A 72089-nucleotide genomic window follows, 5' to 3' on the forward strand; every position below is an offset into this window, starting at 1 on the left:
CCCTTGGAGCAGGCGGTGCAGCTTGTGGAGGTGCTGCAGCCAGTGCAAGGCCAGCCGGAGCCCTGTTAGCAATTCCCAGGCTGCTTTCCCATGTTTTTTCAAGCCCCACTCAGAGGATTATCTGAATTGGTAAGTGCCTTCCAAGTCCTGGTCCCAGTAGCAGGAGCACAGTTATGGAGCCTTTACTTTTATGTTTCAGCAGCATCCAACTCTGTCTTAATTCAATTTATAAGCTAGTTTTCCATATAGCACCTGTGGAATTTCTGAAGTGCATTTACATATGGTTATTGGCTTTTACTTCAGGCAAGAGAAGCAAATGAAAAGTGCAAGTCATTGCAATGACTCAGAGGTACAGGAAAGTAGAATTTGATCCTTAGCTTAATCATCTGAAAGAGCCAAGAATGACTAAACAAACTAATATTATAAACTCCAGGAAACATGAATCCTTCCTCCCAAAATTATTTACTAACCAGTAGACAATGGTAGAAAATAATACTTACTTTGGTGTTCTACACAGTTTGTTTTATTTATTATTTTTAAAGAAAATTACTGCCAAAACTAGCTGTGATGCACAGATAACTACAAACAAAATTTGTTCTCAACAATTAGAATCAGTCTCACCTGGATGTGAGAAAATAATGTTTGTTTTCCTATTGCTTCTGACTAAAATGCCTTGGCAAAATACAGAAAATAAGGAAGGCTTCTTGGGTTTCTTCTTCTTCAGAGAATTTTGCATTTAGTGGTCATACGTGCTTTGTCTAAAGACCAGGAAAAACCCACGTTGGTCAAGCAGGAACATATAATCATTTAGCTGCTCTGTTTTTTTTACCAGCTCCTATGTTCCTTCTGCATCAGAGACATCAGAGCTGCAGGGCAGCTGGAAAAAGGAACAAAACAGTGGACAAAAACAGCTGGGTGAGAATTGGATGCTAGAATAACCCAGAGTCAAATATACATAGGGAAAAAAAACACGTCATGTTTAAAAAGGGACAGAATATTAAAGAGGGCCCAAAAAGTCTGGAAAGGAATAGCTTATTCCTTAGTATAAGAATCAGAACAATTCACCAAGCTATCCTGACATAGTATTATACCTTTGCATCAGGTGCAGGGAAAAGAGGAATATATTTAAAATGTGCCAAATAATTCACAGAGATATTAAGTTAGCCCATCTGGAAATGGGACATAGATCTTCCGGACTACTCTTAATATCAGATTTAGAGAAAGTATTTCATATTTTGATAGGCTGTTTAAAAGCAAACACCTTCTAGCTGACCCCAGATCTTCACCTATTTGAACCAAGCGCTTATTAAAGCTCCCCATTCCAAATATGTTTTTGTTTTCCAAGGGCAAACACAGATGGTGCAAAGCAGCGTAGTGCAAGAGATACCCAGGCAAGCTGAGGATGAGAGGCAGTGCACAGGTGGTACAGGGCTGTCCCACGCAGAGCTATAGCTCGGGTCTGGCCAGCAGTAAGACTTGTGCACCAACAACATAGATGAACACAAGTTCAAGCACTGCATTTACAAGTAAGCCCTGTATCCTGTTGACACACTCAAAGCTTCAAGGCACTGAACTTGCTTGGCAATTTTTCTCAGAGTAGTCCAATAAAGACCCAACACTCACAAGTTGCAGCACGGAAAATTCTGGTGAGATATAAGGAAAAATTTATTCACAGTGGACCAGCACTGAAACTGGGGCCCAGAAAGGTTATGCAATATCCATCCTTAAAGGTTTTTAAAACTTGATTAGACAAGAATCCAAGTAACCTGGTTTAGCTTTGAAGTTGGCCCTCCTTTGAGGAGGAGGGTGGACAAGAGGACCTAGAAGTCCCTTCCAACCTAAATTATTCAATAAGACTAAATAGTGTTGATGCACTGATGATATCCTCACAGCACTGGGAAAAGACAGGCAAACAGGATTTGCAAAATCTATCAATCTTTGGATATCAAATCTACTCTTGCAGGCCAAACCACCACATAAAAAGAAGTTATCCCAGCCTTCCCCATCAATGGCAGTATCACAGGTATCCCAGTGACTCTGTTTTCCCCGAGCGCTTTGCTCCATGTCCTCTGACTCATCCATAGCGTGCTCCCTGTGACAGCACTCCCACAGATCTGAAACAAGGAAATCCCTTCCCCTTCACACTTTCCCCACTCTTTCTCCCCAGTACCTCCAGGAATTTTACAAACCTTCCCCTCTGCTAAATTTCCACATTTCCACTGCATTCACCTTAGCTCCAAACACCTGACAAGAAGTGTAGAAGCGTCTAGCAATTATGACAGGTGTTAAAGTCCTGCACATCATTTTTATCTGGTATAACAGGCCGCCATAAGGCATTATGCAACTGACCCAATTTGAGGCATTTAAAATAATAGAGTTTAACAAAGCGTGTCTGTTATAATCTACTGAGGACTGATCCTGTCCCCACTGAGAATCGATAACCATATTACTGGAAGCAGAACCAGACCCTATACGTCAGCACCGCCCATCTATATTCTAAATAAGTTGCACAAGGAAACGTATTAGTTTCTAACCTTGGTTCTTCGGCACCTAAATAAGCCTCATCACGATAGCAACAGATGGCTTCACAATCTTTAATGCCTTTATTTTCACAAGTCCTCTGAGAAATAGAAGAGGACAGCTGTCCCCGTTTTACAACTGCGTAACTGCGATGCAGAGAGGCAAAGTGATCTGCCCCAAATCCTGCATTAAATCTATGGAGAGCAGAATGTCAGGGCATCAGGTCTCCCAAGCATCCTACCAGTGCCCCAACCTCCTACTCCACCCTTGCTTCTAAAAGTACCTCCTATGTCTATGGCTACGTGAACACAGCCTCTGAAAACCAGGCTTTTACATGTAGAGGCTCAGGCCTCCTGAAAGCCTGGACTATCACTTCATAGACTGAGCTGCATTTGTTTTGAAGATTTATCTGCACGGGGGGTTGAACTGCAGAGGAAGTCCAAAGGAAATTGGAAAATTGATTTGGCCAATTGAGGAAGCCAGAAAGCAATGATGACGCTGTGTAAATCCCACCAGTTTGTTTACATTTTAAAAGCTTGCAAAGGGGCCCCATTCTGTGCTTCCTTTCTGTAGTATTTGGCAAGAATCTAACTTCTACACTGTGTGTAGCATGCACTCTAGGGAACGTAAACATTAAGGTAGTTGGCAAAACTAATACTTGTCCAGTTGTTCTTCCCTGTGAAGTAGTTACCTAAAAAAGATAAAGTTCATAACCTGAAAAGAGCAGGTTACGAACCTGCCCCACACTTGTGCTTTCGTATGTGTTTTGCTGCCCATCCATCTGAGTGGGACGAACACGGAGGGTCTCCTGCCTGCTTCCCCTTGGCTGCGTGAGATGACAGCTGGTTATCCCAGGCAGGCATGAGCTATGCAGAAAGCCATGTCTACCCTTTCTGTATAATCTAAACCTGTATTGTTTTATAGGTCTCTTCCTTTCCAGGCATAAAATTCCAATTTCCAAATGTAGGATATTCTGATCTGGGCCTCTGTGTTAGGCTGTTTCAGAAAAATTTGTTACCAGGTCATGACTGGTTTCCAAATCCATTTTATGTTGCTGTGTCTCCCCTCAAAGTTCAGGTATTAGCTTGATTCTCCTTTATTTATAATGGTTTATAGGTAAAACAACTTTAGTTCATGAGATTTCTATCTTTATGAGAAAAAAATTGCAAGGCAAGTTTCATTTATCAATATAATCTTTTTAGTTTACAATTAGCATCAGACTTGTATATAAAACATCTCAATCTTAAAACGTCTCTACTTATCACAGCAGTCTACACTTTATATTTATGAAGCAATTTGCACAAATGCCTTTAGATTAATGCAATTATCACTTTTATTTCATTTTTCTACTTCTGGTATGTTGTCCTCCTCTCCCCTTTATACTGGCTTTTGTCAGGAAACCACTTCATTCATTTCTCAGGAAGAACTGCTTTAAGAGAGGCAGATGGGAACACCTACAAAGTGAAATATGGAAACTGTCTCTACATGGCATAAGTGTCCCCCTGGGTACTAGTGAATATTATACTTTTTTAAAGGCATGTTTTACTTTGGAAATAGAGGCAATTACTTTTAATTGTAGTTCTCAGCATGAAAAACTTACAAAAAGCATGTTTTTCCCCTCCTCAAAGTCAGACCTGTATATTAAAAACAGAAACACTCCAATACACACTAAAAAACAGGCCATAGCTGTCCTGGGAATATATAGCAGTGCTGCTAAGCATGACTGTGTAAAGAATCTATGTTAAGTATGAAGTTGCCTTAGGTTTATCTTGGCTGTCTTAACTCTGATGAGATTAGAGTTGCAGAATCAAATGCAAATACAATCCCCTGTTTCACTACAATAAACCCTGGCACTTCTTTAAACTACCAAAACATGTCAATGCTTCACTGTATCAGCTGGTTTTGAACATTAGCACTTTTTTCCTTAGTTATGCAGAAAAGGTCATGCAGAAAAGCATCCAGGACAGATGCTTTAATCGAAAGATGAATTACAGAGCTACACCACCAGACAGATCTGATGTTATGCAGAGTGCTCAACTCAGGCTATGGGATTGACCTCTTGAATTCAACACACCTTGGTGGACCCTATGAGCCACATTCAGTCTGGCAGCCACAGAAAAAAAGTGTTGAAACAGCACTGAGTTGATCATATTACTTTCTTTTGGGGGCTATCTAGTTGCCTCCCTTTAGAGGCAAAGACAACTACTGTAGGATAACTAAGGTAATCCCTGGTAGTTGGGACAGCATTGCTGGAGCCATCACCAACACATGTGACCCAGCAGAAGGTAGGACACAGAGACTCCTCAAGGATGTAAAGCAGGGGAAGGGCTTGTGCCCAAACCAGGTATCCAAATGAGCAAAACAAGTCTGCCATGGTGAAAACAGACATGGGAAACCAAAGGAGTTAAAGAAGAGATTTGGTGACTGTAGGCATGTATTCAGGCCTTTGCCTGAAGTGGGAGAAAACTTGGGTTTCACGTATGTCAGTCTGCATTTACAAAAAATGTCCCTCGTGACACAAGGGTGTCCATTTTCATAACTACTGGCAAGGCTTAGCTCACACAGGAATTAATGTGCAGAGTAGAGCATGGCTAGAAAGGCACATTTCCAACCTTTGTTCATCCTACATAGAAAAATAAACTTCCCTTAGACTGTTACTTGTGCTTCCTTGACATAGTCTCCCTAGCACATAGTGCAACTAAATTAACAATTGCTTTTATTTATTTTTTGCATTTTATTGCATAAATTATTTATTGCATTTTTCTTATGTATTCTACCTGCCCAGAGATACAACTGAGACTGGGCTAGAATTTAATGGACATGAATTTAAACACGACCTAGGCAGAAGCAACCAATAATCTCCATTATCCTTAATTTAAAGAGGTATTGGGAAATTATATCAAAATAAAGTGCTTATTTGAAAGACCTTGGAATCAGTTTCCTACCCATATTTAGCACTATTTAATTAAGGAACAATACCATTGAAGTGTGGGTTTTCACCCTCTGACATTTTGTTCTACAGAAAATTGAAAACCAGAACACCTGCCTGCACTGTTAAAACTTGATGTCAAACACATTAGAGATTGCACATGTATAAAGCAACAGATAAAGAAAAACAAAAATAAAACAATACAAGTTGAAGCCCTGGGAATTGCCCTACTTCATGAAAATAGCACTGTGCATCTCAACAAAGAGAAACAATGGTTGTAAATAGCAATACTGTCTCAGGAGGTTGCCCTCAATTGTATGAGGCTGCTACTGCAGACATATATTTTATGAAGGAACAGGCAACAGATTCACAAAAACACACAAGAAGAGATACAGGGTATGAATCTACCCTCTTACTTGAAAGGGACTGGGAGAACACAACTGGAGCAGGTTGAGACTGTGAACATAGCACATCCAAGATGGGTGGGTTTCTCATTTCCTGATAGACAAAATGCTGTTGGGAGAGGAAGTCGCATATGGTGGAACAAACGATGCCAGGCATCTCAAAGGTTAACCAGGCACTGTGAGCAGAGCTACCTATTAGTTTCCTATACTAGCTTTGGTTAGTAGGTGTCGATGAACAGCACATGGCCAGATTCCTTGATCCATCTCCTCACCAGAGATCTCCTCTATTAAACACGTCCCAAATTTTGTACTTTTCAAAAAAGTACATTTTTTGTACTTTTATTTTTCAAATTTTGTACTCACTAGTATAAATTCATAGAGTCTCTTCTGTGGCCTGAATTCAGGTTTATATTGATGAAAACTGGAGAAAACTTGGTCCAGTTATTTATCTCTTTCCTCCCATCAAAAGGCAAAGTTGGCAACTTCTGACAAAAGCAAAATGGAGGTTCTTTCAGTTAATATTCCCCTCACACTAGCACACAGATGTACACAATGTGCCCCCTGCTCTCTCCGTCATTAATACAGTCACACTTTGCATACTCTTAAGCAGGTGATGTGATAACAACTGAATGCTGGTAATACCTTGACTCTGGGTTACTGAGTGGGATTGGCTGCAAAGCTAAGCCACAACACACATCCCTACTTCCAGCAGATAGACAGAACTATTTCCAGTGTTTCTCCCCAGAAATGGGAAGCCCTTGGCCAAGAAAAGCTGCAGGAGATTTCTAAATGGGTTTTATTGGTTGCTCTGCTCTGGCTGTCAGAAGGTTCCTTCTCTCAGCTGCTTTCCTCATTAAGCCAGCAATAGGGCACCTCGGCAAATGCTCAGCCACCAGAGATTTTAAGAATTCTGCAAACATCTACGAAGATTACAAGCATATCGAAGATATACTGGGAAGGTACTACAGAGGAGAAACTTCATTACTAGTTTAGTGGTTGGGATGAAGTAAGTAATAAAATATCCCTAACAACGTAACCCGCTTTCTTGGTATTCTGTAAGCACTGCCGTAACTGACTTTAGAGATGAGCTGAAAGATTCACATAACTGAGCACACTTACAGCAAAATTAATACATATATTTCAGCCTTACTATGGCTGCTGCTTAGCAATCGGGGAGGTAAAAATCCCTGCTTCTGTGGCTCCAGAGTGACTCCACGTGCTGAACTGCCTTCAGTCCCGGCTAGTAGATCACAGTGTTTGCTGTTTGTCAGTAAAACGGACAGAGTTCAAAGACAAGCAAGACAAACTAGATGAAGGGATTCATCTATAAAGAAGAACTAAAAGAGCCAAATGTCCATAACCTGTTCCATGAGGAAAGGCAGATATCAATAGCCTGGAAATGCACAAAAGATGACAATAACAAACACAGAGAGGACATAGTTAATGTGCTCCAGGAGAATGACTGGAATGAACAGTATGAAACTGTGGCTCCTGGGACAAGTTTTGAGAGCAGCCCAGTTTCGCCAGTGTTGATTAGCTATCAGTCACTGTCCTCTGGTTAATCAATATTTCACGAGTAAGGACGAATTTTCAGAAGTGTTGTGCAGAATTAATTTTAGGTGAAATAAATCCAGCAGTGATGTAGTAAACTTTTCTGCTCTGGTGAGGACCTTCCTGTGAACTTGAGCAGCCCAAAGCTCAGACTGAGATTCCCTATGTTGAAGGATCAGTGCCAGCTCAGTACAGAATGACTGTTCATACATTGCGACATCAGAGATCTTGGAAACAGTAGGGTTGATATCTCAAGTATTTCCTGATAGTGATTCCTATTAGGCAGTGGAATAGCCTCCTGAGAAAAAGATAAGGCAGCCTTATTGTTGAGAAAATACAAAACTAGGAGAGCACAATACTAGAAACTGTACTCCAGAGAATAAAACCTGTAATGGCCTTGTTCATGATTGAATAAGGCTTTTCCATCTTTAACATCTACAAGTGAGGCACAAGTCCTTAGGAAAGCTGAAAGGATTCATATCCCCAAAAAAGTCCCAATATTATTTCATATTTGAAAAACAATTTCTTCTTGTTCTCCTAAAGGACAAAGTGAGGTCTATCTGAGGTAACTGTTCGCACTGCTTTTATGGACTAAATTCTAACCAAGTCTGCTGTTCTGTTTTAATGTAAAATATGCACAAACCTACAGAATGCTTCATTTTCATTAACTAATACCTGCCATATTTTTAATTGCTTCATTCACATTTTTCCTTTTCTTCTTTTCCACTGTAAATAGTGGACTCAAGGGAATATTGCTACATAACCTAAATTCCCAGTCCAGTTTACAGAAGTTGTTCCTCTCAGGAATTACTGAGTTCTGAATAATAAGATCTTAGTGAGCTTTCAGCAAGAAATCAGAGGACAAGTTGTTCGTCTAAAGCTATATCAGAAGATATTTCCTTATATTTGTCAGAAGCGACTGGAAAGAAAGGTTTATGAAGCACAGTACTGTCAGCCACAATCAGTCACTCTCCAACATGAAAGACTGGAAGAAAGAAGTTGCTGATCTAGGACCCAAGGGACTTCCTGACATTTACTTTTCACAAAAGATCCAGCTGTTCTAGAATTCAGGCTGACCAAATCTTGGAGAAAGAAACGGGCAAAGACTGTTAAAAACTGTGCCCAACTCAATATTCAGAAATAAAGAATGAACAGATGCCAAGAACCCCATCTGCCCTTCTCAGGAAATGAGCCAAACATTGTTCTCTACTTTTCTGAATTCACACTTGGATGAAATTGCATATTTTTTTAAAGGGTAAAGGGATGGTTTAATGCAAGTGCACAGAAAGTGCAAGGAAGAGGTTTAAAGAAAACTACTGCTCAGAAAGATTAGGAATATTTCACTTTCTCCTGTGGAAAAAACATCATGAACTATTCAAGTAACTTCCAGAGCATTTAACTTCAGCTAAGAAGCCCCTGAAGAATAAAATAATAGAAATAAAATAAAATAAGAGAAACAGATAGCTACACCCTCCATCTCCATCCACCATAGACAGTGTTAGATGAGACAAAAGAATCCAGATCATGGCCAGAAAAGAACCTCTAACCACAAATGTGAAATAACTGTGGAGTTCACCATTTGCTCCTCTTCTTTTAATTGTTTACCAACTTCTGATTAAAAAAAGCAAGAATGTTTAAAGCATGAGAATGGACGAGCATGCTAGCTTGACCCCTCTCTTCCCAGATAAATTGGCTGCTACCAGCGTAGGACATTCCCCATGAATTTATCTGGGTTAGCCAAATTGGACCTGAATGGCAACAGGTTTTCCTAAAGCCACAGATAAATTAGGCTGGATAAAACTGACATTAAATGGAGCCAGAATCTGTGTAACACTCCTTTGATAAGAAACTTGAGTGGCAAAAGATTATTTAGGACAAAGGCTGCACCTATTTGTCTCTTCCAGATTTGTACAAGAAAGACCTGCCCCATGATCTTCAACAGTTTGACATTACGTCCTCGTGTTCTTCTCCTTAGCTGTTTTTTGGGTGGTTTTTTTAAGCTCTGCCCATTCACTTATAATAATAATGAATAACTTACTAAAGAGAAAATCAAAGAAAACATGAGTCTGCCTTAATATTGGCATGTCAAATGATGTTTAACAGTTGCCTAGCACCATGGATTTCAATAGAGCATTTCCTCATCCCTGTCAGCATAAGTTAGAGAAGCAGCAGCAACACAATGAAACATTTGCAGAATCTTCTAAGTGGCTTACTTCACCTAAATGCTACAGTACTTCAATATAATAGGAATGATTATATGTGGATTTAGCTCAATTAAGCATCACCTTGGTAATGTTCTCTCTTTTGTTATCCAAACATCATTGCATATGTTCATCAGGATAACTGAAGTTTACCCAGGAAGCCAAGTCAATTTTCTAGCTTTCTATTTAAATGAACCAAGTTTAAAGAAATAATTTTAAAGCCTGAAACTAACTACTCTCCATTCACACTTATTACTTCAAATGTACATGCCTCAATTGCTCACATACTGGCTACAAACACACATTGGCTGTATTACTTGACTAGTCCCAACTTTTTTCTGAAACTTATCCACAAACTTACATGTACTATATTGAACATTTGAAAAATGTTACCACTTCCCTACCCTGTCACCTTTCCTCTATGCTAAGAAGCTGCTGTTCATTCAGTTGTGTCTTTGAATCTCTGATCTTTCTGTTTGCTCTTCTGTGAACTCTCTACAGTTGTTCCACATCTTCCTTGAAATGCTGTACCCAAACTGGGCAAACCACTCTAGGTGAGTAGTTTGGCAGTATCTGAGCAACAAATTACTTCACATTTATGCATCCTAGAATAATCTTTTCTTTTTCTTTTGTTTTTGTGATTCTACCATGTTCCACTTCACCCATTTTCCACAGGACTTAACCATCCTGGATTTGCATGATTGATTACTCCTATCTGCCTGTAGTATCTTGCCTTGTCACTATTGCATAGCCTCTTATTTTTTTCAGATAGTAACTTCAATCTGTCATTTAGAATTCACGTCTTCTCTTAAAATATTCTGGAGGTCCCTCATGGATTACTGTCATCTGTGCATTTAACAAGTATGCTCTCTACCCCGTCTTCTAGGTGGCTGATGAAAATATTCAGTAATACTGGCTCTAAGTCAGCCTCAGTGTTTTGACTATGAGTAACTTGCTGTGGCATTTCAGCAGTGCTTTAGCCTTGGATGATGTTTCTCAGGCCAACTTGATTTAAAAATATCAGATTAGTCAAGAAGTCTCCATTCTGTTCTTCCCTGTTAAAGGCTGAGATCTTACCCTTTGTCACTTATACTAAGTGTCCCCGACACTAATTCAGTGAAGGCTGATGGAGCATTAGTAATTTCTTAACATCATCTGTTGCTCAGACGTCCTATTCCCAGGAGCAGAAGACTAACTCTTCCCTTAGCCATCCTATTACTTTTTTGTGTTGCTGTTTCTGTGCCTTGGCAGGTTGGATATTGTCCCTTCACATTCCTACTATAAATTTATTCCATCCTTAATGGTCAAGACTTGATATGCTGTTTGAATGGTGGGAGGCTGCTGTGACCTGACAACACACATGATGTTTACACCATAAGCAAAGGCAACCACACATCTTCCACTCCTGCAAAAGCCCTCTTGTACCCAGCTAGCACAACAGAGACAGTGTTTGGCTCAATGTGAGCCTAATTGAAATATGCCCTTTTTAAATTAAGTTAGAACAGCATTATGTTACATTTCAATGCATTATATTACATTTCAATACATTTTCTTTTTGCTCTAAAGCAGTTTCTTGAAAACACGCCATTGTTACTGTTCTCTCTTTTCCAAAATGCTCTGCACAGGACAGCAACTGCAAAAGCAGGCAGATGTAATGAGGTTTTTTCCTACATTCTCTTAAACCTTTGAGACATCTGACTCGGTCAAACTACCTGATCTTTGGAGTCATTTTGTTGTATTCTTATGCACATTCACTGTTTCCAACATACAATATGTGGATCATTTCACATTGTGCCACAGATTGCAGCTGACGTATCCCACTTGCAGCAAAATAACTTGCTTACGTATACATACGTACATATTTATGTGTGCACACACACAGACTTACACATATGAATATATACACACATAAATATAGGTTTTTACGTACATGTATATGGGCACACACACTTACATATTACACATGCATACCTATTCCATATTTTACCTCCAGAGCCAGGTGTTTGCTTATAATACAAATGCTGTATTGCTACCTGACAGCTTGAACAGAATACTTTTCTGAAAATTCCCTCACAAGATAATTACACAAGAAATTATTATTTAGAGTATAGAAGGAGAAAAGGAGTAAGTTTGAAAACACACAAGAAAACAACCCAAGTTATGCATCCATGAAAATAATCAAGCTGGGATTTTTCAATGACAGCCAAAGCAAAGAAAACATGCATAACACCAGAAAAGGAAAAAGTACAGAGGCTGATCTTTGATACAAACCACCACTGAAATTCACCCCTAAAAGCCAGTTGAACTCCTTGTTCACTTTTAGATCAGGAAAAGCACATTTCCCCTGGGCTTGGTGCTGACCCTCTGCACAGAGGGAAATTTCACCACTTAAGATGACCATCATACCTTTGCAGTCACACGCTGCTGAAGAAGCACCCCAAAGGAGAACAGCCAGACTAGGCATCCCATATGCATCAGTTAGACCGGTTGGAAAACAGTGACTTAATTTAATGTCTCTCTGTGTATTAATGAAGAAAACAACCTTTCAAGTATGCATTGACAAAAAGAGAAAACAGAAGGCACCCTGTATACTTTGGGCACTTGTCCACAGTGTGGGGCAAGAGATTCAGGGCTGTTCTGCCTGGTTGTGATCCAGGCCTGGATGCTCGCACTCTCTCTAGGCATATTCCTCACAGCCGGAGAGAACAGGGTCTTTTACTAGGTCCCTCCCTGCTCCTCAAAGAAACCGCAAAGCCGTTTCAAGTTTTGACAAAAACAAACTGCCAAAATCCTTCAGACAGCTCTAAATACATGTTCCTTCCAGTGCCACATGAAGGAAGACTTATCTCCTTCACTGGACTTTGGATTAGCCTTGTATAAGCAGGAATGAAAGAGGAAACCATAATCACATGAGATCTAAAATACTTGGCCTCTTGGTCTCTGCAAAGACAGGTCCCATCTATCAAAAGCAGCCATTTATATTACCCAGAACAAACTTGGGTCAGTGGGAATATTTGTAGGCTTGGATTCATGCAGCAACAAAGAGATTAAAATACTTCAATAGAGTGGCTATAAGACCTTCAACAACTTTGATTTCCCTGGCCTTTTCTTAGAAAGTTTCTGTGCGATGCAACTCTCTGGAATATAAACTAAGGAATAAAAACTGCAGGTTCATACAGGCACCCTCTGAATATTACCTGTAGAAGGTAGAAAAGGAAATGAGCAATCTTTAAGTGTAAAAACAATGTTACGGTTAATTAAACAGAAAAAAAATCCTTGCCATCCTCAATGTAACTTTGACATTTTATTTTATTTTATTTTATTTTAGTGTGCAATAGGCCTTCCCCACAGGAGACCCAGGATAGCCAATTATAAAGAGAAAAAAAATGTTTTAACATTTTACTTTCTGATAAAATCAGAAAGTTTGGCAGTGGTGTCAAACTCCTATGAATCACCAAGCTTTCAGGCTGAGCAGAGCATTCAAGAGCCTCAGACTTACCTCAAATTGGACCACAAACCCATTCATGCAACATTTGTATGGAAAATTTCCTCATGTAAACCAAATGATCAGAATAACCCCCATTCTGCCATCACAAACTTGGTGCATTTAAGATGCAAAGCAAACAGCGCCATTAGCAGGCAAAGCTAGGAAGCCTGGTTTCCAGAAAGTGTTGACCCAAGGCTTTCCACATCTCTGTGCTCTCTACGGATTTTCCAAAGCTTTTCCCATCGTGGGGCATGCATGGGGTCCTCGTCTTCTCTGACCAGCTACCTACTCTCATGAAACTAATGGGGACTCATTATTTTTGAAACTTCTATCTCTTCATCAAATAACCTTAAAATTAACCAAGTCACAAGGTAATTGGGAGGGAGAGAAAAAAAATACATAGTAGCAGACGCAGCATGATCACACAACTTTCAGTTAGTTTTCAGTGGGGTTTTAGGGAACCAAATGAAAAATTACAAGCACTGTCCTTACTTAACCAAACCGTAGAAAAATGAGGGACTACAGCCTGAGCTAACACCGTATATTCAATTCACTGGGTTTGCTTAAGAAGCCTGAGTTTCAAAAAAGTCTCCTGATCACAGTTTCACACTGCAAATAGTAAACAGCTGAGCCCACACAATTACATTCAATCCTCCCTTGCCTTTCTCTGTCTTTCAGATCAATCACAGAATATTATTTCCCAGTCCTGGAAAACCGGCTGGGCTCTCCAGCTTTGTGCAGCATCAGTAGCAGCTCTAGCAGACAAAGGAAAAGAGTCCCTGTTAGCAGTGTAGGACCAAGGCAAACCTTGGGTTTCATCTGTTCATAAAACACCTGAGATCCACTCAGCAAAGCAGAGAAGGGGAAATCTCAGGGTGCTGGCAATAGCTGCCTAGCCCTAAGCTGTTTGGGCTGTCACCAAGGTAAAACGAGACCTTTTCCAATTTATGGGATCTGGCTAGATGCCCAGAAGATTCATTTACTAATATTGCTGATCCTGTACCTGCCCCTTTTACCCTTACACCTCTACTGCAATCCAACTTCTGTACTTCCGTGCTCACCCGAGGAAGGCGCTTTGCTGTCTACATCCAAAGCACCAGCTTTGCAGGACCTCGGCCGCGCGGTCACTGCCAAGCTGAAGCCCCTTTCACCGTTTCCCACCACGTGAGAAAAGTGACTGTATCCAGGAAAGGAAACCTGGTGCAGAAATGCCTGCGTGCACCATGCCCCAAATCTGACTGCAACTGACTTTCAGAAAGGGGTTTCAGCCTGAAAGGAAATTCACATTTCACTGGTCTCAACAAACTTTGTTCCTGAGGTAGAACCATAGTCATAACACTCAATACAACAATTTCCCCACTGGACCTTGCTGCTTCTCTTACTTTCCCTTTTACCACACTAAGTTCAATGTGTCTGCTTTAAAGGGCAGTGATTTGAAACAATTTGTGCTATGTCCTGTTTATTAGTGCCCTTTAAGTTACATAGTGTGTACAGTGAGCTTATTTATGAGACAATGCTGGGAAATTAAAATTTTCAAAAAAACAGTAAACGTTAAAAATGAAAATGGGATGTTTAACTGGCAAAGTGAATTAAAAATGTGAGTTATTAACTGAAGAAGTCACTCAGCTTATAATAGTCTTGAGGATAACGGCTCTGTTGTTTTTTAAAAATCCATATATTGTTAGCCTTGCATCAGCTAATAAATTAAAATAAACGCAAGATTATCATAACCACTAGCAACCTTTCCTAACAAGGAAAGAGGAGCTGCAAAAATAAAATGCATAAATGAGGAAGATTAACATTAGTGGGATGGAATATGCACTTGGAGCAGACAGCCACTGCTTCAAAGAAACTCTGAACTGTATGAACATCCACAACGCTCTCACCTCAGAAAAGTCTGCCAGGCCAATGTACCTCAAGAGAAAATAGACCATAAGATAAGATGTGAAGGGAACCTGAGCAACAGACCAAGATGAGACATCCTCACGCACAGAACAGCGGTGTCAGTGCTCTGTGGGTCACTCACGGAGCACAAAAGAGCTTCTGCCACTGACAAAAAAAGTTTTGTTGGGTTGGGGGGTTTGGGTTTTTTTCAGGAAAAATGATTGGGTAGTCTTTGTTTTCAGAGCTGAACATCTTGGCTTCCTTCCCTGAGCTCCACAGGAAAAGAATCACTTATTACCAGAATGCCTTTACGGGGACAATCACAAACTCATTATAGGAAGTCAGTAAGAAATATCTCCATCACATCACTGTCTGTAAACTAATGGTACAAGGTGTCACTCATGGGGGGAACGACAGACAAAGAAAACACTGAAATAGCTTCAAAAAGAAATAGAAATCCAGTCAGGCCTCTGTGCAATAGAAATTCCTCTAAGTCTGATAAGACATTAAAAATCTCTTTTGTGAGAGCAGTAATGGTCAGAAGTGTGACAAAATTTCCGACAAGCCTCGCCCATAGTCAGGGTGCATTGAGAGACGGACAAAACTACCGTTCTGCTCGTGCCAAGACAGCACAGTGTACAGATCACTGATTAATATTAAAGTACCTAATCGGCATTTGGTTACTGATGTCAATCAGAACCCCTCCTTAACAAAAAGGAAATGCAGCTGGTTAAAGCACAATAACTTCCTATTTTATGAAAATAAAGAGAAGAGAAAATACCCCTCAGAATAATGTTATTTGTAAGCTCTTCAAATAGTAATAACACAATTCAAGGAATTATTACTTTTACTGTCTTCCCCCTCTGATGAAACCAACATAGATCTTATTGCTTGCTTTGTTCTTAATAAAGAAAAGTTGGTTAATGTCTCAGAATCATCAAATAGGTTTCAGACATGCAATTCTGTCCAAGATTATCTAGAATTTCTCTGGGGAAAGCACTGAAAGTGTCTGCACCAATACTAGCAGAGTCTGATTTTAATAAATTAAATGTTTCTCCTTTGTGTGTGCTCACACTCTAATAAAACACATACGGAAAATAGTGAAAATATTCAGAGAAAAAAAAATTCCTTTGATGATGATTCATTGAAAGCAAAATCAAATCTGTTATTAGCTATCAGACTGTAAATGATGTGATGAGTGCCTGGGATTTACATGGCACTTTGCATCTTCAGAGTACTGTAATTAATTATTCTTGTGCTGTGTAACAGTTTTCACACAAGGCTCTTTTACTGTCCAACTAGACATTAATTCTAATGGCTCCTTTCCTCAGCTGGCATAATATGGTGAAACTCTGGTCATGTATCTAACATACATGAAGAACAGATTTATACTGAATGCTACAATAACAGAAACAATACCTTTATTTCATTTGTTTGCATGATGCTTTTAATTAAAACCTTTAAAAGTACTTTAAGTTTTGGGTTTTTTAATAAGATAAAGCTCCAGAGGGAGCCCATGCACAAAGAATATATACATAAAAAATATCTTCCAGACCAATAGTAAAACTGCATGCAGAAATTTCTTCAAATTGATGTTAGTCCTCATAAGACTTGTGCTCTAGACCCTTCACCAGCTTCATTGCTTTTCTTTGGACGTGCTCCAGCACCTCAATATCTTCCTTGTAGTGAGGGGCCCAAAACTGAACACAGTATTCGAGGTGCGGCCTCACCAGTGCCGAGTACAGGGGCACGATCACTTCCCTACTCCTGCTGGCCACGCTATTTCTGATACAAGCCAGGATGCTGTTGGCTGCCTTGGCCACCTGGGCACACTGCTGGCTCATGTTCAGCCAGCTGTCAACCAACACCCCCAGGTCCTTCTCTGCCAGGCAGCTTTCCAGCCACTCTTCCCCAAGCCTGTAGCATTGCATGGGGTTGCTGTGGCCCAAGTGCAGGACCTTGCACTGTTGAACCTCATACAATTGGCCCCAGCCCATCGATCCAGCCTGTCCAGATCCCTCTGCGGAGCCTTCCTACCCTCAAGCAGATCAACACTCCCTCCCAATTTGGTGTCATCTGCAAACTTACTGAGGGTGCACTCGATCCCCTCGTCCAGAACATTGATAAACACATTAAACAGAACTGGCCCCAACACTGAGCCCTGGGGAACACCACCTGTGACCGGCCACCAACTGGATCTAACTCCATTCACCACCACTCTCTGGACCCCAGCCATCCAGCCAGTTTTTAACCCAGCGAAGGGTACACCCATCCAAGCCATGAGCAGCCAGTTTCTCCAGGAGAATGCTGTGGGAGACCGTGTCAAAGGCTTTACTAAAGTCTAGGTAGACAACATCCACAGCCTTTCCCTCATCCACTAAGCAGGTCACCTTTTCATAGAAGATCAGGTTGGTCAAGCAGAACCTGCCTTTCATAAACCCATGCTCCTCTTACTTCTCTTGCCCTAACACTGCAGATCAGTCCCTCTCCATAAAGCTCTTCCACTCCAGCTGTTTTCCCTCCTGTGGAATTAAAGAACCAGTGCCCCTACTGAGATTTCACTTCAATTCTTCCCCTTCACAGCAGACAGAGAATTTAAGCCACTTTCGTGACTTAATTAAAAGGTTAACCCAAAGGGGAAAGGGCAGGAACAGTGAAAGAGTGAAAATAGCTGGAGATTTCAGATAGACAATGCCAAAATTATATTCCCCTAAGAAGCAGAGGTGAGGAGGAGTTTGAAGTAGGCAGAGCATACAGTAGTACAAGTGATCTACTATCAGAGCTGTATTTTCCTTCTGGCTGGCACTGACAGTTTGAGCCCTGGCAAAACAGATGTCCAGATCCCTCTTGTTGTCAACTGCTTACCTTTTTGGGTTTACTATTTTACAAAATTTTTAATATACTATTTGCAGACCATTTTCAGAGTCCTCTGGGAGAGCAAAGCCTTAGGTATGTTCTACAGCCTACAAAAGCTCCTCTCATCTTCTTTATACAGACTTTTTATCTCTTGGGTTTTTGTTTTTTTAATTCTGAATCATCACTGCCTTCCCTGACTGGTTCACTCACAAATTTCCATTAAAGCCCCTGGTGGAACCCCACTGCCACAAATGTGGTTTGTTTCCACAGAGGTGAAGGTTTGGAGGTTTTGCTTCCCTGTCCAGGAAGGAAGCCTACTATTACCTCTATGGTCCCTGAAACCCAGGAGACTGCAGAGCAGAGTACTGTGATTATTATTTGAGAATATCCTCCATCGATCCATTTCACAATCTTCTCTTCCTTACTTTCTTCTTCCCCAGAATTCATCCTCTGTTCACATGGGCACAGTTTACCTTGTTGTATACTGGCAAACAAAACAAAAGTACCAATAACTGGAACAAGCATATCTACCCTACAGAGGGCAGGCCACTAATATACACTCTTACATGGATCAGTTTTCAGAAAAAATGCTAAAAGATAAACCTGCTTTATATTCATTTTAAATCTGGGAGGGAAACACCCCACCCCACCCCCCCAAAAAAAAAAAAAACAAAAAAAAAACAAAAAACAAAACAGAAACACCAACACCCCACCATTTGCATTAGCATAATATTCCTCTTCTTAATCATTGCAAACATTATCACCTTCAGGAAAATGGAAGCTGGAGACAGAGTGAATGACTTCCCCCAGACTAAAACGTACATCAGGGAGAGAAGCAGGAGGAGAATTTTAGAGTGACTGCCTCCAGACCCCAACCTGAGCACTGCTGATCTTACTGAGATTTCTGTCTCCTCTGCTTAAAATTACCCACTATTGTTTTGATTTGGCTAGAAATTGCAAACCCTTCCAGCAACTGGGCATAAAAAATACAATTCTCTGTACAGGTTCCCTTCCCACTATTAAATGTTCTTCCAGCCTTAAACACTCCACTGGACTTCAGTTTTACAGGCATTGCAGAATATCAGCCAGCTAGGGTAATAGTAATAGTTCCCCAAAATGACACGGGTTTTTAAATGACGTGCTTTTGGTGAAGAGCAGAGACACATGAACGTACAGATGAACTGAAGTAATTCTATTGCTCTGTTTTGTTTCTGAGAGCCACAGGGAAAAAGAAAAAGCTACCTGAGTGAAGAATGGAAATATTTGCTATGTTTGACAGAGGAAGCATGATTAAAATGCACTGAAGCTGAAATAACGACTAAACTCTGTCAAGAATAACTCTCACCAACTCATACCACAAGTGTCGCATTTGTAATGCGGGTAAGTGTATAAAATCCATCTCATCTCAAGGCACATCTTATAACGTGTGGCCATTACCATTAAAAAGATATCCCCCAGAACGTCTCACAAGATGAGAAAAGGCAGAATAGCATATCAGTGTATCCCCAGTAACCAGAAGGAATTTAGTCCTGCCAGCAGTGCTCCAACATAACCATCATTTCTCTGCTCACTTGCAGAGACAGTCTTCCTACACATGCTCAGAATTTTTTCCCCAACAAAATAGTTTGCCATGGGAAGTTACTGGCTAAACAATGAGCTATTTATGGGACTGTGGCAATCGCAGATAATTCCAGGCAAATTTCTCCTTGACATCCAGCACAGCAGCAGCAATGGTTACTTGGGTTCCCTGGACTTTTGGCTGAACAGCAGAGGGGCTGCTCTGAAGTCAAGGAGTCAGGTCTGTGGGCTTGTATGAAAAGAGATTCTGCCAGGGCACTGTCTCAGATGGAGGGATCCCAGTTCCTCAGGTGTCCCAGGGATAGTGAGAAAACAACTCTATGCTCCAAAGGATGCAACATCATCACACATCTGAATCAAGGGACACATCAGCCAAGAAAGAAGATATTTCCCTTACTCCAAGAGTAGCAGTCATTTAAAAAAGAATAAAAGTTAACATGGAAAGACAGACAAATAAAATGAAAAAATATTTTTTAAAGTTAGATTAAATTCTTTAAAATAATATCAAACTTGAATATTTTTTTTTAAGTAGTTGGAGTTTTTTTTCCCAGAAGGCCTCATTTCAGAAGAAATGTTTACATATCAGTGCTTTACTTTGATTTATAATATCTTATTGGAGAGTTTCTCACAGGATGAGTATTCATGCAGTTGTATTTGTCAGAACCCTAAAATTCCAGCTTACTTCAGAACTCACTACATTGTTTTAAAAATGAGCATGGCAATGGCAATTAGCATGGGTAATTGCAAAATGGCAGTAGTATTTAAACCAGCGAAAGTGTAGGCTGCATATCAGGAAATATTTTTCAACGAGGAAGTTATTATATTTTGAAATATGTCTCCCAAGACAAGTAAAAAAAGCCCCACCACTTGAATCAATTGAGACAAAACACTTGAAAATATGCTGTGGGGAATAATCACGCGCCAGCCAAGCAGATGGACAAGATGATCTTTTAGGTTCTTTGCATCTCTAAAATCTGGGGAACAAACCAGTGCTACCACAGGGAGCAGGGATGCCAACAGGCATACCCTATCTTCCAGGACTCCCATTAGCCAAGAGAGAAACCCTGCTAGTGGGACCAGGATTACGCCCACACAGCAGCAACTGAGGCTCCTACAGAAGCCCAGAATAGCTCTGAACCACCTCGCTTCGCTTAGGAGTGGCTAACAGAGTAAGCGTTGCAAGGCATAACCCAAAATGGGCTGCAAAACTCTCCCCAAAGCTGGGTAAGACTCATCCGACAGCTAAGCTGTTCCTAATGACTGCGGCAGCTACTTCAGTAATTCCCTGGCTCTGTCTAAAGAGGATGTAGTGGAAATATTCATTAAAGAGTTTGGCAACCAGGGCACCAGTGCATGCTGAGTCTCACCCTTGTGCCTATTCAACAGGAGATGAGAGCATCACCCCGATATTTTAAGCCTGAAGGGGTGCAAAATGCAGGCTTCAAAGCCTCAGCCTGCGAGACTGCGGTCCCTGCGGCAAGAGATAGAGGAGGCAAGTTCAGGCCTCCTGGGATGGTTTCAGCTTTCTGTGTTTCAATACAGCACCTACCGCATCATCTGCACACCTCTCCAGGTGCCAGTGTGAACATCAAACAAATCAGATACAACTTTTTGATGAAACTTTCAGGCTAGAATCAGTTAATCTCCTCACAGCAACAGACTGCTTTCATGAGTTTGCATAAAGGAGAAGAAATGCTCTGCAATTTGATATTCCCCAAATCAATGTCATTTGCATGTCTTTATTCACAGACTACTTCTTCTGATTTTTTTTTTTATAGCCTACACTAGTATCCATAAAAACCCTAGCTGAACACTGGTCTTCATTTATCTTCCTTCCGTTATTCCAAACGCCAGAGGAAATTTCTCAGTCAAAAGATAACCTGTTTCTCCTTTTTTTTTTAAATTTCTACATGGTTTCTGAACACCTGCTCTTTATGTCGTACTGCAAAACACTAGGCAATTAAAAACTTAGAGACCAAGGAAAAAACAAAGCTTGTCTGCGTACGGGGAATTATACATTAGACAGTAATAGCTACACTTGCAGCCATGAGTAAGCCGTTAATTTATGTGTGTATTCAGTGCTAAATTACAAAAAGCCAAAAATTACTGGGATTTTTATGTTTAGACTTTAAACTCAAAAGTGAAGAAATTCAAAAACAAAGTACCCATGGCAACCTTAATTCTATTCATCTTGCCCTCTGATGCAGTGCTTGTTCAGTGATTACACATTCCTGAGTAAACCTACATTTCTCAGATAGTGTAAAGCAAGGTTAAAGGATTCTTAAAATTAATAAAGTCCTTCAGTATACTTGTAAGATTTACAGCTAGAGGCATTCAAATGCACATTTTGAAAAAAACGAACTGCCTTGATTTTTGGAAGGAAATAAATGTGAACTGCCATCAAAGTATTTTCAACTCACCTACTACTTTTTTACTCTTCTTAACATATCCTTTTTCACATTTTTCTCAGTCTCTCAATGTGAGAAATGAGTAACATATTACTCATTTTACCTTTTGGTGTTTAGCTTCTGCTTCTCTGCTCATGCTCCAATGAGAGTTGAAAAATGCCATTTACCATGATTATTTGGGGTTTTTTTTCCTTATTTTTCCCCACTGGAATGATTTGTATAGACAAGTATAATATTGTATGATGACGTTTAAGATACGAGAGTCACGCTGTAAATTTCCAGGCATTTTACTATTTATTTTTAACCTAACTTTCTAATAATAGGAAGCTTACACATTCATGCTGTCTGTCCAGTAAATGTGTAAATTTGCAAGTCCTCCCTCATCTTTTGAGCTCAATGGCTAATTTCACCCAAATTTGAAAGAGGAGGATATAAGCCTCCAATATAATTGAGTTCCTACAAGTTTAATGGAAAAATGGGCAGGCTAGAGAAGACAGGCATGAATTACTGTGGCCAGTAACAACCCCAGAAGAAAGGCAAGTAGAGCAGAGCCATCTCCCATTCTGCTTCACAGCAGCCAGGTGGCATTAATGTACTGGCTATGCAAAGCTCCAGGTTAGCCAGGGGGTTGTTGCAGTGGTGTGGAGAGGAGGGATAAATCATAGTATATTTTCTCACTGGCAGTGTACCCTAATGCTCCCAATGAGCAAGGTTTGCCAGCCAGATCTCAACACCATTTCCTCTGAAAACTGCAGCGCCTCTGAGGATTGAGAGCTGTGGCCTGGAAACATCCCACCTAAGGGGCATCATACACGGCGGAAGGATTAAAGTAGTCTTGCGACTAAGGGCAGTAGTAATGAGACTTTTAAAAGTGACCAGTTAATGTACTTTGAAAAGGGGCTGCAGGGGAGCAGACTGCAGAGCTGCTGCAGCGTTCAGCCTCGCTGACACATGCGGCAATGGGAGGAGTACCACTGCTGGGAGCACTTTCTGCTTACACCGAACAAAGAACCATTTACACAAAGAAAGTGCGTTACCTTTTGCAGTGACTCACTTCTTTACACCGTAAAGGTGATACAGCTGCATCTCATGAATATAGTGGAGTCCAACAACTGGTTTTGGCAAGCTACGTAGGGCACTGGCAAGCGTCTTGGCTCTATGCACACTGCCTCAAGCCAGAAGGTACCAGGTGAGCTCCAAACCCCACAGAGTCCAAGTCATCCCTTACAGGCAGCCTACCCCAGCATCCTTCACAGCAGCACTTCAGATACTTCTTTTGCTTCATGCTGTCGCAGCAAGAGCCCTAGTAGTTTCTGAAGCAAGAAGGACCATTTTCTTGCTTCAAGCCCAGCAAAAACAAGAAAAACCTGCTCAAAATCACACTCAGAATTTCTGGAATCACGGCGTACTTCCTCTGGTTGCTCTGCATAGGCAATGGGCAAGCACTAATACCGGATCCTAACCTAAAATAATGGAGAATCATAACCAAATGCTATTCACGCTCTTTTTTGCACTTTCTCAAAAGCAAGCAAACAAAACTCCACAAAACAAAAACCAACAAGAAGCACTATCTCCTCCTCCGTATAACACATTAGACTGGATAAGAAACAGAGTAACAGGATACTCTTTTCTCTCCTCTTACTGAAAAATAAAATAATACAGCATTAACTTTGGTAACAATAAAATCTATTGATGGTAAATAAAATACTCCTCATTGTAACTTTGGTTACAAGCTAGGAATTGCAACTGGAAAGTATTCCTTGACCACCTGATGCTCCACAAGACTCAATCACAGTTTGGGGTCTATAGCAGCATTGCCCTGGGATCTCAAGGAGCACTTAGATGGACCTGTCCCTTGAGAAAGACCATCTGATACTGAAAAGGTTCTGGGTGAGACCTTACGTAGGTAAAGAAATTGCAGTTCTACCCAGTATCTATACAGATCTCACCTGAGTTTATACTCTGCCACTTCTGTCCTCTACAGTTTAAGCTAAAAGCCCTTTCTGTGCTGCAGGACACTATGAATATACCTTATCACATATTTCATAGTAAATTAGACTGTGGAGTACACAAAGAGAAACCCATCCCCCTTCCTTTAGCTCAGAGCCACCCAGTGATTCTGAGTCTGTATGAAGTCATGGTATCTTCCAAGAGGACTATGAGTCGAAAGCAATGCAAATGAAATTCTGTGTACCCAGACACATTTCTCTCTCTCTTAATAACAAATACATGTGGCCAAGAATGCCTTCCCCATCTCTCTCAGAGCTCTAGCTGATGCATAAGGAACAGCTGGTTGCTCACTTTATCCACCAGAGGTTGACTCCAGTGGTCCTACGCATAGGTGACAAGCGGGCTCAGAGATGTAAGGCTTCCATGGAGATCACGTGGGATGTGTCACTAGAGCAATCAGAGTGGTGGGGACATGGTGCTGGATAGTAAAGCAAGCAGCATAGGAACCCAGTTGAAGGTAAGAAGGGAAGTATCTGCCCAAAGTCTTTCATGCTGGGAGAGCGTGCGGCAGAGGAGTGTGAAAGGCAGCAGCAAGAAGAAATTCAAAGGGTCAAACCCAGGACAGGATGCAGTGTTAAGCTAAACAGAGTTTCAGATTGAAACCCTCACTTCCCTTTCTGGTTTCCTCAGCCATGCCCAGGGATTGTCCATCAGCTGCACACTGTCTCAAGAAGGGGAACATAAGAGTTCTCTAGGCATGCAAGAAAACATGCTTCTCCCACAAAAAGAGTCTATGATTCCCCAGCAAATGCGTAACACTCGGCAAACACCTGCTCGGCTCTGACCGTTAGGAGGTTTATCAGATTCAGCTCTCATAACAAGCAGCACCATTCACATAGGCAGCAGTGACAATCTTCTGAGATGTTTTTGTTCCCATTTGGGAAGGGCGATGCCATTGGCAGCTCTTACTGGAGCAAGGCACCAAGCTCTGCATGCATCTTGCCTGTGTTCTCATCGGAGAAGCGGTGCTTTCCCAAAACAGCCTAAGAGAGGGAAGCTCATGCATCTTCCCTGCTAACCATATAGCTGGCCATAAAGCGCAGCCACAGCTGTTAGTGTAGCTGCAGCCCATTCCTCTAAAGTTCCAATAAAGGAAGCATTGCGTGTGAAGAGAGATGTCCTGCAGATGAGGCAGCACTGAAGGGGGCCGCCTTGATTAAACTAGGTTGTTCTGCTGAGAAGTCCTCAATGCACTCTCTTGGTTATGGCTGTTAGAGCTGCAGCAGGGTGACAAGAATTGCCTTTTATCTAATTGGAAAACACCCACAGAGTTTAGAAGTACTCATTTAGACAGGCAAATCAATAAAGGAAATGGTAAGCATGAGAATACAGTGCGACTACAGAGCCTGTGTGGGTCCTACATGCTTTGGCTTAATAAAGATTAACTCTTGCCAGTTTGCTGCAATGCCTAGACTTGGATAATAGCAGAACTGGTAGATTCTACCCTATAACATCAAGGAGTAGCTTGCCCTTATACATATATCTCAAGGCAAGAGAATAAGCCTTTTGTTAAAGAGACTACAGATTTAGAAGACATTGCTGAGAGGGCAGAAGAGAGGAAAAACTAGTTTTAATTGTAATGGCTCTGAAGCGGGCAACCAGATCAAAAGTTGCACGTCTGTTAAAAGAAAAAAGGAGCAAAACCTGGCTTGCAAAATAGCAAGAGCAACAGCTGTATTTCCATATAGGCCTGCTGTCATAAGGCAAATTGCAATAAAAGAAATGAGCAGAGAAGTGATTCCAGCTTTTCCACTTTGAACTTTCCTTGTCCTTTTACCTCCACCCTCATCAGTGGCTGTGCAAATCCCTACCCACAGAGCCACTCTAAAAATTCAGGACTATTAAGAACAGTTATTTAGTTGTTAAAAAAAATCCGCCAGGTTTCAAGAAAAAAACAGCAAAAAAACCACAATTCCTACAGTTGCTTAGCTTAGCATTAGTTTTGTTTTTCTTATTTCTCTTTAGCACTCCTTCCCTTAAATCTCCAATCACTTTCACAACAGGCTTATGCTGAGTAGCTTCAGGCAGCTGAGAAAAAAAATCCTGTTTAGCAATGTAAGTATCTCTTCTCCCACTGTTGCTAATAGGAGTTCTGTGCATAAATCACAGCATGCACCAAAGGGAGAACAGATCCTGAAGCCTACGACTGTCTTTACCCACTGTTTGATTCTCTTCTCATTTACACCAATATATTGGCCTCAGGGGGAGCACTTCTGACATGCCTCAGTGTAAGTCAGAGGAGAATCAGGCCCACGGGATGAGAACAGAGAATTTGACATCTTAGTCTGATGGCAAAAGTCAGAAAGAGGGTTCACAGTAACACAGGTTGACTCATAATGGCTCCTCAGAAGCCAACAGCATGGGACAGGTTGGGACTCGTGCTCCAAACTCAGCCATCCTTACCTCACCATCCCTCACCTCTACCACAGGCTGGTCAGCCGTACCTTCAGCCCTTCTGCATATACTTCACAGAAGTACAGATAACCTGGTATTTCCTTGCTGGAGTGACAACAGTTTCGAACAAGGTCTTGGAGGAAGTAGACAGGACTGACAATAGCCTCATGTTCAGAAAGAGTCTCTCTGTCCTCTCTGTATGAACCACTGCATGACAGGAGAAGAGTTGACCAACCTCTTGTTGCATCAAGGGCATCTTTTGCAGTATAGGACTACTAAACCAGAGTGTCCTTTGCCTCTTTCTTGCTCCTATTTGGAAATATCTAGAAAGTGTTCACGCAGTGTCCTCTCCAAGCTAGCCCCAGTTCTAGGGAGAGGGACACGCAAAAAGCAAAGGTAACCCTGATGGAGTTTTTATTTAAGTTTGTTTGATGCCTCTGGACTGCCAATAGCAGATGGGCTTCTTTTAACATTGCCTGGCTTTCATAATGCCCTCCAAAATACCTGTTGGGTTCAGGGTATTCCAAAGTAGGGCAGGAGGTGGTCTTCTGCAAGCCCTTACATGTGCTTAACAGATGTCCTAGGTCTCTAGGGCCGTGGTTTCTTTTTCCCTGGTGTGGGTGACTGGAGACAGAATTGTTAGGGATGTTGCAAGGTCTTAAGAGATATATCGTAACTAGGGGAGCCTAATGGAGCTCAGCCCAGCTACAGCTGGGGTTGATGAGGAAGTTCCTAAGGGGGCTACAAACAATGCATAAAGGTAATCTTTCCTGGGGAAGGTCTGCCAAGCAAACTTTCATGGTCATTGCTCTATACAGGTCTATTAGTATTAGAAAGCACTCCTCCGTTTCAAAAAAAAATTTACCATCAGGATTTTAAGTAGGTTTTTGTATATAGTATAGCTGCAGTTCTTTAGTTCATGTTTCCTTTCAAACCAACGTTTTATTGATCAACATAAACAAGTAAAAAACAAACAGCTCCTTAAAGAAGCACTTTTCATTTGCACTTATGCTCAGTTGGAGAAGGAAATGCATAATAAAATTAATGGATTTTTAATGAGTTCCTTTTCTTCTTATTGACAAAGTGTATTTTAATAAGGACTTTATCTCCTTTTGCTTGATCCCACACTAAAGGCGTGATCCCATACTTTGGACATCAGTCTGTTACCATGGAAATGATCGTAATATCACAAAAAATGCAGTATTATGATTTCACTGCAGGATCAAGGACAGAGAAAAAGACAGGCTGTAAGGGATCAAGTCCTTAAGCAGCAATAGCCTTAGTTATTAACACAAAGAAGAACAACAATTATGAAAAATACATCCAAGGCAAATTCATTTATGTTTTGCAATGTTCAAAGAATATTTTCCCTAGAAGGCAAATGCTTTTTGAAGCACTAATTTCAAAGAGATCCTCAATGCCCAGTTTCTCTTCTTCCAGTCTGTAATCCCACTCTCCATTTGAAATACACTGTTTCTGTGAATGAATCCTGGTCATTTTTCATTCCATCCCTTCCCAATGCCCTCTCAGGACCTCCTTGCTGAGTTTGTAGTCCCATGTTATTAGTGAAAGGACTGATACTTAATTCAAAAGAATTGTTGCAATTGTAAACAGTCATTTAGTTCAGGTGGTGTAGGTGGTGGGATGAGGTGATGTGCATCAGATCTTACGCTGAAATGGAAGTAGCATGTAGCTAGTATAACATGCAGATCTGATAAGCTGTCTCTAAGCCTAAAAGTACATACTTGCAGACACTGAGTATCCCCAAGACTGTATTTTACCTCTAAAGAGGTAAAATGAACTTTCCTGTTCATTTTCACCCTCTGCTATAGCACTTCCTTATGCAGGTTGAGAACAATGTTAATTCTTACCCAAGATGAAGCCAAGGACTTAGGGATCCTACCAGAGAAGGCTTTCTTAAGAGATGGCCGGGCCAGTGTCAAAAGTTACACACAAATTCAAAGGTGCAAACTTTGAGCCCTTCACTTCTACCAAGCATTTGGTTAAACCTGAAATTTCATCAAGGACCTTCCACATCCCAGCAGGGCTGCATGAATGAATTAAAGCCTAGGGAAAAAAAACATTGATACTTTGAAAACTTAAATAGCTTAATGGGGCCTGTAAGATGGTGGGTGCCACCATACCCTGCTGATGTAATTCCTGACAGGAGCAGCAACCTTACAAAAGTCATAGCAACAGACACAGTTTGAAAAACTCCAGAAGAGACTTGTGACCTTAATAATTTGCTTTCAGGCCATATTTGTTCTTGTGAGCTCTTTTCCAATGACCATTTTTAGGGGTTGCCTAAAGCTGGAGAAGAGGCGCTGCTGCAGAATTCAACTTTAGACTTTGAGCTTTAATGAGCATGACTTTCTCCCAAAATCTGCCAGTCTTGGCAGCTCTCCGAGAGCTCCTTTCCACATATCCCACATCAAACAGTTTCCTCCTGCAACCCTGTCTCAGGAAGAAAATAGGATTTGCAGTGGTCACAGACAGTACAAAAGGTGCTGGAAGAAAGATTAGGAAGAAAGAAAGGAAAGCAATGGTTGAGATAAGAGCGTTCCTTCACGGTTTCTCTCATTTTCTTTTGGATGAAAAACCTACCTTTCTTCTGAACTCCAACAGGCACATGCCATAAACTTGTGATTTCTTATGAATTTACATGTATACAACTCAGGTTTCTCCACATTACTAAATCTTCCAAGTGAGAAAGCCTAGAGCATCTGTACTACATACCAAAAGACTATTCATTCCCATTAAGAATTCACTGATTTTTTGCCTCCAGATGTGTTTTAAGCTGCTGGGAAGCCTCAGAATTCAGCGGATTAATGCGCTCTAAATGTCATTTGATAAAGGGCACTGCTGCCAATGGTTCATTCACACTGCACAGATTTAATTACCTAAATGAAGTACCCTCCAAGAAATGCATGTTAGGTTTGGTTGGGTTTGGTTTTGGGGTTTTTTTGTGATTGTGGTTTTAGGTTGTTTTTTTTTAATAAAATTCCACTTCAGTTTGTATTTTTCCTTTCTAATTGAAATTAATTTCCCTAGCTGTTTTATTTTAGAAAACACCTGGAACAGGGCTATTATTTCAAAGAGGTAATTATGAAATTAGAAAGATAACTATGATACTTATTTCTTTAATTACAGATATAAATAGGGACTATAACGCAGAAATTGCTTACAGACATCTTCCTGGATTGTGCTGGAACAAAACTGCAGAATCTGCTGCTCGTCTAATTCCAAGGAGACGCAAACAAAGATAAAATGAAGAGGTTGCTAAATCTACTACTGAGCTCTGTCTGAAACTTTGACAACGCTCTTCCCTGTCATAGCCCAGTTTGTGCAACCAAAGCAAAAATCCTGAGGTTTAATTTTGTTTGGCTTTTTTTTTTTAAAGCTTCCTCAGGTTTCTGTACATCATAGAAATCAAACGACAGTATCTGCAGGTCTTATTGCAGAAAGCAGGACTTCTCTGATCCTGGAAGAAGCATAGCAGGATTAAAGCACAATAGCAGCCCATATCCTTTGCCAGAAGTCTTAGCCACTTGCCTTTTTGAGCTGGAAAAGTTAATCCTATGTTGAAATATCTACAGATAAAACAGCAGCAGCACCAGTTGCTACACAAAAGCGAATGCATTAGGGGAAGGTGACACTGGAGGTTTTTAAGAGCAGGCAGGATAAGGCAATCTCAGGAATAAAATGGCTACAGTCGATCTCACATGGGACTAGAGGGTCTCTCGGGGCCTCTCCCAACCCTATGGCTTTAGGAAAAGACAGAGCCTGCACCTGTAGGGACCTGGGCCAGCACAGCCCAGCACAGAGATGGCAGCAATACCAACAACAACTAGAATAAAATGCAGTTATTCTCCATCCCTGTTCAAAGCTCTGTTATTTTAGCTGGCCACAGCAACAGCTATAATTAGGCACTCTTAACACAGCATGATGCTTTTCAGAAATCAAGGCACTTCCCCCTCACCCCCCCACCCCAAGAGTCATGTCAAGGGGCAACTTCCACAACTGCTGCCTGCTGACCCCTCTCTGACACGACTTGATCATTCTACATTATTGATCTCGGCCCTTTTTTCCATCCGTGACTCCCAAGCCACCTGCCAGGTAATAAAAATCTGCATCAAAATGCACAGCACACAGGGTGCTGTGAGTCAGAAGCGACATTTGTCTTATAGACCTGGAAACCTGACAGTGTTGATAGGGGCCAGTTATCACAGTGTTGTTTGATCTTTCTGCTGAGGTTGTAAATAACTTCCATGGGCAGCCAAATGGGGATAGAAAGAGAGACTCTGCTGCATTAACTATAAAAGCAAGGTGTTGCTGTGTCAGTCGCAGAAGACATTATTAAGCAACATAAGCAGCCCCTGCTGTCTACAAATCTCTGAAGACTCCCTGAGTTTCAAACGGAAGGTTTAGGATGCTGCATTTGTCTTGCACCATCATTAATTATGTATTTTTCTTTTAGTGCGTTGCTGTCCATCAAGATCTGTGTTCAGATGTATGCGCAACACATGCATCTAAAATGGGTTAATGGAGCCTTATAAGGATATGTGACATTTCAAGCCCAGTCTCACTCAGACAGAAAATTCTGCATCCCTTTGCTCTCCAAAGCATCTCTGAGCCCTGCATGCCAGCAGAAGCAAATGTACCCAGTGAGTGTGGTTAACAGTATTTTTGGGCAATGGAGATATGCCTCTTTTCTCACTCCCTCCTTCCCCCACAAAGTGAAACTCCAGAATATGCCTTGCATGGCTACATAAGATCTATCTGAATTACACACTGCTTTCTAAAAGCTCATTGTGCCAGATTTACGCTGAAAAGTCAGTGTAGTAACCCAGCATACTACTGAAATAGAAGTAATGAAGACCTAGAGCTAACACCATGTGCTTTGCAAAAGAGGTGAAGCTTACAGATCTGATTCTGGCTCACTGGTTTTCCATTCTCATTCCAGCTCTCCAGCCCTGAATGAGAAGGAGTTAAAGCAAGCCACAACAGAAGAAAGACTGGAGACAAGTTAGGCAAGAGAAGGAAAGGCAGCAAGGAGGGTCAAGGCAAACTGACAACAACTGTTCTCCAGTGTGGCACAACAGACTTAAGCAGGTCTCAGGTGTGGAAATTCAAACAAAAAACAACAACAACAACAAAATCCATGCTTCCAGAAGAAACTTATTCTGTTAGGTCCATGTGGCACCAACTGGACCAAGCAGTTTCTGTGCAAAACCAGAACTCCAGATGCATGATGCTTATCCTCAAACCTTTAAAGATCTTTCCTGCAATTGTGCCTGCCTCATCACCTGGTGTTTATTAAACATTGTTCACTGAACAACCTCTTTGGTGTGAGGATGACATTTTCTGAATTTACTGAAGCTTTCTGAATTTACAGAAAGTACCAACTCAGTTGCTGTTGTTATCACAGACTAGAAGATATATCAAGACATCTTTGGTCCCATTTTCCTACTTGGGAAGGTTTCCGCACCTTCCACTGATCAGTTGTAAGTTCAAAGGTAGAACAGTTTTCTTATAGTCTCTTCATTTTCAGCAAGACACATTGAAATTAAGCCTAGAGTATGATGACATTTTTATGGCAAGTATATTGGCTGGCTTGGCAAAGTGAAAATGCATATATCAGGCTTTCATTTCACCTCAAAATTACCTGTATTGATAGTGATTAAAGTCTGTCATGGTGAAAGAGGTTTTTGAAGGCACATATGAAATGAATCAGTACTTTCCACTCTAGTTTTTGGATGATAGTGGTCCTTTTCCAATACCACCAAACTGAGGTACAAGTGGGAGGCGGGAAGCAAACTTTATTTCATCTCCATAGGGGATGATCCCTCAAAAATTACCATTGAAGTACTAGTAATGCTGCAGCCAGGGAAGTTGCCCAAGCTATGAGCTTTTTCCTTATTAATTCAAACCTACGGTATTTTTTCCTGCTATCACAATCTAGTCCCTTTCATAAACACTAAAAGCATCTGCTTAAAAATAATCTTTGTTTCCATCCAGTTGTTCAAGGCTTTCTACTAGGAGACTTTTTATTCACCCTCTTCTCTCAGATATGTATGTGGTGCATACGTAAATAGATAGTAACATATTTAAGGAAGATTTATATGCATTTTTCACTCTGTTTTTAATAGACAGGAAAAAATGGATAGCTTTTTATTTTTTGAAAAAATGAAAGCAGACACACAGAAAAATCTAGCCTGCTGTTTTACTAGATCACAGAATAATTTGACACAGGTTAAGAAATTTTTCTTACTGCTTGTCTATGCCATCCTTCAATCTTGATGCAGTACAAAGATTACCTTCTGAACTTGTCCCCACACTATTTAAGTTTTTCTGACTAAATTTTTCCCTTTCTCTCTAAATTATTACTGTACAGGTATAAACAAATTTGCAGCACTAGAGCTAAGGACTTAGTTCTCCTCTCCTTTATACAAAAGTAAAATGAGGAATAACTCCAATGAGAACACATCTCTAAAATTGACTAAATTGTACCAAACACATTCCTAGTCTCGAGGCAACATTTTTCTCTTGAAAAACAATAAAAAACCCAAACTTATCTAACAATTTCAAATGGGTAGTTTATGAGATCTGGCACTTTTGGGGCCAGAGGAAATATTATTTTAATGAATTGAATTTATGGAAGCAGTTAGGTTGGATCATTACTCTCTGAGCTATTATGCTTAACTTGAAATAGTGACTTGAAGCTAGATTTGCTCCTAAAAGCAGGATTTTCTGTTGAATGTAGGTGCCTCCCTGCAAAGTTACAACCCAAAAGATTTCACTCAATTGCAGCCTTTCCCTGGAAGCAGTTAAACTCCTTAAGCACTTTCCTTTTTCACTGAAAGTTGTCACATGCCTTAAGTTGTTCTTCCAAGCCTGCTCAGGACAGTTGCGGTGGCACCCAGCTCTGACCTTGTGCAAAGCCAGGCTGGAGCAAGCACAGCAACAAGAGGCTGCACCCATGGCTCTTCTTTCTAGAGTCCCTCTTTAGGGTGAAGGGATTCAAAACTGCTTTTCCAAAATGAGCGCTCTAGCCATCCATTTTGGGAGAGAGCACACTTGACTGTTGAAGCTGCAACGCCATGCAGGAAGGAGTTCAAGGAGGAGGAAGAAGAGAGGCAGACATAGCACAGCCCTGAAACCTAGCGGTGAGGACACTCCTCTGGTTAAAAGACCCAGGGCTCAAGTCTCTGCCTTGTCCTTCCACAGAAGCAGCTATGAGAGGTATCTTTCCCACATTCTGCAATAGCAGTATCCAAAGCTGTGCTTGTGCCCCTGAAGTGTCCTCCTTCCATCTGATAGCAGATACAGCACAGGTGGAAGCCTCTCCATCCAGTACCAAGGATCAGCAGAAGTGAAGAACCACCTCACCTCCTCTTCTGGACTTGTTGCTCACATGTTGCAAAGGAGTTTTCTCCACAGTCCATATTCTAGTGCAGCACTCAGCAGTGCAATAAGCTTCTACGTGAATAAAATCCTAGGGGTCAGTGAGGGTTTCAGTACATGAACTAAAACACCATGAAAATGAAATAAAGCAATTTGTGATTTTAATTCCATTTTTTCCCCCCTCACAATCTGCCTAATACAGAAGATTACCATGATCTTCTGAAATACGTTAAATTAAGTAGCATAGACCAATCCAGTGTCATCCAAGAACTATAGCTAGTCTCTTGTATAAGGTCTACGAATTCTTCAAAGCTAGACTGATTTCAGTAGCTGCATCTTCAAAAGCCAAGACAATACGCATACTACACCCCATCACATTACTGTTTTACCAGAAGTCCTTTAGCTCTACTATCCATTGCATTTGAAACTATTTCCTGTCATTACTAATGCCAAAAAGCACAGATTTTCAAGTTTTCATCACCTTTTCCTTTTGGACTGTTTGGATGACTCATATCATCAACAGTTATTATCAACACAGAAAATACAATGCTACATTGGCACTTGCATTCAAGCTGGACCCCTAAAGAATTCAAAGTTATTGCTTCACATACAGCTACAGTCTAAGACAGCTCCCGTACTGCAGTCATTCCACTAATATTGTATCACATCCAGCTGAGACCCACAGCCAAGACAATATTAGCAGAAGATTCACTCAGTTGTTTACTTGTGCATGGACACACACACAGAGCTCTTCCAACTATTTTTAAAAACAACTTTTCCATTTCAGGCATTTTACAACACCATTAAGCCCTTTTCTTTAAAGTGATATTTCTGACACCAGTTGACAAGAAGGAAGAAAAATTAAAGTTAAGGCTGTTGTTCTATCCTTAATCTGCTGCATTGTGATTAAGATGATGCACTGGTTGCATAACTGCATCTGTAGGATTGTTACATGGCTTGCAGGTTTAGGAAAAAAGCAATGAACTCTAGGCACAAGGGCTTACGAAACAGCAGTTTGGGAATCAATAAATTACTATCCTTCTCTCATCTGTTTCAGAGAATTAACGTTTGTTATCTTGATACAGTCAGAAGAAGGGCCAAAAGGTATAGCTGTGCATTGCTAGCACTGCTGTGCCTCACTGCCAGACTCCCAGACTGATGGCACTAGTGCAGCCTATGAAATTACTTAGTTTGTGACAAAGCCTCCAAGTTAATTATACAATTATCTCTTTTTTTTTTTCCTTTGTTCATTTCTCAAAGCCCATTCTAACAGTGTGCCATAACGACAACCAAGGGGACAAAGTTTTCTGTCTTTTGTATAATTTGGTTCCCTTAGATTTGCTAATTCGGCTGAATTCTTCTAGTAACTGCCTTGCTATTTACCACGCAGCAGAGGTCTGATACCTTCCCTACAGAGACAAGTAGCTTTGCCTTCTCCTTTGGGCTCTTTGTACTCCTCCAAATTATTCTGATTCATATAGACCTCGATCCATGCTAATTATGCAGAGCTTCTCTTATAAAGTGAAGTTCCCATAGCAACAGCATCGGGCGAACAGGTGCGTAGAAAGCTGTGATATATTAAACGACAGCTACCCTCTGCCTCGGTGATGCAGATTGCCATTCGCAGGGTTTATTTATAGCAGGTAGTAATTAATCTGTGTGAATCTTATTTCATTGAGAAGGAAAAAAACAAAAACGCACAGAAAGATTAGCAAGAGTCTTAATTATTCCCATACCTTTGATTCTGAAAATTTTGTCGCCATCAGATAACTTGAACACAGAATTGTTGAATTATCATTTATGCAGAGATGTCATTATGAGAAACACTAAGCCGTTGCCTGACAAAAACCTCATATTCTCACCACTGCACCACTGAAACGTGCACTAGTGTTGCTGTAGTGGAGGTGGAGCAAGAAAATATAGGCACTGCTCTGTTAAAAAAAAAAAGTAGATATAGGCTTTAGTTGGTTTTCCTTGGGGGCCCATAATGCTGAGTCGAGTGGGAATCAAATGTACGGCACAGGTCTTCAAAGCCTTTGACAGGAATGACAGAAACCAGATTTCAGCCCTGATACCAGCTCCCTCTGTGGCCTGAGGCAAGTCCCTCAACCTCTCTTTTTCAGATACGACTTCCGTAATGCCTCTTCTTCTGGGACTAAAAGCAAACTGAAAACACTTCAAAGATGAAAAATTAGTTACTGTGGTGCAAAGGTGGATAGGCTTTGCATTTTAAAAAACCACATGTAGTAGATTCCTCTGGACTGCTCTTTGCCTAGCTCAGCCTTGTGTTTTAGAGCTCCTTGAGTAACACAGGTAAGCTTGGGAGGCCAAAACTAAACTACAGCATTTTTGTGGAATCATCATGATTCATATTGCAATGCAATACTAGTACTAGATGGAGATCTTGGCTATGTCTCCGTTTTCATTCTTTATTTTTCTTTTTTTTATGACTATGTGAATGATCTCGATCTTGGTTGGCAGAAAACGTTCCCCCCCCCCCCCCCCCAAAAAAAAAAGACAGACAATGATAGAAAATGAACACATGATCAAAATAGTCTTCCCAAAAAAAATCAATACATGTCTTAGATGAAAGTGTACATTTTGGAGCATAAGGTTGAGAAGGTAAAAAAAAAAGAACCCCAGTTGCTGTTATGGATACCACTAGAAATATTTTTACAAGCAAATATTACAATCTTAATTACTGCAAAACCTACATATTTTTCCACTGCTCTGGGTTTTTTAAAAAAGCAACTTGGAAAAGTTAAACAACTGGTAGATGTGGGCCAGATCATTCACAGGCAGTATAGCCTGAGCTACCTCTTAGTCTCAGGGCCTTCTGAAATCATCAGATAAACAGGGCTACAGATGACAACAATTAGCAGGTGGAAGGCACTGAAAATGTTTTCCTCAGCCCTCCAACCCTAAGTGAAAACTTTGGGAGTACAACAGCCTGGAAGCATTTGAGCCTGGAGAGCGTTCCCCTTGTAAAACACATGCTCCAGAAAGCTGATAGCCCAGGAGCAGTGACTGAACTTCCCTTGCAGCAGGACTTGCCAGTGCCGCTTCATCCTTAAGGATGGTTTGCCAGAACAGCATAGCATTACTGGGGCCATGGGGTCTCAATTTGTCAGAGTTGAGAGGAACTTTTTGCTGACTTGGAAGAAGTCACCATCTGCTATCCTTTGAAGTTAAGCAGCTATGGTGTTGGAGACATTGCAGATTATTCCAGGAATCATGCAAAGCGATCTAAGTCAAGATTCAACTTCACCTATAGTCCAAGGCAGCACCTTGTTCTTGTTTTATCAGATTTAGGTTAGAACTTCACAGGCAACAGCTAAACTTGTAATTCTAAGAGAAAGCAAAAATCATGACGGCATAGCAATTATTCATTTCTTGAATAGACCCAGTTAAATCTGAGTATGAAAAATTAAGGCTGCATAGGTAAGTGCCTAACCTGCTAGGAAATCCTCCCATGATAAAATTCTTCTAGGGAATATAAATATTTCACAGAAATGGGTTACCTGTGGTTTGAACCTTGATATAAATCACTGTCTACTCAGACCCAGACCTAGGTTCTGGAGCCGAGCACTACACGCCCCAGCCTTCCAGAAGGCCCTACCAAGCTTAGTCAGCAGGTGGTGTTGGCTAGTATGGGGCAGTAGAGAGGATATAACTTCGGCTTTTGAGAGACTTAATCTCCTTTTCCTGAGTCTCGTACTAAATAGTACATATTAGACCCCCATTCTATCAGATCTGATGTACATTTGTTGAAATTAATTAGCCATGTTTCCATTTTGTTCTAGAAAAAGTGGTCTTGGAATGATGCAGGTGAATAAATTATTCTTACAAACCAGACTAATTTTTACAGCGAGGTCTGCACGTTATGGCTTTCCAACTGCCCAGGGATATCTCCATCATTCTCTAACAGATACCACACCACAAGACCCAGGATGGCTAGAGAATAGGACACAGTAGCCACAGCTGCTGTTTGCACCCAGGATGTATCAGGGATTCAGAGCATGATGCAGATGTCATTTATACATGAGTTGCACCGGTTAAAATTCTGCTAAAGTGGAAAATCCCAGCTGGAAAATCCAAGCAGACTTCAGCCCTATTTTACCATCTGAGCAGGAGAGAGAGGCTCAAGCATCTCACCAGCTGAAGTTTTACATTAACATCAAACCTGAGCTTCTCAGACCTTCTGGTTTTTCAAAACCCCAGTTCGGCCTGATTTTTTTTAAGTGTTCTCTGCCTTCTTCAAGAGCCTAACCCAGGTCCTGGATCTAAACTCCCCATGCTTTCCCAAACCTTTCATTTTCCAGAGATCTGTGACAAGACACAGGCCAGCTTAGCACTGGAAGCTCACATCTACTGGACATTAACGTGTAACCTCTTAAGTTATATCAGTTCCAGCCATACCCCTTAACTCATGCTTCAAAACTGCATCTTTTACCATCAAGCCCTTAAATAACTGCCAGCAAAGAGGAGGAGAGGCTACTGGCAACTTCTGAAGTGTACTCCAGCACACACCTGCTCCTTGAAGTTATCTGTATGGAGAACTGACCTATGCAAACACGTTTTTTCGGTAATCTCTCCCTGGTGCTCCCTCCTCTTATGCCTGTTACACTTCATGGTGGAGTCTGGTTTTCAGTTAGACTACAGACTTTCCCAGCAGGACCTATCTCTTATGGTATGTTTGTATAGCACAACTACAGTACCAGTTATAGTTAATAATAATGTATACTTCAGTGCTGATGGAGTTGTGATCTGAGGACACAAACAAGACAAAGTTTGAACAGAAAGTACCTTTTTTTTTTTTTCTTAGACTGACTATGAGAGGTGGAAAAAGCAGACAAATCCTTCTATGCCCAGGAGCTTGCCTACTTTTTCCAGCTCTACCAGTTAGTTTAATAAAAGACAGTACTTGCTTTGCCTAATAATTATGTCTAATGTCAAGACAGTTAAGGTCTCAGTTAAACTCTATTTAAGCAGGATTTTAAATTAAAGCATGCAAACTTAGCACTCTCTACAGTGAGACATCCCTTGTGTGCATAAGAGAAGAGGGTGGACTACATGGGTCACTGCTAGAACTCATTTAGAAATAGCCACTGGATTTTTTCCCTCCCCTAGCAAAGCTGTAAATATTAAAATGCCATGCATGGCTTCCACTAAAATCATCCTCTTTTTACATCAAGCGTATAAAGTTCTCCATTTTGAACACCTTTCCAAGGTCTCCACTCTAAGGAAACACCAAGTTGTTCTAACCTAAGGAGCAAATAATGACCCTCTTCCACAAATTTGCATTCTGCTCATGATTTATACGTTGCTTTTTTGTAGGTGCTGTCATGTTTCTGCATCCAGAGAACAACAGGAAAACTCTCTTTTCCACTTATGCTGGTTCCAAAGGTCTGATTGCTCTTAGAAACACTCTCTCAAAAATAATGCTGGATCAAAAATTATCACAGACTGATTGATATACTGACAGGAAAATAGATAGTAAAGAAAAAAAGGGAACCACTACAATAACCCACTATCTAGATGCTAGTGCATGGCTGTAAAAAATTCAGCTAGAATAGAGTTGAAACTAAATTCTTAGATCTCCCAGTCTGTGGAAAATTTATAATAACCATCCAGCAAACCTCTGGAAAAGGGAAAATTGCAAGTCTTATCAACGGCATTAACATCACATAGGAAACTGTCTTTATGAAAAAATTAAGGGTCTGCCTATATGATTGTCTATACAATTCATTCTCTACCTTACTTCATGCTAACTTAGTCATTCAGCCAAGCCTGCAAAGAGTTTCTCTCCACCTCTCCCCAGTACATAACATTTACAAGAAAGTTTCATTTAATCTCTGTCCTTCCCCCAATCCCAGAAGGAAACTTCTCCTTTCTTCAGTGAACACACTCCTATTTATGTTGCTTTGGTAATTTCCACTTCACGGTCTTTGTCAAAACTGTCATCTTTTCTTCTGAGGACAACCATATCAGGATGTATCTGGGACATGGCATCAGTGACACCTAGGTGACCGTGGAGCTTGCTGTCAAATGAGACCAGTCTGTTGGCCCTCAGATTAAGTCTGGTACCATGGCAGTGCTCCGCTAGAGCTTCAAAGCAAACAGCAACACAACAAAACCTTCGGTGAGGGTGGGAGACTGTCCTGGTTTCAGCTGGGGTAGAGTTAATTTTCTTCCTAGTAGCTGGTATAGTGCTGTGTGTTGGATTCAGTATGTGAATAATGTTGATAACACCCTGATGTTTTAGTTGTTGCTAAGTAGGGCTTATACTAAGTCAAGGACTTTTCAGCTTCCCATGCTCTGCCAGGTGCACAAGAAGCTGGGAGGGGGCACAGCCAAGATAGTCGATCCAAACTGGCCAGAGGGCTATTCCATACCACATGACGTCATGCTCAGCATATAAACTGGGGGACTTGGCCAGGGAGCAGCGATCGCTGCTCGGGGACGGGCATCAGTCAGGAGGTGGTGAGCAATTGCATTGTGCATCACTTGTTTTGTACATTCTTTTATCATTATTATTATTTTCTCTTTCTCTGCTGTCCTATTAAATTGTCTTTATCTCAACCCATGGGTTTTACTTTTTTTCCCTGATTCTCTCCCCCATCCCACTGGGGGCATGGGGAGGGCAAGTGAGCAGCTGTGTGGCACTTAGTTGCTGACTGGGTTTAAACCACAACAGAGGTATCACCAAACAACACAGACTTTGAATATATGCAGGAAAGCTGCCCATTTCAAATGCTTTATAGGTTTACAGGTTTATTTCCTGATCAGCCTCATCTTTCTTCTGCAAGGCATAGCTGCAGTTGTTCAGAGCACCTGGGGTCTGGAGGCAGCTCTTGTTGAAAAGGATGGACATTCCTCACAAGGACCTTCTCCCCACTCAGAAATTCTCAGCCAAATGGTACCTACATGGCACACACCCTGAACCACCTAATCTACGCTAATTTAGGCAAAGAAAGAGGAGAGAAAAGATGACTACTTCAAATTTCTACACGATATTTGCAACCATTAAGGCCTGCTGGTCCCACAGATACCAAGCCTAAAAGAAACAATGAGCAGGAAAACTAAGGGCACAAATATCTCAGGAGATATAATTATTACAAGGTGGAAGACTAAAGTATCCTAAAAATTTATGCAGTGAGAGATTGTATTTATTTTATTTTTATGTTGCCATACCAGATACTTCAAGAGAAGAGCTGAGAATTCTTGTGTGATTTAGGCCCATCATATTAATTATAATTGGTCTGTCAAAGATTTAAAAATGCCTAAGTGATAGGTTTTAAAATTACATCAGCAGCAGGGCACTAAGTTTAGTTCTGCAAAGCTGAGAAAATAAGCTCTAACAAGAGGGAACCTGTTTACTCTGTAAAATCAGTTCCAGTCCCTAGAGCTCTCGCTTGAGCTCAGCACTGTGTGCGAGAGTGGGAGGCAATAGGACTGGTTGAACAATATTTCCAGTTTATCCAGCATTTTCCCCACCAATTGTCAGAAAACATAGGGGTACCTTCCCTCCATTATTCGAACAATTTTACCAAAGAGGAGGCTTCTTTAAATATGCACACAATTTCAAGTGCATTCAAACTCCACCACTAGCTCTCTTCCATTCTGTATTTTAGATCAAACCTGTATTAGTCCGGAGTTACAGCAGTACAGCGAAGGCAAACACTCTATAGGAATATCGTAATAATCCCTCAAACAAGAATCATAAAGCTAAAGAAATTCCAATTTAAGTTTAAATTGAAAAGAAATTCAAGTAAAATGTGATGCATAGAAATGCATTATTAAGTCACACAATACAATATTTTCCTCTTTGAAAGGTGTAATGATACCTTTCAGAGTGCTGTATAAGAATATTACGGTCCCACTAATTTTCAAAAACACCTGAGACCTGAAGGGGTGGTTTGTTGTGGAGGATTTTAGGTGAGATGAGGAACGATTTGTTTTCTTTTTTTTTTTTTATTCCTTACACTACTAGTTGAAGCTAAAGCTTCACAAATTTCCTAGCTGTGTATTTCCAGGCTTTTGACTATTTAGGTCTGTTTTGCATTTGACTGCTTCTGGACTTTCTGCATTTTGAGTGCTTGGTTCTGGATGTTACAGTCTCCTAAACTCGGGTATTGGCATTCAGCACCAACATTAGCTGCTGGTTTACTCCTTCTATAAAATAAGATTTCTTGTACAATTTCTCTTCCTCACCACAAATGAGAGCAGCCTGCGCTTTCCCTCTCTCTCTCTCTCCAGGAGAGCTGACACCTTTCCGAGGAAGGGCCATGCTTCCCACAGTCCAGGGCAGCAACAATACAGTTAGCCAAACTCCAGCAACAACTGCATGCCAGACAGAGAGCGACAGCCCCAGCAGCGCTCAAACCAACACACCACCCAGCAGACTGCAGCAGGGGACTCCTCATCCCCCTGCCATAACAGCAGCTCATAAAGTGTGTGTTTGTGTGTGTAAGGGCAAACAGGAGCATAGTATGACGTCAAGCTTTCATTAAAAAAAGAAACAAATGAGTTTGGATCCCTTACCTGCATTACACCTATTTTGCCAGCATCACCCACCATGCAGATGAGAGCCCGCAGAGAGTGCACAGAATTGCTGGGATCACTTGAGGCAAAGCCATCAGCTGCCATGGGGCACTGACTTTCCATAGCGACCCACTTTCCATTCATTTTAGCTCATGAGCCAATCAATTGATTTATTCCTGCACTCCCTGGAAACCCAATTCTGCGCTCGGCCACCATTTGGGGGAGGATCTGTTGCACCTTTCATACCGCACAAGCGGTAGTTCAAAACTCAACCCTAACAGCAGAGTCATGACTTGCTGCTGCCTCTCCTCACCACAGAGAAAATTCATCCAAGTGCCTTTCAAACCTGACCTTCTCTAGCTTGCGTTCATGACCTGTTCCCCCCTCAGTTTTGACCTCGCCCAAAATAGCTCCCCTTGCCCACAGTACATTCACTTTTCACTTTATCCCTTTGTTCCTTTCAGCTGGATATATTTTACATGCTGCTGCTTAGTCTCATCTTCTATCCCCGTCACCAGTCGTCCCCCCCCCCCTTTTTTTTTTTAAGTCATTGGCACATTGCCAGCTTTAAGGAAGCTTTTTGGATATTGAATAAATTCATATATTGGCCTTTGCTAACACTCACCTTTTCAAGACAAAAATACCAGAGCTGCTCTTCTGGGGAAGAATCAAGTTCTTTAATCCCCATTTCTTCATCAGTTCTTCCTCAGGAAACACTCCTGCAGGGAGCAGCCCCCAGGGAAGACAGGAGAATAACTGGCTCAAATATGGCCCTCAACAACATGGGACTTTCACTAAGAAATAAATAAAACCTTCACTAATAAATAAATAAAACCTGAAATGACCAACAGGGGGAAACTTGTTGTCACTTGCCCTACTCTATTTTTGGGACCTCTGTTCAAATAGCCCAGAACCATATGTACAAATTCTTTTCAGGAGTGCGTAGATCTCCACTAAATCTACTTAGAAGCTTTTCCAGATAAATCTTCCATAGAGAATGAACTTAGAGAACAAGCATTTCCATTTCTTTCCTCACCTCATTAATTAATGTGGGAGCATTGGCTGACTCCCATATACAGATCCGCTGCTGACCCAGTTTCTCCAAGCCATTCTGCATATCGAGGCTACTGTCACACATTACCAGATGCTTCCCACTTGTCTGGGGTTTTTTTTGTAATCACTGATAGAGGGGGAAAGTATCCCAAATTGGCCTTTTCCCTAATTTGACACAGTCATTCACCGAAGTAGCCCACCCCTACACAGCCTAAGATGCACCCCTACCACAGAGTAGCAAAACAAAAGGTTCACATCCTTCTCCCCCCTCTGCATTCGAACTGTTCTCCCTGAATTCATTCCTTGAATCAACTTTTACTCCAGCCTGCCTGCAATCTTCAAAGCATCACTAGTACCCTGAAACAGGAATACTTTCTAGCAGGAAAGTAGATCTCTTAGTTTTCCTCTACCCTGCTTTTCTCAAGCACAGCAACTTTGTTTATCCAATAGTTGGATATTAAGAAAGAAACAGTCTCTCTCCTTTCCCTAAAAACATTCTTCATCCTCCTCCTTATCCTAGGATTCCTCCTTTTCCTGTTCTCACAGGTGTAGCAGGCAAAAAAATTAAGAGCCAGTAGTAAGTTTTCCTAAAAAGACAGCTTTAGTTATCCCAGAGTTATTTCTAAATTTAAAACTTGAATGTTTTCGTAGTACCATTCCATTTTCTCCAATAGTCAGGGCAACTGCCCAAGGTGCGGGAGTCTTAGGTCTGAGTCCCTCTCCTGACCTTGGGGATTTTAACTCATGTCTTTCACAGTCCCCAGCTGCACCCTGTCACAGTGCCGATCATCCTGGGTTGGTCGAACCCAGTAAGCGTGTGCCCAAGTCACCAAGGCAGACAGCTATTCCCTTGCGCTCTCAATCGATTTTCACATATTCTACATGAATAGGGATGGTATCACCAGTGGGAAGAATCCCTCGCTCCAGAGCGGCCACAGGACACACTCAAATCATTCTTCACACAGAAATGTGCTGCTTTGTGTGGAGCCGCAATGTCAAACAGGCCACTGAAATAGTCCAAGAAATAAGGTGGGCAGGGATTCATCGTTTTAACCCAAGTCATTTCAATAGTAAACTTTCCAGCACAGACCTGCAAACTGCAGCACCAGGGAGTTGAATCCCTCAGACCAGCTTCACGCCTGAGGAAAACATGTTGTAGAGCCAAACTGTCAGAGAAGAGCAGCTAAGCTAGTCAGATGAAAGTAGAAGAGACGCCACTCCAACAACTGATTCCAGCACTAGAAGTTAAGTCAAATCCACAAAACTTTGGGATTTCAAGATGACCAGTTTTTTTTTTCTTTTTCTTTTTTTAATAGAATATTTAATGTTCGTAGTATTAAAGGGTTAAAATCATTTAGTTCATGTTACAATTAAAGTGGAACATTTTAGATGGAAACAATCCCATATTAATAAGTGTAATCCCATATTCCTAATAAGCGGAATTAACAGTTTAGGCTATTGTTCCCTCTCACACTATAATGGAGAGCATTACACCAGCAATGGAGCGTCTGGAACAATACACAGCCAGAGCCTTAGAGGATATCTGTTTGCAGACTTTACATAGTTTTGGGGGAGTGAGATTTTAATAACAGTGCAAAGCATCTATCTTCCCAGATACTTGATCTGATTTGAACCATGACTTTGAGATTGGTACTTACTGTTTTACTAGAGCCAAGTGAGCCTAAACAATGTCTATTCAGTTACTACTAAAAAGAAACAAGCAAATTAACAAGCCCATTTTCAATAATGTTCACAACTGGAAAAAGAATCAGCTTATGTTGCATAAATCTCCAGCTAGAAATTAAAATATCTGGACTTGGTTCAATTACATTTTGAATGTGATGCCCAATAGGACTCAGTAACCTTTAGGGTTTAATAACCTCAGCTCATTTAATGTCCTTTCATTACATCAGTGTAACAATCCAAGAGTAAGGTTTGAAAACTAAAACTGTATGCTTCCTCCTGGGCTTTTCCATATGTTCACCATCTTTAGCTCAGACTCCCAGGATACTCATGCCAAGTCTTACAAAATGTTCCTAGCAGAACAGAAAAACATCTTCTTCCACTCTAGTTTATATATTTATTCTTTGTAAAGGAGGGGAAAAAAATTAATTTAGTACTGCAAAGCAACACTCTGGGTATCTACAGAGATCCAGCTTCATCTCAGGGAGAAAAGCTAATCAGACCTCCTCATCTGGCCTCAGCAGTAGGTCAGAAAATGTGATAGGGTCCACACCTGAGACTGCGAGTTGTTTTGTGATCTGGATAGCTGTCTAAACACAGACTGATTCCAAATCTGGCACTAAATAATCATGCAGTAGAAAGGCTTTTTGGCAGAAGAATCACAAGATAAAATAGACTGGAAGAGGCCTTTGGAGGTCACATATTCCAACCCCTGGCTCAAAACAGCGCTAACTTGCTGTAGGTTTACAGCAAAAGGCCCATTTCACAAAAGACTCCTGCAGCACCTCCACTCCCTTCCTATACATTATGTAAATTCAAATGTTTTAATTTTAGCATGTCACTTTTAGCACAAGTACAGCACTCAAACATTTGGAGACTCCACGTTCATACCGATGAACTCTGATGTCAGGGCTTGCAGAAGAGCCCAGCCCCTAGAAGGGCAGAGCTGTAGCCTCCTCCCGCTGTAGGAACCACTCTCCATTGAGACAATGGGTGGGACACACATCACCAAACTTCAGTATCTATGGGGTTGATGACTGTAACACAGCCACCTACTCTCCCTCGAAAATCAGTGGAAAGAAATAAGCTTCTCAGGGGTGGTTTATCGGACCCATTTAAGTGCTCCTCAAGGACAGCAGGAATTGCACTCCAGAATCTATTGACTGTCCTGATTTGATCTCCACTGACTGTAAAGGAAACTCTGTTGTAGGCAGATGAATCCTGACCTGTGACTACTTTTACTCACAGCATACTTTTTAAACTAGAAATAACGTGCATATGCGAAGAGAGCAAGGCCAGATTGTACCTTTCAAAGCAAATACTACCAAAGGGAGGTTGTAAAGGGATGGGGATAGCTATAGCATTTTTCTACAGAGAATATATATAGGCCTGTCCAAAAGACTATCTAAAGAAGCAAAAATTTCTAAGAGCTTCTTCCAAGTGCAATTTCTGCAAGAGCATGAATAGGGATGAAGAAATTGCTCAGACTTGGACATCAGTCCAGATGCACTTGGACTCAGAGCAAGTCCAAGTGCATCTGCCCCCCCCCACCCCCCCACCACCACCCCTTCACCAACAAATGTGAACACCGATTGGGATTCCACTGATTCTGCCCCCCATTGGGAATGAACCAAATTCCCCGTGCATTTGCCCTGCTGGATACTTTGAGGAAAAATGCAACAATGATAAGCGTTCCTTAAATGTTTTTCTAAAATGAGTTAAAAGTAAACTGAATTCTTACGGGCCAGAAATAGTGTGGACAGGAGGACCTCCCCTCCATGGATTAGCATCACTCAGTACAGGGCTTTAAGTCCCAGTGTGGTCATGCTCACACAGATGTGTAGCCTTTTTCTTCATGTCCCACTATGGAAGGATCATGATATAATTTCTAGACTGTACTAAATCCTGAGCTGTTAGAAACAAGAAAGACCAAGATTCTTCTGACTCCCACCTACTAAACATTGAAAAACACTGCTAAATTAGTGAAACAGCCCAGAATGTTTATGTAATGCACCGAGTGCTACTTCACAGCTACTGTGGGGCAATGGTGGTTTTTTCCTGATCTTTTATTTGTTCTAAAAGCAGCCGTAAGGAAATGGACCTCTTCAAAGTTCAAGGCCTGAAAAAACATTAGAGTGACCAACTTCTCCACTAGGAAATGAGAAATGTATGCAAAATATTTTTGTCCTGTTGCGAACCTCAGTGGTAAGAGGAGGTTGACTGAGAAAGGCACGGAAGGTATTCCCTAGGCAAAAGCTTTTGACACACAGGAGCTGTTGCTATGTCCGATAAGGCTGTGAACAAAGAAAATTGTTAAGCCCAGGTATTATCCACATACAGAGTGCTTATACTTAGCTACATAAGATAGCCACTACTGTAATCACTCTGTTTAAGACCACAAAGGCAAGGTTACAAAAAAGTCTAGTGCTGAACACCTCCCAAATATTAAGGACCAAAATTGGGATTTTAAGACTGATTCCTACTCTGTAATAAAATGAAAATGAAAAACTCAAGGTCTAGATACCTCAGATCTGATATAGGTTTAATTAAGACTGGAATTTAACATCTCAGACCTGTGCTTAATTTAACAAAATCATAGGTGAAACACATATCTGTGAATCTACCAAAAGAAGTTTTGACTTGAAATTACCCTGCCCCATGCCAAAGACGAGAAAGCTCTGATGAGGAACAAACATTTTTGGGTACTACTGAAGTCATTTATGTATTGAAACCCAGTCAAATACACTGCTGAATTATTACCAGATTTTGAAAGAAAGGAATTCCTCAGCTGTGCAAAAATGCACTACCACTTGGGCTAACAAATGAACATTTATATGTGCAGCAATAACATCTGATTTATGTCATTGTCAAGTTCTTTTTAATTTAGGAGAATTTGATAGCCTCGTCAGATATTGCTGCTGTGAGGAGGATCCTTATTTGTTAATCCAAGTGGCATCTGTTAGCGGAAGAAAAAGTAGACACACCATTCCTTGAAGATGGAGTTTATATATTCCCTACCAGACATGATTTCAAGTAGTCTGAAGTTTAAAGAGGAGCTGTTTTGTGTTTCAATTAAGAAACAATTTGAGTCAAATGATCAGTACACTTGCTCCTGAGGAGTTATATTCTCAGCACATATTTTTATGCATCCACAAATTGCATTTTGTGCACTCTGCTAAGCTGTTGCGTGTATATAGCGGGTAGCTGCATGCCAAGCTGCCCTGTGGGCAATTGCAAACCCCATCTCTGTGCATCCCACTCGGGAGCACTGCACACAGGCAAATGCCCCTACAAAGCATGTTGATGCTTATATGCCAGTATGCCATGACAACTCATTACACCACCTCACAGTTTTTCATTCCAATCTCTTTGCCTCCCCAATTTACCCGTACTGAACACATAACAGTCCTTGCATTACTGTTTTAAAGTAGATAATAAATGAATCAGTTTAGGACTCCCTACAGGTCCTTTTTTGCAGCCAAGCTGTTAAGAGCAGTAAATACCCTTTTCAACTTTGCTAAAAGAGCAGACTGGTACAAGGGTGAGAACAGGGATAACAGTTGAGCATGACAAGACCCATATTTTAGTCAGGCATCAAGTACATTACAATATCTTTTACACTTAGGCCTCTCTCTTAATGGCTCTGCAAGTAAACAAACAGAAGCCAGATACGATTTAAAAGTTATATCAGCCTTTAAAAAGCCTGTCTAAAAAAGTTTTGTTAATTTCTGTAACACATGTAAGAGTATTTAAAATGGAAGCAGCATATGACTCTAGACATAAGTATGCAATGGCTTAATTCAATACAAGGCAGGCCAGGTAATTGTCATTACTGAAGTTGCAAGAGCAATTAACCTTATAGGACAATGACATTTTAAGTATCTATAAACTGTTAATAAAGATGTTTCAACATCAAGGGCCCATATAGGACTTCAGTAAAGTTTTATTTTCTGAAGGTACTTTATGTTTAACAACACTGCATTTCTGGTGATAACAGCATAAGTAAAAAACAGATTAGATGCATACTTTAAGATTATCAAGAAATAAAGTCAAAGTTTTCATTAAAAATAATTACTGTTTGGAAAAAGTGATCTTTGATATCTGTTGTTCACCTTGTTCCTACTAAGATAAAGTCTATAACAAGCCATTACAATTTGCTTGTGGGGATTTCTTAATATAACATTATAATACAGATTACAAGTCTTCTATCTTAGTGTCAGATGCAAGCATACAGTATTTCCTTTATTAACTTCCTCATCATTTGTGATGTTTTTAATAAAAAAAGGCCAAGTTACCTTTATCTGTAACTGTAGCTAATAACCACACGTGACTGCAGCTGATGTGCTGAGGAGCCCCCAGCCTCAGGTTTCTCGCCTGTACAGGCACCTCCTTACATTTCCAAACACTCACAAGTCCAAAGAGAAGAAAAAATTAACACAAAGTACTGTGCCACGGCTCCTGAAAGAAGTCTTGAGAGTGGAAAACATCTGACCTAAAGCCCAGGTGCAGCCACAAGAGCCGTGCAAAAACTTTCCATTCAGAAGCGAGCATAAAAAGACTGCTTCAGCTTCACAAGAATCAAATGGGCCACCATGTTCAGAAGGGGGAATGACTGCAGTGGCCTTCATGCTGGCATCTAGCAAAACATCGCCCAGCTGTCCAGAGAGCACAGGTGGTCAAAATAACAAAGGACACAGAACTACCCAGCTCAGTACCAAAGAGCATCTAGCCTAGCCAGGGATTCAGTGTCACTGGTACAGAGTTATCTTCCAGGCGACCTCCGTCACTGCAAACCCCAGTGAACTGAGCTGTTCTTCCACAGTGAAACTTCCAAGGAAGAGCAATCATGCCAACACCTTTCAGCCTCCAGTGGGCCTTTCCCACCTTACTCTTCAAGGAGCAGGTATATCCTGAACCTGATGCCAAAGCATGGGTCATCTTCCAGCGTTTGAGATTCTCTGGGTTATCAAACACAGCCACATGGCAGACCTGGAGCAACAGCTGGAGGTCAGGTAGGATATCTTAGGTCATTTCAAACAAGACCACTTGTGGATGTATAGGTAAATGAATCAAGCCATAGCTCTCCATGATGAGAATTTGGATACCATATAGACACCTAAATGTATCCAACCCCAACCCTGAATATTAAAGCGTGCTCTGTGCCAGCTTTCAGAAAGCTTCATTCTGGTGTTTAGGGCAGGCCCCAACTACAACTGTGTAAGGATCCTTACAAACCCTTCAAATCTTTCAGTCAGAAATGAATCCCTCTTAATCAAATGTTGGAGGTTCTAGGTGAAGTTTCTGAGGCTCCTATCCCTACCGCCAAAGCATCTTGCTCCTGCTCATTCAGACACAAAGGGCTCGTGCAAGGAACAAGGCTGCAGCACCTATACAAAGCAGACTCCTCCTCAGTTTTCCATCACCCAGACACACCAAGTCAGTTGTTTCAAGTCCTGGCAACAGCCAGATGCTCTGTGGGGCTTGCCAGGATGTCATGAATTCTGAAGACTTCATTAAAGACAAAAACATTCAAAAGGCTGCTCACAAGTGGAGAAACATGTGCCTGCAAAATTTCCCAACAACTCAGAATAGTTTTGTATGTCCTGAGCATTAAGGGTTGGTATTTTCCATTTCCCTCTGACCTCCTTATCTTGTAAATTTATTAGCACAATTTAAACCGGCATCAACAAAATTAGTTAAGAGGCTTGTGGCTTTACTGGTACCTAGAGCATCCCTCTCAGGTGACTGGGCCTTTTGCTGAAGTTGGTTAAATTAGACCCATGAAAAGGAGCTTAGCAGGACATATTTTTCTCTGTTCTATCTATGCAGATTCACAAACTTTTTTTACCTGAGGAATTAAAAAGTCTGAGGCTAAGTGGGACTTTACGCCATTTTCTTTAGATTCTGCACATACCTCATTATAGTGAGATTACTAGGGCATTGATGAAGAGCTGTACTGCTTTCCAATGATGACTTCAGTGATCCTGGTCCCTCCCTGCTTCACTCTCTCCACAGCAGTATTGTCAAGTTTAATTTAATCCGCTTTAAAACTACAAGTACAGCACTTTCTTTTAGCAAAGCATAACAAGGGTGTCCCTTTCAAGAACCACAGTAGGCATTATAGTTCAATCTTCAATGAGAGATTAAAAGATACATGCTGAAGATTAACCAGAACAAACCTTTTCATAATGAGTGGCCACATGTAATTCTGAGTGGTTTTGGAAGCAAATTATTGACTTGTCTGGAAATACACATACAACAATCACAAGTTTATTACGACTGCTTGGTCAAATGAAAGAACCTATTAAGAACATTTATCCTGATTCCACATGAATCTCCTCTTCTCTAAAGAATTTGTCTGCATTACACTAAGACTAATCAAGGCTGCTCCGTGGTCAACAATATTAAGTTGTTCAACAATAATAAGTTGTAAAGCACAAATGGCATTCTCCCCACATCAGTTGCACTTGAAGAACTGTATTTTTCTGGCTGTAATGGCTGCATCTCTTTGGATAGGTCTGAGTGATAATACACTGCATTCTACACAGTCAGAAAAGTTCAGTGAACAGGGGAGAAAAGAAAATGGAAATAGGAAAAAGAACCCACCACTCTTCTGCAATATAGCCAAGTCAGTCACTCATAACAAATAGTCCAGCAAAGAATATGGAAACTCTGATTTCCTGTCACCTATCCACATGATGCATCCAAGGCAGGCAACACCTGCTGTGGGCATGATACAGCCCAACAAACTTTTGCTTTGATGCAATCTTACTTTCTGTGGCTTCCTGTATCCTGCACCAGGACTTCCACAAAAAAACACTGTCATTATCAGCTGAGCAACAAACAGCACTGAAGGTGTATGCACACACAGAGGAGAAATGCAGTCCTGAGCCAGGAAAAAAGTTTCAAGAATTTGGCCACTAAATTTAGAATTCACAATCAGAGTTGAGCACTGAAATTCCCTGTGCGGCACAATGACTGGGGACTACAAGGGGGCACACCAAGAAGAGAAAGGATATCTACATCAAGTCAATAACACACTCTTAGAAAGGGGATACAGCTGAAACTTTTTAAATTTAAGTCCCTCAAAGTCATAAATATCTAAGAAATCAACAGACCAAAACTCTTCTGAAATTTCCTTCTTCCATCATCCACTGTTATAGGGACAACAAGCCCACTCTTTCCTGAAGATGGAGGAGACTGTGCAGGTAATGAAACAATATCTTTGTATTGCACGCCGCCCCAGAAAGTGATGAATCTGGCTGGATTTAATGCCCTTAGCTTGCTGACACTCACAACCACTTCTCCCATTTTCCATAATGTTTTTAAATAAGGTCTGAGACTGTAGGACTACCTAGGGCTAAGAGCGCAGCATAGGTCATGCTGTATTCATTGTGACTGAAATGGAGACCAACCTATCACCCATTGCACCTTGCAAAATACTTTTCAAATTCACTTTGTGGAATTTCAGAGTGGCCCACCACCTTCTTACACAAGTCCTATTTTTCACAGGATAACTACTAGTTTCACCGTGTTATATACCTCACCCAATAGAGGGCGAGTTCTAGTTCAAGTTATTTTTGATTCAAGTTTAATTAGCATCCTATCCCAGGAAAATTGCTGGAAGTGTAAGGGCTGATATGTCAATATACCACATACTTCTTGACCTTCCTTTGAGAAAGAAAGGAGAAAAGACATTTTTGTGGTATTTCAAAGGAAGAGCACCACATGCACATGGGAAAACTACACATTCAACCATGAAACAAAAGATCTCCACATTTGACAATGCAACAGCACCTGCATGTTCAGGTCAGTATTTTTAGTGGCTACTAATGTTTGCTTTCCTGCATAAATGCAAGTTTCTACTAGTCATCTGCAAGTTTGTTTAGCATCATTTTGATTTGGAAAAACGTTAAGATTGTTTAGTTGCGCAGTGAAATTAGATTCAATACATCACTATTTTCAAAGAAAAAACAACCACATCTGAAATTCATATTTGATCTTTGAAGCTATTTACCAGGAAAATAAAGGCTTTTTCAGCATGACTCATCTTGCTATCAGAGTAAAAACTGTTCCAGTTCCTCTCTGTCACCCTTATACTCAAGTTTTCATAGCAACCTGAAGTACTAACCAAACCTCTGCATGCAGTTCTCCTGTTTTGCTTCTTATGCGACCATTTACACTTAGTGCTTAGTAGCTGCAGAGTTAGTCACAGTGTACTCCATCTACTAATGATCACATGGAAGTTCAGGACTCATCTTTCTAATGACTGAAGATTTAAAGGCTGTTTGGGGTTTGAGGTTTTTATTTATAGCAATTGCCCATCCTTTACTAACTGGCCATCTAATACTAGAGTCATGGAAGGTACAATGCAAGGCTATGACTGTGTTGTGAAGAGATTACCTAGTAAGCATCCCTGGGCTTTGCTTAGGACATTTATTGCCCTATTACCTGACTGCAGCTTTGATTTGAAGATAATGCAGTAGGAAAAGCGTTAATCACAAAAATAAAGTATCCAAGCACATCTGGGTCTTTTGATTTTGTTTTCACAATGGATGTTATCTCTCTCTGCATCTATATCACACCACCTTCTGGAAGTAAACAAGTGCGAGCATAAAGCGAGATCAGATTTTGTCACTTATAAACTAGACACAAACATGCACAGAGCACGCTCTTGCACAGAAACATTTACAAACAAATAAGCAAAGGGCAAAGACCACCGTTTTCAATAACAAAGTTTATGCGATTCATGTGTCCTCTCTATGAACTCTGTGCAGTAGTGGGTGTGCATGTGTGTGTTTTCCAGAGCATGGGATGGGATGCGTCAGTCAGAAGAAGGTCACGGGCCCGAATGCTGACAGCCACATGGCATGTAGAGCACACAGCCCAAATATTGAGATTGGGACTCCCCCTCAGGCGTAAACGACCCAGCAATCTTAGTGCCAGCAAGTACTGGGGTCCTGTCAAAATGAAATTATCCAGCGTAAGCACAGCCTGAAAAACAAATCAAGTATTGATGTCTGTGTTCAGAACATCATCCAGAAATTTCTTTCCATATAAAGAGTGTGTTACCTGACTTCCATGTGTCATCGCTCTCCTTTTCAGAGAAGAACCTGGGCTATTCAAATCTCCATTCCTGTTTGTTGTTCTTCAACACTTATTTCATTTCATTAGTTAACAAAGGCTTCCTGATGCTAAATATTTATTAAATTCTGCCACTGTCTATCTACCCGTTGTACCAGAGTTCACAACAGATCTTCCTCGGCGCTTCACAAAGGCCAGAATCCGCCTCTGAACAGAAGCCATACATCTTATGAAAAGGGAGTTGCTATTCTTTGCACACTACACCTCTGAACCGTATCCTCTGGGAACGGTGACAAGGCTGACCTGCTCCCTTCAGTCACAATCTTATTAAAAAAACAAAACAGGAAAAGGCTGAAATTTGTCGTAATGTTCTGTCAGCCTCTGCTTAGTGGGAAGAAAGGGGCTGTATTCAGTTAGTATGGGTTCCTACTGAGCAGTTAAATGAGCTAAGACCTGTCCTCAGGGAGTCCGGAGGGCTCTGCTCATCCAAAAGCTGTGGCTTCCTCTTCCTCACTAGCAAGTATCACCAGTGAGCTCTCTTCTCTCAGGTCTTTAAGCTACTATTACGCTATTACACACACACCAGCTTCAAGCCTCTTTTTATACCTGGTAAAGTAGCAGACCTTTACAGGTCACCTTCAGCTCTTCTCCTGTAGTCTTGATTAAAGCAAGTGGGTGCTGCCTACCTGTAAAACTTTTCCATACTCGAGGCTTCTACTTCTTTTCCTATTTTAGAGATGCTGATGCACATGTTTTTGCACTCCCAAATTGCCTACGCTCATCGGCAATCCTAACTCGCCTGTTTAACAGTTTGTACAGAGCACAGCAGTTCGCACTCCAGCACTGCAATGACTCAATTGCGCGGGGTGGCCGTGAACTGCTTGCTCAAGTTCTCCGCAGTGCCAATACACGATCTGCCTCTTAGCTAACTTTTAAGTGCTGCTGTTCATTATAGATTCCACACCTACCCCACACACTCTGGGAAAAGGCACAAAGCTGTAGGCACTGTTTTACGGTGAAACAGTGAAATGGAGCCTTGGCTTGTGGACTTGCACGGAGATTTCACACCCAGGGACGTAACTAATCTAAGACTTAGCAAACTCCTGCTAAACGGTAGCAAGTTGCTTGATTCAAAATGTGGACAATCTCAGTCGTCCCAGTGCATAGAGAGGGAAGTCTGATAACACAGCTTTTCCATCAGCAACCCCAAATGACTCACTTTAAGGGAACTACTTTAGTCATCTTCATGCCCAGAGTGTAGGATTAATAAGCACCAGAAATTTCTCATGTCTCTCACTTTCTTTGCTTGACTGCAAATTCCAGGCTTCTGCTTTCAATATTTCTAGCCTAGGTATAACCCACTGCTGACCGACTCATTTTTGGTGCTTCTCTCCTGATTTGCTTTATAGGAGATGCAAGTCTTTCTAGTTGCAGCCGAGCTTTTTCAGCTCCAGGTGTAGGTTTGGATGTGTTTGGCTGGGGGGGGTGTGTGCTCTGAATCATTCCCAGATGCCAGCTAAGATAACGGGTCCTCAAGGAAAAGGTTTGTCTTTGTGTCCCAGTTGTTGCCTGGTTTCTGGCCAGAGACCTCTAGATTGCTTTGGTACAGGCAGTATTTTATGGCTGAAGTGGCATAACAAATACTAGCTTTACATCCCTCTAACAGGCTTCAGTAATACCACAGAGCAGAAATGCAAATCAACATATTCTGTATTCGGCAGAGATCAGTGCCTCAGGACAGGCAACTAGGAGTACTGTTAGGGGAAGGCCAGACATGAAATGGCAGGATGGAAGATGCTTGCTTGACAACATATCAAGATAAATCTAGTCTTTGCACCAGGCTTGTACACTGTATGCCTCTGAGGCATAACATTTCCAGTTTAGATTTATTTGGAAAGCATACTCTATGGTTACAGGCCTCGCATTTCTACACAGACCTGGCCTTAAATATTGCTTTAACTGGTGTTGTTGGTCCTTTCTTGATCATTCATTTCATTTCTAAGAGTTAAAAAGTATAAGTGAAAGGCAGCTTCTGAAAAACAGAACTCAATATTCATATGGAAACTAGGTTTCTGGCTCTTACTAATGTACCCTTCAGTCTTAAAAAATAAGAAAACTGATAGGTTCTCTCCCTTCTTCAGAAGAGTTAGACAAAGATATCATTGAGAGTCTACAAAATGGGGCTTCAAAGAAATCCATTCTGCAAAATAATAGAAAAAGTGATGCTGACTGATGGCTGGGAATCTGTTAAACTGATTTCTGGGACACATTATTCATTAATAAATCAGAGATTGTGTGTTCATTGAAAGAAGTGTAGGAGGCATGTTAAAAACTTTCAAGGGAATAAGAAAAAAAAGTTAAATATTATATTTCAAAGGAACCTACAGGAGGATTAGCACTAAGATCTTTTTATGAACACTAATACCGAGCACCTACATGAAGATCAAGAAAACAGACATCTGCACAGGAACTTCTGCAAATTATGTTTTGTTTTAGAAGACACTGCTGTTTTTCACGGCACTTAACAACTCTCTGCTATTTCTGAAGCTCTCTTGCCCAGCCCACAGCAAAGGTATTAGTTCCAACACTGATCATCAATTATAACACTACCAAAAAAAAAAAAATCCTTCTGTTTAGCAAGAACACAGTCCCAGAAACTGAGAGAACTTCTGCACTAAAAGTAAAAATCAAACACATGCCTCAACCGTGGGTCCCGAGAGATGCACACTTCAACGTGAGCAAAAAGAGAGGTGTGCAGTTCTGACAACTCGGGCTTGCAAATCACCTCAGTGCTATCTCCACCCTCCCAAGTAGCTGGCTGGACAAATCAAGTTCAAAAAGTCATGGGAAAAAAAGCATCTCAACCTGAAAAAAAATTTGAGCCCTTGCAGCTCTCAGGAACAGGGGAGTTGTGTAGCCAGATGAACTTAACCAGGCTGCTCTTCCTCAGCGTCTTGACTGCGGATGTAGGAATCTAGAAAGACACTCGCGTATTTAAAAAACTCAACACCCTTTGGGGTTTGCTGCATTCAGGAAAAACCTATTCAGGCTGCAGAAGTGGTTTTTTTCTTCCCCCTCAAATGCAACAAAAATAAGATATGTTTCCTCAGTCTCATTTACAGAGTGACCCTGCTGCTACTAACACATTGAAGGCACTGTTAAGGGTTAGAATGCAAAATGATTAAGACAGCCAGAAAGCAGCTATGTGCTGGGGAAGCAACATTTCAGTTAGTAATACAAGACTGCGCTGAAGTCTGTGAACACAAAACATGCTGTTCTGTCAATAAACCCTTACCCTCTTTTCCTTCTTTGTTCCAGCTCAATTACAAACTCTCAGAATGGATGTATCATGGTAGAGCAAGCTTATATATCAGTAAGTTAAGGTAATCAAGCTCAGGTTCAGCCATGAAAACCTCCATGATTTCAGTAAATTGGAAAAAACATAAGTGAAGACAGAACGGGTCCTGCATTTGCTGCTGTTGTAATGTAGTTGAGTTACAAAGCAACCCTCATTTAGGCAGCTCCAGATGCTAGGTTACGTGCAGCAGTGGACAGGTTACAGCACAAAGAAATACATATTAATTGAAAGTACTCCTGTTTCAAAAGCATAACATAACTATGGTCTATGCATTTTAACAGAGTAGTTTGTGTCATACATTCATCCTACAGCTCGTAGAAGATGCATTTTCTAGGAAGCTAGAAGTTAAGCAGCATTCTTAAGATGAAGGACATGCTATTATATGAATACATACTTGCATGAAAACATGATCTGGGACAACTAACAAATAAATTAAGAAATAACTTGTAAGGTTTATAAATAATTGAAAAGAGAATGTTCCAAAGTTTTGATGTGTCATAAAAGCTAAGTTCAGAGGGTGAAGAAATTATTTCAATTAAACACAACAAATGTCAGCAATGAATGCCTAAGCATTTTAATGAATTCATCTGTAATAGTACGGTGCATGCTGAGGCACAGAGCCAGTGGGGGTATACAAATACAGACAAGTTATTTGTGAATATAATTTGAACTGTATAAGAAACACCTACTCAGACTGGGGAAAAGTTTCTTGAAACAAAATCTGCAAGAGCTCCAGAAATTTCTCTGATACCAAAGCCCAATTGCAGAATCATGATACACAAAGATGAAGCAGCAAATTGGTCCAAAAACAGGGAACCAGTTTGGTCCAAGCAGCTGAAAGTATTCCTTTTAACTTGATTCCCAATGTATAAAAAGCAGTTTTGCAACAGAGCAGTTCCACTGACTTAAATGGCAGCACTTCCCACCCCACAAGGGAGACAAGAACTAAGCTTCCTTCCTGCAAAATGACATATTAGAAAAGTTCCTAGTCAGCTGAAAGACAACATTCCCCTCTACTGAAAAAATTAAGAGGGCAAAGGAGCTATATGCCCAACAAACAAAATGGGTAAATAGAGCTGGTACCCAATTTATTTCTCCTTGAGAAAAAGTGACTGAAAAAAAATGAGAAGGCAATAAGTTTTAAATTAAACAAAAACAATCTGCTGCCTGGTCATAGCAGTGTCTGCATTTCAAAGGCTATCACTGCTAGGACCCCAAAATTACTGCCAGCACTCCAGAATACAACTAATCACCCACTGGTGGTTTTACTGTGCTTGAAGCCATTTCTTATCCCATCTCTTTCAATGAACCCAACTCCCTCAACCTTAACTTATCACACATTTCAGTTAAATACAGGATTTACTGTTACATTTGGTAAGTATTAAACACATTACATCATTGGTGATTAAACAACCAGTGATAGTGTCCAACACTCCAGCACTTTGAATCCAAAGAACCCAAGCTATGGGCTATATCGTATGCATGTTATCAGTATGCTGTATTGCACACTCTCTTATTGATTATCATCTCTGATACATTTTCTATCTGGTTAATTATTTTTCCCCATAGGAAAAGCATGCTCACAAGCTCCAGTGATTAGCAGCACCACGGACGCAGCTCACGTTACAAGCTGTTACCTGCAGATGTTACACTCTGCATTTTTCCCAGCCATATGTTCTCCTTGTACCGAGCCGTACAGGTCTTCCACAGCCCGTGCTTAGTCCTTTGATGGATTACTGACATTCTGCTCCTTAATCCTTCATTTCACTATCAGGCCCTCTAAAGATCTCCATTACCTCAGTTGCACAGCTATAATAATTAGATTTCTTATTTTTGAAATCTTCAATTATAATCTACAAATAAAGCCTTAATTGGTGCATAGCTGATCTGTGAAAAGCATTGACATGGTGGTTTTAGGTCAAGATTAACAGAAGGACAACGTAAGCACACGCACTAACCATTTGAAAGTGTTAGGGATGCAATCTCTTCATGTCTTAGGACATGAACCGAACCAACAGTACTTCAGAACCGGCTTAGAGGTAGAGCTTTGTGTTCTTACCCATACTCCTGGAGAGCGTGACTGAGATGGACCATGCATCTGGCAGTTTATGGCAAATCCCGAACTCCTAGGAGCATTAAAAAGGATTGAGTTAGGACAATCAAACTGACAAAAAAAAAAAAATTTCTATAAGCTTGAAGCACTTAAGAGCAACATTTAGCACCAGTATTTTGCCTTTCCCAATATTTTCCGGGCATTTTGTCAAACCAAAATTTGATGAAGATAAAGCCTGAATCTCTTTCTTCACAAAGAAAGAGAATTAAACTGGACCATGAAGACATACTATATTTTTTATAGAAATCACTCTTTGTGTCCTCAAAATCAGACTTTTGCATGACTACCTGCTGTTAAACTGCCTTCACAGGCTCATGAGAAAGCTCAGTTGTCTTCCTCTGTCCTTCAGACACAGCAGGAGAAATGTCTGCAAATAACAGCTTTCCATTAAATTCTTTTGGCAAGTGAGTTATCCAGCCATGTACTCCCCCTCATGAAGGTACAGGGAAAGAGTTCCCCCTAGGAGACTGTCAGGTGAAAGATAACTCATAAAGTCATGGAAACAGATATTTGGTAGACAAGATCAGGCCTGTTGGAGGCTTCACATGGGACAACTGGAATACCGAAGGCTTGTAGAAGTGAGAAAACTGAACTCTGAACAGAGAACAGACTACAGTAATGTCAAACAGGGAATGGTGGAAGCTGCTAGGAAATCAGCACAAATGGAAAGCAGCAAAATGCCATGCAGTTATTCAGCAATTTGTAAGAAATTGCAACTTCCAACAAAGAATGTGAGCTATATGGACAAAGAATTATTATGGATCTGGCAGGCTACAAATCAAACTCTCATTTCCAAGATTCAAGTGGCAAACAAGTCAGTCAAATCTTTGAAAAAGAAACTAGGAGAAGGTTTTATCATTGTACAGATGGAGGAATAAATTGTGATACTTAAAAACAAAGGACCATGAGAAGCATAGAAAACCAAAGCAAAAAAAAAAAAGAAAGAAGAGAGCCCTTTCAACAATAACAGACAAGTCCAAAGAATAAGGAAGCCAAAACAAATAAAATACTTAGAAAACAGTTATTACAGATATGCAGCTAGCACAAGGCTGGCTTAAATCTTCTTTTACCTTCTATTGTCATTTACACCTATGCAAAATGGCTATTAAAGTCTACTAAACAGCATGGTCACTCCTTTATATGATGATGAATGGTTACACAAGGCGCAAGAGAATGTCACATTTAGCAATCCAAATTCTAATCAATGAATAGTGTTTGAAATAGTATTATCCCAAATTAACAAAATTTAACGTGACAAGCAAGCAAAAGGGAACAGCGTCCCATGACTTCTCAGTCAGCTCTCCACCAAACCAAGGTATTTGCAGGAGGAAGATACCAGTCATATCTGGGCAATAAGGTTTTCCACAACCAAATGAAGCACTGAAGCAGAGAAAAGCCAGTTTATTTATCATTCTGAGCACTGGAAATGAGAGCAATCTGTTCTACATAGCCTGGAAAGTCACAGCTCAAGTTGGAGTTGAGATCAACAAGTCATATTGAGCTCCTGGTTGAGGACCAGAAGGATTCACAGCAAGTATTCCAGCGAAGACAACATATTAGCTGAAAACAACACTGCAGGTAGCCTTCTTAAAAAAAAAAAAAAGAAAACCACCAACCATAAATTTAATAGTCATAGAAAAATACAGCTTGGAAGGGACATCTGCAGGTCATCTAGGCCCATCCCCTGCTCAAAGCAGGGCCAGCTTCTAAGTCAGATCAGGTTGCTTGGAGCCTCAGCCCATCAAGATTTGAAAGTCTTGGGAGTTAGAGAGTCTGCAGCCCCTCTGGGCCCTGTTCCTGTGCTTGAACCCCCTTTGTTGTGAAGAATTTTCCCATAATCCCATAGGAATTTCCATTGTAGCTAATTCTGCCCATTGCCTCTTGTCCTTTCACTGTACATCTAAGAAAACTCCATCTTCTCTACAGCCCCCCTTTAGGGAACGGAAAGGCTGCAAGTAGATCCCTAGATCACCCCCTTGGCCATCTCAAGGCTAACCAAACCCGTGTCCTTCAGCCTCCCCAGCATATCTCATGGTCCATCCCCTGGCCACATTAATAGCCTTCCACTGGCCTCACTCCAGTCTGTTTCTTACACTGGAGGAAATGGGGAAACACCAACACTAGACACTAATGATATAGTAGTATTCCCCTCCAAGGAACAAAGCTTTTATGGAGGTGGGTTAGCAAGTTGTTTCCCTTTTTCATTAATAGACACACATAGGTAATAGGTACCCAGTGGTGTCTGGTAAATTCATATTTGACATCCCAGTTGCACTGCCTTGTTGCACAGTCATCCTTTACACAAGGATTTCATACATTGCAAAGGCAATTAGTAAACCTGATACAAGTGGAAAGTACCTCAGAGCCACGCACAGAGACAGCAACCCCTCACAGAACTAATAGTGCTCAATATCACATCCTAAAAGCCACGAAACCAAAAAGAAGTTCTGGCTAGTTTTAGGAATACAGTGTACGGGGAAATACAAAATAAATGAACAATAACTTGCACCTTTTCCCATGTATCATGGATTTAAATTTTAAAAAGACAGAGGAAAACACATCTATAAAGGACTTTACTCAGTTGAGTGACACTGTTCTAATTACACTGGATAATCTTGAAGCAAAGAAGTTTTTCCATCTCACGCCTTTAAAGGATTTAAAGAAAAGAAAAAAAAGCAAGCCATAAATTACCTTAAGAACTGAATCACTCTGAAGATTAATGATATTTAGCCAGAAAAGACTTCAAAGACACAAAGCATCCTTCCAAAATCCCATTCACCCAGCCGCCCAGGAACAAGCAGGTTGGTTCTGCTGAACAACTGGCAAAGAGGATACAGATTTCCTTGTTTATGGCAGTCAAACAAGAAGCTGAAGCCAGTAGATTTCCACAGCAATTCTGCGGGGCTGGCTTATCCCGAGGAAAGAAGTGAACTGGCATCTGAGCTCCATAAAGAAAAGCAAAGGGGTACTCTAAGGATAATTTTTAAGAACTCTCCTAAGTTCAAACCCTTCCCCAACACCCTGCTGCAAGTCAAGGAGAATTTTTTTTTTTCGCCTAATGCAAGTCACCAAAAGGCTCCTCTTCCCCTCAGACCCCAGGAACCAGCTGCTGAGGCAGCCCATGCAGCTTGGGCTGAGATGCACCTGGTTGCTCTGGATCTTCTGGAGGATCAGCTCAGGATGCTGGGTCTCACAAAAGCAGTTCAGTTCCCTTTTTTAAGGATGAGAAAACCCATGGGAACAGTACCAAAGCTTTGGTAGTTGTCGGTTACCTTGACACTACCCATAATACAAGCCGAGTAAAAAGCAAAGAAATAATTGACTTACTGAAATCTAAAAAACAACCGCCCCGTTTCTAATGTTGTGAAGGACGAGTGAACAGAAATAGAAGTGTGATTTTTCTCTTTTATCCCCTCATCCTAGGATCAGATCTAAGAGGCTTCTCACTCTTTGTTATACAGTTTTAGATGAGACAACTGTGTCGTGAAGGTTCCACTCTTTGAACAAGCCTTCGATCCTCACATTTTCCTCACAGCAGGGGATATAGGCCAAGGAACAAGTTTGCCATAACACCCCATCCCTCCTGTGTGGCCTCCAGCTAGATTCAGATCTTGGTTCCTTTCTCACCCTTTAGGACTACTGTATTTAGCTTTACTAAGGATGCAATTTCAGTAGGCTTCCCCACCACCATCCTCTCCCCTCTTCTATTGACTGTCCTCACTTCTTTGGAAACGCTTAAAGTACAGATTGATGATGTCCCTGTGAGAAAGCTATAAAAAGGGAAACAAACAATATTATTTCCACAGGCAGGTTACAGACTGAAGAAGTTAGGGCTGGATTAAAAGTACCTCTTACTTCTTAAATCTGTTTCACAGCCCACACCAAATATCCTGCTGCTCTGAGCCAGCCAACCAAAAGATAAATTGAAGAGGGAAAAAAAAAGAAAAAAAAAAAAAAGTGTAATCGCTAAACAGAAGGAAACTGTAAATACAGCCATAGAGTGCCTCTCCAACAATGTAGTTTCATGCAGATAAATTCATTTCCTTTGCACAAGAGAGATCAATAACAATACCTCGAGATAAATACTGTAAACAATATGCCACTGCAGGAATAAACCAGTAGATTAGAAACAGAAAGGATTATTTATGTAAAAGAACTACATTGTTTATTATTATTTAGTTTGTACAGCAGGTTTCTGAAGGCCTCTGAGGAATGATAAACTCTACACATTTAAGGGCTGTTCATTTCTTATACCACTGAAAGGCAGCCACCCTGGGAACGCTCTGTTGCCTCCCCTGGCAATTTTTTCAGGCATTTTTACAGTATGTGTCATTTTCCTTAAAGTTATGGCTGCAGTTTTCATATTATATGAAGAAAAGTTTCTATCCTTCATAGAGTAACAAAAAAACCTTGAAAATACGAATGCTTTTAAAAGAAAAAAAAAAAGACACAAAGACACACCACACCCTTATTCCAGCTGCAGGAGCACAACAACATAGCAACACCAACAACTGGTAGCCTCCTCTTCAGCTGTTCCACCAAGGACCACGCTGTTAACACATACTGGCTTATAGTCTTGGTACAGGCAGGTATATCCAGAACAAGTTCATGTAATATCAAGTATTTCCGCAGAACATAAGATACCTTCAAGCAGAGTTATAAGAAAGGCCTCTGATAGAAGGGCCACTTCGCAGTGTCCTTAGAGCAGTTTTCCAGTGATAGAAAACCAGTTCTTTATTTAAAACAAAAAAAAAGCCAAAGAACCCACCACCAAACAAAAAAACCATACACAAAATGCCAATATTTCTCATTAAAGGGGCTAAGGAATTTCAACACTGTAAGGAATGCTGTTTCATAGGATCCTGTTTTTAATTCAGTCATCTCAGACTCTGATGGACATTAGAGAAATGTTATTTTGACACAAAAGCTCTGACTTCATGCAGTACACAAGACTAGAGATAGTAATACTGGGCCTTTAGAGAGCTTCTACTAAAGTTGCAAAATTCAATGGAAATTAGTACAGATCCTCCTTTTTGGTAGGCACAAGGATTATCTTCCATCCCTAGAAAAAGCTATAAAGTCATATTCTGTGAGAATACCTTGAATTGATATTTCAAAGGGCTTCTTTTGAAATAATGATTTATATATCACAAAGACCAATGGGTCTTTTATCAAAGAAAATGGATTCCTTTTCTGAACTACAAAGAAAAGATTGATGATATCCTAGACCACATCTCCATTTTTGAGAGTTCCGTAGTGACAAAAAGACAACAGTTACAGTGGGTAACTTTACAATACCACAAATAACTCACATACTAATTACAGATTAAGTTCTTGTGGTGTTTTATGGAGGCCAGAAAGCAAAATTATAGCACAGGGAAATTCATGATGTGATTTATCTTATCCCCTCAGTACATATTAAGGATGACAAGGAGCATTTTAAGTAATAAGTGCACATGACAAAATAGCGAAATGGATACAAATGTGTCAGTGTGCTGTTTTATTTTCTTACCAGGACTAAGAAGATATATATATGTAAAAGTATGCTCCAGGTATGAACGTTAAGATACTTCCAGCTTGATCATATCCTTTTCTCATCTCGGTAATGAAATTCCTATCAACTCTTTATTTGGAGCACAGCCTGTATGGACAGGCTTTCCAAAATTATTAGCCAACCAAGGGAAAAAACATGCAAATTGTATTACCTTCTGGGTTTTTAGAAGGGGGGAAAAAAAAAAAAAAAACCACACACCTTTCTTTTTAAACTGGCTCCATCATTACTGATTTTTCAAAGCAATACTTTCCCAGAGTGCCAGCACCTAGTATGTTAAATTACAGATAACATTTATTCAGCCTCAACAAAATATGAAATATATGTGTTTTTACACATACAGAGGAGAGGTAAATGCAAGAGAGTATGGAAGAAAGCGAGCAACCCACACTGGACTATTTACTGTTACATTGGCATATGCTGTCCTCAGAAGACACAACAGATCTGTGGAGACCAGAAACAAACAGCTTCCCAGCTGGATGGGACTTGCTGAGGGCTGCACATTTCACATCCATCTGCTAAAGCCTTACACATCACCAGGGGCATGAGATTCCACCGTTGGTTTCTTGTAGAGATTTCCTCCATCCCTCAAATACCCAAGCTTTTTCTTCACCTTGTGAACTCATGACCAAGGCTCAGTCCTAACCCTTGGCACTGAAAAACTGAACAAGGTTAGACTTAGCAAGCAAGAAGCAATAGCACATTATAATAAAATCATGCAACCCTACAAGACACAGGTTTTTGTCAGCTTAATCAGCTAGACATCATAATAAAGATGATAAAATTAAGAGTAAATCTTTTTCCAAAGTCCTTTAGATTCCCAGAAGATTCAAGCACAATGCTATTTATCAATCATTTCACTAGTGCCTATTCCTCTAGTGCTGTGCCACTCATTGTGCAAGGGGTAGAGCCACAGGTGATAAGAATCCTGCTTCTCTACCATTTCCTTTATTCTTTTTACTGTTGTTCTTGTTGTTGTCATCATCTCTATGCTTTGTTCTTTTAGGTTAATGTGGCATGTCTCCAACATAGCCTAGGAAAATAGCTATAATGTGATTTGGGTTTAGTGTCATTAAAGCAGATTAGCAAGGAGTGCTCATGAAAATCCATAACTACCTCACAAAACAAAATGACAGTTTTTGCCAGGGAACTACAGAGAACTTTACTTCCATTTAACTATTTGGAGTACTTGAGAAAAGTTACTGTCACATGGTTTTCCCTCTGCACTTTTCTGTGCCTTGTAAATATCATAAAATACCAAAATCTGCTGAAAACATCAATCTTCTCTCAAAGCTGATTTCTAATATGAAAGCAAATATACAGTCTTTATTTAAAGAAAATAAAATAAAAAGCCCTAGAGAGCATAATGCATCTTGATGGATGTCCTAGTGCTTTGGATACAAGGCTGGACTTTGTGACTAAATCTATAACAGCAAAAAAAGTTCCAGCTGGCCAATAGCACAACGTGGCTAACATCCACATAGCTAAAGTGTTTAACCTTCCAAAACAGGGGTGTTGCAGAGAGCACTGTCCAGTAGTCTGGGGGCTTCCTTCCCCCTACCCCATCACTTCACCATGTGTGTTTCTTTGCATTTGTCGTTTCTTGGGCAGGGAAGGCTAAGGCTCTAAACTTTGTGAGTGGAGGCAAAAGAAACTTTAGTCTAAGGCATACACCAGTATACATTCTTCCAAGCCCTCATTTTCATTTAACATTTAGTAGAGGACAATCTCTGCCTGTAGGTTTTTTGGTCTGTTTTCAGTTGCAAATTGAGCAGAGATCAGCCTTTGCATCAATTGCTGCTTGAAAACCTCAGTAAGAAGCAGGGAGAAAAAGAGCCTTTCTCCCCTGCAGCATCAGCAAAAGGGTCTGGGGCAGCTCCACTGCTGTGCTTCACAGGCAAGCATTCCCACAAACCTGTCCCCTGAGCTTTGCCGAGTCCAACAGCATTCTCATTTGATTTTTCCAGTAATACCATCCTCAGACAATGAGCTTGCCTGTAGTTGGCGTAAGCTTTCTTTTGCGCTATCATTTTAAGAGGTTCACAACCTCTCTAGTTGTGTTAAATTAGAGGCTTGTGTGGCCACAACCCTGGTTTTAAGCTAGTGGATGTTCTTAAGCTATGAATGCCATAGACTTCTTCCCATACAGCTCTCATATCTGTATCCAGAGCTGTTCACTACAGGGTAAATATTACCCCGTCTTCTACATAGGGACAAAACAGCAAAGCCTGTGCAATGGTTGCATGCTGTACACACGTTGAACTCCATTCAGAGGCTTGATTAAGTGTCCTCTGTACCTGAATGACAGTTGGGTCTGTAGTCTGGGAAGCTGCCCTTGAAGTGCTCTAACATGCAAATTTAAAGATGTGGGTGGAAATACGTGCTGCAAAATATTTGAGGAACTCTCCAGCCCTAGGCAGTGAAGGTAAAACACATTGACAATCTCAGTAATAAAATGAGAAAGGTAGGAAGTGGACCAAAGTCACCTTCATGGAAGAAGTAAGAAGTAAGTAAACTCTGTGTTGCTCATATTAGAAGCAGGTAAAATTCCACTCACACATTTGCCCTCTACATGCAGTATGACCAGGATATCTAAATTACATGAAAAATAAGAAGCTTACTTCAGAAGGTCTTGGGCTTGCCTCTCCTGCATAGATTTATGGGTACACACAAGTACAAGTGATAAAATACCTAGTTAAAATCCTGTGCTCTTCCCCTCCATTCCAGTTTTGATTAACCCAGTAGAAACTAAAATCTGCATATTACCACTCCAGCCAGTTTCTTTTTTGCTCCACCATATCAGAGGCTTAAAAACTGGGAGCCAGGTTACATCTTAGAATCATAGAATACCCTGACTTAGAAGGGACCCATGGGGGTCATTGAGTCCAACTCCCAACTCCACGCAGGGCAACCTAAAAGTTACCATATATCTAAGAGCTTTGTCCAAATGCTTCTTGAACACCGACAGGCTTGGGGCCTTGACCACTTCCCTGGGGAGCCTGTTCCAGTGCTTCACTACCCTCTCAGTGAATAACTTTTTCCTAACATCCAACCTGAACTTCCCCTGACGCAGCTTTAAACCATTTGCTCTCATCATATCACTGGACACCAGGAAGAAGAGATCAGCACCTCCTTCTCTGCTCCCCATCATGAGGAAGTTGTAGACGGCAATGGGGTCACCCCTCAGCCTCCTCTTTTCTAAACTGAATAAACTTAGCATCCTCAGCCACTCCTCATAAGTTGTGCCCTCTAGTCCTTTCACCATCTTTGTTGCCTGCCTTTGGACACATTCTAATATTGTTATATCCTCCTTATACTGTGGAGCCTAAAACTGCACACAGTATTTGAGGTGAGGCTGCACCAATGCTGAGTATAGTGGGACAATCACTTATTTCAACCAGTTAGCTATGTTGTGTTTAATGTACCCCAGGATAGAGTTGGTCCTTTGGGCCACCAGGGCACATTGTTGACTCATATTGAGTTTACCATCAACCAAAACCCCCAAATCCCTTTCTGAAGGGCTTCACTCCAGCTTCTTGACCCCCAGTCTATACATACATCCAGAATTACTCTGTTCCAGGTACAGAACCCAGCATTTGTTCTTGTTAAATTTCATACAGTTGGTGGTTGCCCAGTGCTCTAATCCATCAAGATCTCTCTAAGGCCTCTCTACCCTCGAGGGAATCAACAGCTCCTCCTAATTTAGTATTATCAGCAAACTTACTTACTGTGCACTCAACTCCTGTGTCCAGGTCATTGATAAAAACATTAAAGGTAAATGGCCCTAAAATGGAGCCCTGGGGAACACCACTAGTGACGGGCTGCCAGCCAGATGCTACCCCATTTACTACAACTCTTTGAGCCTAACTCTTCAGCCAATTGTTCACCCATTGTATTGTGTACATGTCTAGCTGAATGCTGGACATTTTGTCCAGAAGGATATTGTGAGAGACAGCATCAAAAGCTTTGCTAAAAATAGAAAAAAAAAAAAATCACATGCACTGCCTTCCTTTCAACCACTAGGAAGATAACCTTGACATATAAAAGGATTTTAAGTTAGTAAAGCATGATTTTCCCTTCATGAACCTATGTTGGCTTTGACCGATGACTGCATTGTCTTTCAAGTGGTGTTTTCAATAACTCCCAGAATAATCTTCTCCATAATTTTACCAGGCACCAAAGTGAGATTGACAGGCCTATAATTACCAGGGTCTTCTTTCTTGCCCTTCTTGAAAATTGGAATAACATTTGCTAGTGTCCACTCAACCAGGACCTCTCCAGATTCCCAAGACCATTGGTAAATAACAGAGAGGTCTCACAATAACATTGGACAACTCTTTCAGCACCCTGGGATGAATCCCGTTGGGTGCCATAGATTTATGTGCATTCAGTTGCAGCAGCAAATCCTGTACCAGCTCAAAGTCAACCGGGAGCTTATCATTCCCCCAGTTGCAGTCCTTCAACCCAGGGCTCATGACTGGTGTTAAAGACCAAAGCAAAGAAGGCATTAAATGTCTGCTTTATCTTCATCCCTATTTGTGAGGTGACCAACCTCATAAGTAACAGACCATTGTTTTGTTTAGTGCTCCTTTTGCTGTTAACACACTTTAAAAATACTTTTTTGTTATCTACCACAGTACTGGCAAGCTTCAACTCAGTCGAGCTTTGGCCATACAAATTTTCTCCCTACAGTGGTGAACAGCATCTCTGTAGTCCTCCTGTGTAGCCTGACCTTGCTTCCAAAGCCCACACACCTTCATTTTCTGCCTAAGTTCCAGAAGGAGATCCCCATTCAGCCAAGCCAGCCTTCCTTGGTTGCTTGCTTGACTTCTGATACATTGGAATTGCCTGCTCCTGCACTCTTGAAAGATGGCTCTTAAAAAGCCACCAGCATTTATGGACCCCACTACCCTTGAAAGCAGATTCTCAGGGGACCTTACTAACTAGTTCTTTGAGCAGCCTAAAGTCTGCTCTTCCAAAATCCAGGGTAGAAGCTCTGCTGACAGTTTTTCTAATATCAAAGATTTTACCATTTCACGATGGCTGTGGCCAAGAGAGCCACCCATCATCATTTCATCCATGAAACCATCTCTATTGACAAGCAACAGGTCTAGGAGGCCACCTTTCCTAGTTGGCTCCCTTAGTACTTATATCAAAAAGTTATCATCAACATGCTTCAAGAATTTCCTGGACTTGTGCACATCTGCTGTATGATAGTCCCAGTTAAAATCTGAGAAACTGAAGTCTCCCGTAAGGATAAGGGCAACTGATCTACGGATTTCCCTTAATTCCTTATAGAATAATACCTCTGTGACATCATCCTGGCTGGATGATCTATAGTAAACCCCCACAACAGCATCCACTTTATTAGCTTTTCACCTAATCCTTACCCAGAGGCTCTTAACCATGTCATCCCCAACTGCAAATGCTGTACAGTCCAACCCCTCCTTTACATACAGTGCTATCCCTCTGCCTCACATGCACATTTCTCCTGAAGAGCCTACAACTGTCCATCACAGCACTCCAGTCGCAGGACTCTTCCCACAAAGTCTCACTTATACCAATTATGTTGTAACTCTGGGACTGAGCCAAAACTTCTAGCCCGTCTTGTTTATTCCTCATACCACGTGCATTAGTGAATACACATTTCAAACGTGCTCTAGTGTACTCAGTACATCATGGAGCAGAGTGAAAGCTCTCACTAGCACACCATCCCTCAAACACTGTCATGTCATCTCATAGCTTACCACTAGTAAGCCTGATTTTAGGCCTTTCCCCCTTGGAACTTAGTTTAAAGCTGCTTCAGTCAGCCCTGCTAACTTTTCCCCCATTGAGAAAGCTGAATCCCATCACACCCCAGCAGGTCTAGGTTGCATATCCTATCCTATGATCAAAAACCTCCAAATTCTGCCAGCAACACCAGCCTCAGAGGCAGGCATTGGTAAGCTGGGTCCGCCTGTTTCTTTCGATGTGATTCCCTACAACTGGGAGGATAGAGTAGAATACCAGCTGCGCTCTTGATCCCTTTACCAATCTCCCCGAGGTCCTGAAGTCTCTTTTGGTCTTGCTTGGACTTCTTATAATAACTTCATTGGAACTCACATGAAAAAGCAATAACAGATAATAATCTGAGGGACATACCAGGCTAGGAAGTTTCCTGGCAATGTCTTTAACCCAAGCCCCAGGGAGGCAGCAAACTTCCCTAAAAGGTGGGTCTGGTTGGCAGATTGGGCCCCCTGTTCCCCTCAGAAAGGAGCCACCTGTAACAATAACCCACCATTTTTTCTTCATGGAGGTAGTCATGAAGTGGAGGATAGGCTGACCTGATCTCAGTGACTCCTCTAGTATAGATGCATCATCATCCACCTGATCGTGTCCCTGTCCTTCCAATTCCAGAGCCTGTTATCTGTTGTATAAGGGCACCTGGGAAGGCAGGGTAGACAAGGAGGAGCTTCTCCCACTGCCCCAGGCAGAGACTTGTATCCATTCACCTCTATCCCTCAAGTCACTGTCTTCTGCCTGGTGAGGAGAGGGTGCAGGATCCCCCTTGCCATGTGTTCTACCTAGTCGACATTTCTGTTCCAGAGAGGGCAGAGTCTGGTTCACCAGTCAATCTCCTTCTCAGACTCCCGGATGCTCCTCAGCCTGTCCACTTCCTCCTGAAGCTCAACCACCAAGCTGAGATGATCTTCCATCTAGGTGCACCTCCCACAGGAGTTCTCACTTACTGTTCTCAGACACCAGTAGAAACCCCTGGCATATCCTGCAGCTGGAGACCTGGAAGGCTGCATGTTCCCTTGGGAACTCTGTCTGCGTAGTTGCATCTGTCCCACTGGGTGCTAATACCACAGGGGATGCAGAGGACATAGCTTTCTCTCAGGTGGTCACCATTGCCTGAACTCCCTGTGGGTGGATTATGACTGGTGGCAGGGGCCTGGGGGCAGGCAGTCTGGCTGGTGAAGACACAGTCCCCCAGCATCTTGGTCTCCTCTAGCAACTGGTAGTCCTTGCTGCTGCCTGGTCCCTCCACACACACAGCCCAAGGGCTTGGGGCACCCAGAAACCTCCTCAAACCCC

The sequence above is a fragment of the Ciconia boyciana genome, chromosome 2 (assembly GCF_034638445.1).
Source record: "Ciconia boyciana chromosome 2, ASM3463844v1, whole genome shotgun sequence".
NCBI lineage: Eukaryota > Metazoa > Chordata > Aves > Ciconiiformes > Ciconiidae > Ciconia > Ciconia boyciana.